This window comes from Mustelus asterias, chromosome 6, assembly GCF_964213995.1.
Source record: "Mustelus asterias chromosome 6, sMusAst1.hap1.1, whole genome shotgun sequence".
In the NCBI taxonomy this organism is placed as follows: domain Eukaryota; kingdom Metazoa; phylum Chordata; class Chondrichthyes; order Carcharhiniformes; family Triakidae; genus Mustelus; species Mustelus asterias.
Window position 1 is genome coordinate 17557776 of NC_135806.1, and position 58282 is coordinate 17616057.

Sequence of the window (58282 nt, forward strand, 5' to 3'; positions counted from 1 at the left end):
TTTGCAAACATCACCAGCTCCTTATGATGGAGGGAAGGTCATCACTGAAGCAGCTTCAGATGGCTAGGCCTGGGACACTGCCCTACGAAACTTCTGCAGTGACATTCTGGAGCTGAGATGATTGGCTTCCAATGAGCACAACCACCATCATTTGTGCCCAATGTGACTCAAACCAATAGAGAATTTTCCCCTCAATTCCCTTTGACTTCAGTTTTTTCTAGGGCTGCTTTATGCCACACTCGGTCAAATACTGCCTTGATGCCAAGAATAATTCAGTTGAGTTGGAAGTGATGTAATTTATTTTTAATGGGTTTAAATGACGCCACAAGTGTTCAAAAACGTCTTCACAAAAATGTTTTATTTTCCAATATATTCACATGACATATCCAAGTATTTTCTTGAACAATTTTCCCACCTATGCAATATTTTTAAAAATCCATTATATTGTTTCTATCCGTAAAAGATTACTGAACCAAATCAAGAACATAAACCTAGAACCCAGCCACTTTTTAAATCCTGAAGTTTAACAGTTGCTATGAATGTACATCATCTTAACGAAACAACCTAAAAATTGGAAGTCATTAATGCCAACTAAGACAGATGTTTACACCAATCTAACGCAAGTTGTTTTTGTTTAACTTGCAACTAAATTATCAATGCCATTTTCATTATTTAGGCTCCTGTAAATTATAAAGCACTTGATTCAAACCTGAAAGAAAAATTAGTGCAAAGGAAATTCCGTACTGAGATAACATTGAAAATCATTTCATTGACCCCGTGTAGACCTTAATGTAAACCAAATAGCGCTCAGTGTAAAATCAATATGGAAATGTGCAAAGGAGTCTCCAGCAACATCCAAACAAGTGAAACATCGGAACAAAGCAGTGCTACCGTACATCTGTATTTTGGTTTTACTATGATGCCTATTACACAATATTCAAGAACGTGGTTCCAGACCATACAGGAAATCAATTATGATAAGCTCTTAGGAATTTGTATTATGTACATTCTAAACATACTTCCGCGCGCCATGCTAAGTTCTACTCAAAGTTCCAAGCAGTCCAGCTGCTTGCTGTTGAGATGGTCTCTGTTCTGGGCTGCTTGATCGCAGCTATTGACCATCTACAGCACCAGTGGCTGAGAATAAGCTCAAGCCCACATCTATGGCCTTCTCACTCTCTCGCCCTGCTCAGGAAGGAGAGAGTGAGTGAATAAACTAGCCCTGCTGAACGATAACACCTAGACAGCCTCATGCTGGCACGGAGAGCAATTATCCAAGGTCTAGCTATGGAACATCTTTAGAATAGTCTCATGTTTAATATTATCACAAAAAGTATGACTGATTAGCACTAGTAAGATCACAAGTCACACGTTTAATACTGCCACAAGCAGCAACTCATTCCTGTGAACATCAACTTTGCAATTAGCCCACTGACATCACAGGGGCGCCGGGGGGGGAGGGCTTCTAATCATTTGGGTTTCCCCAGAATTTCCCTGAAAAAAATTAGCTGAAAATATTCAACTTCATCATTTGATGCATAGGCCCTTATATTCCAAATCATTTGCATGAAGAGAGGGAGACAAAACAGAGGTGAATAGTTGATTTGTTAAATTATTACTTCACCTCATTTGCTCATATTTGCTGCACCTGACAAGTTTTTAAACTGTGTTATTTCAAAAGTACTCAATCATAGAATCATTGAATCCACAGTGCAGAAGGAGGTCATTCTGCACCAACCACAATCCCACCCAGGCCCTATCCCCATAACCCCATGTATTTACCTCAGCTCGTTCCCCTGACACTAAGGGACAATTTAACAAGGCCAATCCACCTAACCCGCACATCTTTGGACTGTGGGAGGAAACCGGAGCACCCGGAGGAAACTCACGCAGACACGGGGAGAACTTGCAAATTCCACACAGACAGTGACCCAAGCCAGGAATCGAACCCGGGCCCTGGCACTGTGAGGCAGCAGTGCTAGCCACTGTGCCACCGTGCTGCCTATTATGGATTATGCATCATGAAAACCAAGGAATGTAGTTAACACAAAATAATCAAGTGCGTGCGCATGGCTACACAAAGACATTTTGAATCTTTTACCCATCCAAGTGATCTTCATTTTCCATCAAACAAGAATCCCCAAGGTCCCAGCAACTGCCAGGGAACCAAGAAGCTGATTGTGGGAAAATGCATTGGTCATCAGGGGGAGAAAAGCACAGTACACAACCATTTTAATGCCATCATCACACTAATCGAATCAATAAGCAGATGGTCTGCTGACCAGGAGATCCTAGCAGCAGCCGGACATTTCACACTTAACACAAACTTTTGTTCACCTGTGAAACACTAACTTCACTGAGAATTACACTGAGCAACCTTAATGCTTGGAATATTTGTCATCAAATTATTTACTGAAATCTCACAGTCCCTCATTCACGTGCACCACCGTTAAAGCATACTACGGGAATACATTCAACTTTGTCTCAAACCCAACCATGCTATACTTTATTCAGGTAGAATCCACCTGGCGTTAGCTAGTTGATCCCGAGTGTTAGAAGACAAACGAGTTGTAAGTGCTGGACCAGCTGGATACAACGCACCATTCTGGAAATCTCTTTTCCAGAGCAACCAGTTCTGTTGTTCTTTGATCTTCACCAAACAAATGATGGGAAGCTACAGCGATAACAATCATACTATCAGGCATCAGGTCAAGGATCTGAAATACACAACACGATAAAGGAATGTTCAGAGGAATATTGGTGGTTAAATATTAAAAAGGCTACTTGTTCATTAAGAAATTGTACACACTCATAAATAGAAAACTTTATACCAAATGTATCGAAAGGTTCAACAAGAAGTTTGATACTGCATAAACTATCCTCCATTTTGAACCACATCAAACTAAACATATTTCTAGTTCTGCTAAGCAAACCCATTTAGTGTTTTTCTCATCAGTTATCTGCTATGCACCAGTGTATTTTTCATTCACTTATACAGCTTTACGTTGAGTCCATTTTCACTAAGGAAGATACAGGAAATCTCTCAGATTTGGAGATCCAAGGGACTAGGGAGAATGCAAAGTTATAGGAAATTAGTATAAGAAAGAAGATAGTATTGGAGAAATTAATGGGATTGAAAGCCAATAAGTCCCCAGGACCTGATATTAGGCGTCCCAGAGAGTAAGAGGTTGGCATAGAGATACTGAATGCATTGGTGATCATCTTCCAACATTCTCGATTCTGGAATGGTTCCTGAAGGTTGGCATGTAGTAAATGTCATTATTTAAGAAGGGAGGGAGAGAGAAAACAGGGAAGTCAAGACCTGTTAGCCTTACATCAGTGATAGGGAAAAATGCAGGAATCTATCATAAAGGATGTGATAAATAGACAATTGGACAATGACAATCTGACTGGGCATAGTCACAATGGACTTATGAATGGGAAATCATGTTTGATGAACTTGGAGTTTTTTTGAAGAGGTTATTAACAAAATTGATGAAAGTAGAGTCGATGGATGTAATATATTTGGACTTTCAGAAGGTTTTTGATAAAATCCCCTATTGGAAACGTAGGACAGAATTTGGTTAAAAACAAATTAGCTTTATTAATGGTGTGTGATCTCTTCCATGGCCTTCTCTCTCCCTTTCCAACATTAGGTCTGTTACATGATTTTCGGTGCATGCATTCATACAACATAGCTCCAATGAGCCAACAGGAATGAATACAAATACATAACACCACACACAGGAGGCTAATTAGCAAGATAAAAGCACATGGGGTGGGATAGGAGGCAACATACTGTCATAGATCGAGGATTGGCTAACAGGCAGAAAACAAGAGAGTAAGAATAAAAAGGTCTCTCACACATTGGCAGGTTGTGGTTGGTGGGGTACCACAGGGATCAGTATATATCAGTTCACAATATATATCAATGATTTGGATGTGGGGACCAATTGTGGCATTTATACAATTACTGTTACTAAAGAGGTAGTGCTTGGTAAACTAATGGGACTGAAGGTAGACAAGTCCCCGGGCCCGGATGGAATGCATCCCAGGGTACTGAAAGAAATGGCTGAGGTAATAGCAGATGCGTTAGTAGTTATTTATCAAAATTCGCTGGACTCTGGGGTAGTGCCGGCTGATTGGAAAACAGCTACTGTTACGCTGCTGTTTAAAAAAGGAAGTAGACAAAAGGCGGGTAACTACAGGCCGGTTAGCTTAACATCCGTAGTTGGGAAGATGCTGGAGTCCATCATTAAAGAGGAAATAGCAGAGCACCTGGATAAGAATGGTTCAATCAAGCAGACACAGCATGGATTCATGAAGGGAAAGTCGTGTTTGACGAATTTACTGGATTTTTATGAAGATGTGACTAGTGCGGTTAGAAACATAGAGAAAACAACAGCACAAAACAGGCTCTTCGGCCCCACAAGTTGTGCCGAACATATCCCTACCTTTTAGGCCTTTCTATAACCCTCCATCCTATTAAGTCCCATATACTCATCCAGGAGTCTCTCAAAAGACCCTATTGAGTTTGCCTCCACCACCACTGACGGCAGCCGATTCCACTCGCCCACCACCCTCTGTGAAAAACTTCCCCCTAACAATTCCCCTGTACTTACCCCCCAGCACCTTAAACCTGTGTCCTCTCGTAGCAGCCATTTCCACCCTGGGAAAAAGCCTCTGAGAGTCCACCCAATCTATGCCTCTCAACATCTTATATACCTCTATTAGGTCTCCTCTCATCCTACGTCTCTCCAAGGAGAAAAGACCGAGCTCCCTCAGCCTATCCTCATAAGGCATGCCACTCAATCCAGGCAACATCCTTGTAAATCTCCTCTGCGCCCTTTCAATCTTTTCCACATCCTTCCTGTAATGAGGCGACCAGAACTGAGCACAGTACTCCAAATGGGGTCTGACGAGGATCTTATGTAGCTGCATCATTATCTCTGGACTCCTAAACTCAATCCCTCGATTGATAGAGGCCAGCGCACCATATGCCTTCTTAACCACCTCCTCCACCTGCGGGGCCGATTTTAGAGTCCTATGGACCCGGACCCCAAGATCCTTCTGATCCTCTACAGTACTAAGAGTCTTTCCCTTTATATTGTACTCCTTCATCCCATTTGACCTGCCAAAATGGACCACTACGCATTTATCTGGGTTGAAGTCCATCTGCCATTTCTCTGCCCAGCCTTGCATCCTATTTATGTCCCTCTGTAACTTCTGACATCCCTCCAGACTATCCACAACCCCACCAACCTTCGTGTCGTCGGCAAACTTACCAACCCATCCCTCCACTTCCTCATCCAGGTCATTTATGAAAATGACAAACAGCAAGGGTCCCAGGACAGATCCCTGGGGCACACCACTGGTGACCGATCTCCATTTAGAAAAAGACCCATCTATACACACTCTCTGCCTCCTTTGGGCAAGCCAGTTCTGGATCCACAGGGCAGAGAGAGGTTGACAGAGGGGAACCGGTGGATGTGGTGTTTTTAGATTTCCAGAAGGCATTCGATAAGGTGCCTCACAAAAGGCTGTGCAGAAGATTGGGGTACACGGAGTCGGGGGTAAGGTGTTGGCGTGCATTGGGGATTGGCTATCTAACAGGAAGCAGACAGTTGGAATAAATGGGTGCTTTTCTGGTTGGCAGTTGGTGACCAGTGGCGTGCCGCAGGGATCGGTGCTGGGGCCTCAACTGTTTACCATTTACATAGATGATCTGGAGGAGGGGACTGAGTGTAGGGTATCAAAGTTTGCTGATGACACGAAGATGAGTGGGAAAGCGAATTGCGTGGAGGATGCGGAAAGTCTGCAGAGAGATTTGGATAGGCTGAGCGAGTGGGTGAGGATCTGGCAGATGGAATATAACATTGGCAAATGTGAGGTTATCCACTTTGGAAGAAATAATAGTAAATTGGAATATTATTTAAATGGAGAAAAATTACATCATGCTACTGTGCAGAGGGACCTGGGGGTCCTTGTGCACGAATCGCAAAAACTCAGTCTGCAGGTGCAGCAGGTGATCAAGAAGGTGAATGGAATGTTGACCTTTATCACGAGGGGGATAGAATATAAAAGCAGGGAGGTCTTGCTGCAACTGTACAGGGCACTGGTGAGGCCGCAACTGGAGTAGTGTGTGCAGTTTTGGTCCCCTTATTTGCGAAAGGATATATTGGCCTTGGAGGGAGTGCAGAGAAGGTTCACCAGGTTGATACCGGAGATGAGGGGTGTAGCTTATGAGGAGAGATTGAACAGATTGGGTCTGTACTCGTTGGAGTTTAGAAGGCTGAGGGGTGATCTTATAGAGACATATAAGATAATGAAGGGGCTGGATAGGGTAGAGGTAGAGAGATTCTTTCCACTTAGAAGGGAAACCAGAACTAGAGGGCACAGCCTCAAAATAAGTGGGGGCCGGTTCAGAACAGAGTTGAGGGGGAACTTCTTCTCTCAGAGGGTAGTGAATGTCTGGAATTCTCTGCCCATTTTAGCAAATGATACAAAGCTAGCTGGGAATGTGTGTTGTGAGGAAAATGTAAAGCGGCCGCAGGAGGATTTGAACAGACTTAGTGAGTGGGCAAGAACATGGCAGATCAAAGAATCCCTTCAGTGCAGAAAGAGGCCAGTTAGCCCATCAAGCCGACACCAACAACAATCCCACCCAGATCCTATCCCCGTAACCACACACATTTACCCTGCTAACCACCCTGATACTAAGGGGCAAATGAGGATGGCCAATCCACCAAACCCACTCATCTTTGGAGTGTGGAAGGAAACCAGCGCACTCAGAGGAAACCTAGCAGACATGGGGAGGATATGCAAACTCCACACAGTCAGTTACCCGAAGCCAGAATTGAACCCGGGTCCCTGGCGCGTGAGGCAGTAGTGCTAACCACCCATATAATGTGGATAATGTGGATAAATGTGAGCTAATCATTTTGGTAAAGGAACAGATATACAAAGTGCTTCCTAAACGGTAAGAAATTAGTTTAGATGTACAAAGTAACCTGGGTGTCCTTGTCCATATGTCACTGAATGCTAGCATGCAGGTGCAGCAAGCTATTAGGAAGACAAATCCTCTTTATTGCAAGAGGATTTGAGTGCATAAGTAGTGAGGTCTTGCTTCAATTGTAGAGGAGCTTGGTTAGGCCACACCTGGAGTAATGTGTGCAATTTTGGTATCCCTTACCTCAGGAAGGTTCACCAGACATGTTATGGAGCTGGTGTGATTGTCTTATGAAGAGAGATTGGGCAAACTGGGCCTGTATTCTCTAGAGTTTTGAGGAATGAGAAGTGATCTACAAAATACTTAAAACAATGTACAGGGTAGATGCGGGTAAGATGGTAGGGAGTCTAGAGCTAGGGGGCATCATTTCAAAATATAGGGGATGCCACATTCGACCAAGATGAGGAAAAATTTCTTTACACAGAGGGTTGTGAATCTTTGGAATTTTTTCCCCCAGAGGGCAGTGGAAGCTCCGTCATTGTGTATGTTTAAAACCGAGACTGATAGATTTCTTATTAACAATAAGTAAAGGGTTAGGGGATGATGGCCGTAAGAGACATTGGAGAGTCCTATCAACCATGATTGTATTGAATGGCGGAGCAGGTTTGATGGGCTGAATGGCCTATTCCTGCACTTACGTTCATATTACCTGAAATAGGAACATCTGTTAACAACAGTAAATATATTTCCTGATCATTTTCTAACTCTTCATCAAAGAAGTTGACGATGTGTGCCATATACCTTGACGGACATCAATTTTAGTTCAGTTACTCCAAATCTAAACTGTAAAAGGGTAATTATACCTAACCCTGTGAGCAGGCAGCAGTTCCATTAGTTAACCAACCCGCCACCTCCCATTGCTATCTAGTGATTAGCTTGTGCTTGGCTCTTCAGTTGAACAGTGTTGCCAACACTCACCGACTAGGCTTGCAAAATTTAAAGACAGCCTTCTGAGAGAGATCTGCAGGGTTACTCACACAATAATGATCACAAAAAGAAAGACAAAGCACATAGGCTGTCGGGGATGAATTTGTTTACCTGGATCTCCAACCAAAATTGCCAAGCTGGAGCCTGTAGTCCATGGGAATAGAAAACAAAATAATCTCCATCATTATTGTACAATAATGACCCATTCCCAAAAGACGATGCGATGATGCTAGTTCCTTCAAGTGGGCGTATGTACAATGTCATGTGACTGGGACCTACACAAAGGAAAGGGTACACTCAGAAGAACAGAAATCAGTAATTGGTTAATACTCAGAACTACAAATGCACAATATTTCTAAACAAAATGACTGAACTCTTTATGCTCTCTTCAAATATTCTTCCCGCCCACTATGCTTCACCTTTTTATTTAAGTTTAAGTTTATTTATTTGTTACAAGTAGGCTTACATCAACACTGCAATGAAGTTACTGTGAAAATCCCTTAGTCGCCACATTCCAGCACCTGTTCGGGTACACTGAGGGAGAATTGAGCATGGGCAATCCACCTAACCAGCTCGTCTTGCAGACTGTGGGAGGAAATCGGAGCACTTGGAGGAAACCCATGCAGACACAGGGAGAACATACAAACGCTACTCAGACAGTGACCTGGTGCTGTGAGGCTGCAGTGCTAACCACTGTGCCACATTTATTTACACAAGACAGGTACAGTGTCTCAAAACTAGTACCTTTAAGACTTGATTAGCTGTAAAGACTCGCATTCCAATCATTATTCATTATTCTGTAAATTGAGTTTGTGTCTTTATATGCCCTGTTTGCTGTTTGTTAGCAGATCTCCCACTCACCTGACGAAGGAGCAGCGCTCCGAAAGCTAGTGGCATTTGCTACCAAATAAACCTGTTGGACTTTAACCTGGAGTTGTTAGACTTCTTACTGTCAAAACTAGTAACCAGACCAGGTCCATGCTGGATTTTGGATCTTGTTGGTTTTTGGGTCGGGCGGTTGGATTGGGTCCAGGGACACTCGGAACACACTGAGCACACAAAAAGACAGGTGCACAAACCAAAAACTAGTCGGCACGCCAACGCGGCTGAGAGCCCAACAAGCCGGTAAATTATTTCACTCATTTAATAATAAGAAAAAAAGTATGCATAGCAGCTTATAAAAAATGCCTGGTTTTTAGGCACCACTGCTTTTCAGATTGCTAGATCTTAGATGGTGTAGCACAGGTTTAACATCTTCATTGTCACCCGTAACTAAGATTAAAGTACCCTCAGGGCATTAAAATTTATATATCTAGGATACAACTTCACATTGTGCGTGCGTACATCAAGATATGAGGAGAAAAGAAACCATTTGCGACTCAGGGGTCCTATTCACACGAACAATGCAACCAAATCAGCAAAAGCTGACACCTGGAAAGTTTCACAATTTTTTCTAAAGTATTTTGATAATCATGGTCATGGGCAGCATGGTGACAGTGATCAGCACTGCTGCCTCATAGTGCCAGGAACCTGGGTTCAATTCCAGTCTTGGTCCACTATCTGTGTGGAGCTTACACATTCGCCCCGCGTCTGCACGGGTTTCCTCCGGGTGCTCCTGTTTCCTCCCACAGTCCAAAGATGTGCGGGTTAGGTCGATTAGCCATGCTAAATTAACCATAGTGCCAGGGGGATTAGCAGGGTAAATATGAGGGGTTACGGGAATAGGGCCTGGGTGGGATTGTGGTCAGTGCAGCCTCGATGGGCCGAATGGCCTCCTTCTGCACTGTAGGGATTCTATGAGTGTACAAAATTGCAGTATACAGTTCAGCCATGAGGTGGCCCTATCTGGCAAGCTGAAATCCATGATGGGGGTAGAGAAACATACCTTACGCATATCACATTACTGCCGCTACATTACCTTCCCTAGTTAAGTGGTAAATGATTATTACCCGTTCTAACAGTTTGCCTTAGTGAAATACTGAAGATGCAGAAGCTATTGTTAAATTAAATCTAAAATGACATGGACAATAACTGATTCATAGTGACACAAAGATGTACAAAATTAGTACAGCATCAAAGTAAACCCAGCAGCCCAGGGATCATTAATGTGGGACAAAGCTAAAAACTAACGAAAAATGCAATGACCAGGCCTGAATTTAAAAGACGCTGAAATTAAAAAACACAATTATGCAAATGCATTTTTGGAGTTCATCATAGAATCCCGACAGTGCAGAAGACGGACATTCAGCCCATCGAGTTGCACTGACCACAATCCCACCCAGGACCCATTCCCGTAACCCCTCATATTTACCGTTAATCTCCTGACACTGGGATCAATTTAGCTTGGCCAATCAACCTAACCTGCACATCTTTGGACTGTGGGAGGAAACCGGAGCACCCGGAAGAAACCCATGCAGACATGGGGAGAATGTGCAGACTCCGCACAGACAGTGATCCGAGGCTGGAATCGAACCTGGGGCCCTGGCGCGGTGGGGCAGCAGTGCTAACCACTGTGCCACCGGGATGCTCACAAACTCTCATATTTCAGCTCAATAATCTTGCATAATTCTTGGATTTTAAATTTGTATTCCTTTTTGTTGATGTTTGTGTTAAAAGCAGAACGTCTGAGAACACTTGGATCTCCCACAGTCAACACTTAATTGCACTTGATGCAGAAGCTAAAATTCAGTCATTCTCATACCTGTCACCTCAAAGGTCAACTTCTGAGACTCTGAAGGCATCTTATTATTGGAAATCAGTTTGAAAGCAACAGGCGCCTTGGGTGAAAATTCTGCAGCAGGCAGATACCAGTTTTTCCTAGGAAACAGTACAAAAAGCTGGTGAACAAACTCGAGAGAAAGTTTCTTCAAAGCTGAAGGCCAAGTGGCTTTATCAGGAATGACCGTTGTTGTTCATCAATGCTCATTCATTTACTGCAACAGCACTTTCGCCTGTTCCACGCAAATCTCTGAGATGGGTTCAATACATTTGGCCCCTGCCATAACTCAGGGTAAATATCAGCCACCAATGACCATGATGTCTCCCATTGTCAAACTGCTGACATTTAGTGTCTAACTTCACAAAGAGTGAACAACGCACAGCAGCCAATCCCAATGACCACCAACACCTCCGAGACAGAAATCCTCACCTGATAAGGCTGTGCACAGGTAAGAACCAAGGATATCCACAAAAAGGTGCATCCTCGCATGAACTTCTTATTGTATGGTTTATTTCAGGTATATGTGGAGTAACGTGGGACATAAGGGTGTAATCAAATCCATTAATCCATATCCCAGAATCTCTCTTGATTACTTCCCCGTCAAGATCATGGAATGTCCTTGTTGTATGCTGAAGTGGGGAGAGGAAAAGAAGTGAATACATTGCCAAAGATATGCCAAAATCCAGTTTCATATCAGATATCACATCACAAGTATTAACTCCTCATTGTCAAAACATTAAAAAGCTGAATCTTGTTGGCAAAATAAAGGCATGCCAGCCAGCAAGTGTACAGGACTAAGAGATATGACAGGAGTTGTGAATCTCCAGAACTTGTTGTTTTTGAAAAGCAAACTAGAGCAACACAAATCAAACAGCACCTTGCCCTTAAAAAAAATTTGCAGGAGTTTAAACTCTCCATAGAAAGTGGAAGGCTGGTTCTGTTAGTTAATGATGGTGTTAGCAAAATAGAGAGAAAGACTAAAGTTCAGGGACGAGGATGTGGAAACAGTTTGGGGAGAGATGAAAAATGGTAAAGGCAAGAAGTCACTTGTGGGAGTCGTGCACAGGCACCCTAACAGTATGGTAGGGGAGAGCATAAAGGGAGAAATGACAGGAGCTTGTCAGAAAGATACGATGACACAAAGATAGGCAAGTTGTGAAGACGACATAAGGAGGCTACAAAAATACAAGACAGGTTACGTGACTGGGAAAAGGTCTGGCAAATGGAGTATAAAATGGCTAAATGTGAAATTGTCCATTTTGGCAGGAAGATTAAAAGAGAAGCATATTATCTAAATGGTAAGAGATTGCAGAGCTCAGATGCAGAGGGATCTGGGTGTCTTTGTGCACGAATCACAAAAAATGCAGGTACAGCAAAAACTTGACTTGGAAATATATCACTGCTGCTTCACTGGCGCTGGGTCAAAACCTTAGAACTCACTCCCAAACAGCACTGCGGGTTCACCTACATCACATGGGTTGCATTAATCATCACCGTCTCAAGAGTAATTGGGGATGGGCCTATAAATGGTGGCTTAGCCAATGATGCCCAAGTCCCAAGAAAGAATTCAAAAAATCCTTAAGGGCATATCAAAGGGATAAACAAGAAAACAAATGTTTATTTGCAACCTGATTTCCCTTCCCTCTCCTCAGTGACCAACTTACCAAGTCTGCTTTACCTGCTGAACCGACTAATGCTTTTTTATTCCCAGTTACACCTCTGTCCATCATTTGTTTCTTTACTTGCCACATTACTATCTCCTTTTGCCTCACACCATGATCCCTCGGACATTAATCTTCTGCCTTCCGCATCACAGACTTCCCATGTTGTTCTTCCCTCATATGCTGCACCTTTTTTTGCCTCTGCACTTTCTTAAAACCTTTTACATCTCTTGCAAGTCTTGACCAAGGACATCAACCTAAAAACGTTAACTCTGTTTTTCTCTCTCTACCGAAGCTGCCAAACCTACCGGCATTTTTACAGCATTTTCTGTTTGTATTTTTTTTACTTCAATGATACTACTCTCACCTCAAGGGTCAGAAGATTGTGGCTTCAAGTCCCACTCCAGCTCATAATCTACACTGGCACTCCAGTGTGGCACCGAGGGAGTGCTGCAATGTCAGAGGTGCTGTGTGTCAGGTGACATTAAATCGAGACCCATTTGTTCTCTCGGGCGGATGTAAAAGATTGAGTCTGGGGCTGGGGGTTTTCCCCAAGTGTCCTGACCAATGTTATCCCTCAACCAATATTAACCCTTCCCTAATATTACACTGCTGTTTGTGGGACTTTGCTCCATGCAAATTAGCTACTGCTTTCCCTACAGAACAAATATATCTACATTTTTAAAATACCTGTTTTCTAGACCTAACAACTATACTGTTGTGATATAATCTATATTATATAGTATAATGAAGCATACTAAACAATATCTCTTACCTGAAGGTAGATTCTCTTGGGGTGTGGTCCAGCAGGGTCAGATGTATATGGAAAAAATGCTCCACTACAAACTAGAGTTGTCGAGACCAAAAACACAGTCACTAAACTCAACAGAGTCCATTTTGTACTTCTACACAGGTAAATCAGACTCACCTAGAAACAGAAAATAGTGAGTGAACAGACAAAAACTTACAACACACTCCAATTGAAAATTTAAACAGTCCAGGGTAGAGGAAGGGGTGCAGTGAGTGATAATTAGCCTGATTTTGCACTCCTGATAACTTGCCTGTGTACATGGTCATTAGGTAAGGAATGACAGAATTGGATTGGATGGTGATAGTTTTAATATGGTGAGTAATCTGTTCCCAGTGCCCCATTATAATGCACCCAAACAATAGTTTTAACATTTTTAACTATTTAATGCCTTCACGAAATATAAACTGTATGTTTTCACAATTTACAAGAATTGTTTTCATTTTAGAGACACAAGTAAGGGGCAGAGTGAAAACTAGAGGGGGCTGAATGGGGAATGAATGGTGCAGGGTAGAACCCTAACTCCCATCGACCAATGCTCCAACGGAGTAGCAAACAAGTTTATCCAGAAGGCATCACAAATAACTGTCCTAATGTATCTTAGGTGCTTTTAAAAGGAAGCTAGATAAATACACAAGGGACAAGAAAAATGAAAAATGTATTGGGAAAGGTGAGGTGAAAGAAAATGCGAGATGGTTATGCAAATCATAAGCAACGGCTAGACCTATTGGGCAGAATGGCCTGTTATTGTGCTGCAAGATCCATTTTACTTCTCCAATTACTAGTTTACATCCTGCAGCAGTGCAAGTGTAGGCACACATCTGCAAATGTACCACAGGGTCAAAGTAGAACTTGGCAGCAGCAAAAGGATATAGAAACATAGAAACTAGAAGCAGGAGTAGATAATTCAGCCCTTCGAGCCGGCTCCTCCATTCATTTTGATCATGGCTGATCATTGAATTCAATATCCTGATTCTCTCCCCCCACCTCAATATCCCTTAATCCCTAGAGCCCCAAGAGCCATATCTAATTTCTTCTTGATATGAAGAACTCAAAATCTTAAACAGGTAAATTAAAAAGTTGTTATTTATTCCTTTCATCCCAGTTTCTCAAAACACAACAATTTACCCCATTGCCTTGAATGTAATGTAACACAGCCACTTACAAAGTAAGTAGTGAGGATGATAGTGCATGCTGCAATAATAGAAGCCAGTGCAACGTCAGGAGGTATTTCAGTACCACTACGACCTAGGATGGGAGTGAACATCTCAAATGCACCCCAAAACAGGTACATGGTCAGTAAATGAGGAATAAATAGACCCAGAAAATAAACTGCCGTCAGCTTCACTGTAGCACCTGGGTAAAACAGAAAGAGACAGAAAACAATCAGAAAATACAGCATTTGCTGACTTGCAAAAACTTTATTTTCAAATATATAAATATTTCATTCCTTCACCTCCCCGTCCCCAATACAGATTTATCCAGTTATTGAATAACCGAACACTTTGACACCAGGTTACTTATATCAGCTTTCAGTATCTAGGGGAATTTCTTGCATCCAATAGGAAAACGTAGAAAAGAAAGAAAGCTCTTTTTTTTAAAGAAACCCTACAGTGCAGAAGGAGGCTATTCGGCCCATCGAGTCTGCACCGACCACAATCCCACCCAGGCCCTACCCCCACATATTTACCCGCTAATCCCTGTAACCTACGCATCAGGACTCTAAGGGGCAATTTTTTTTAACCTGGCCAATCAACCTAACCCGCACATCTTTGGACTGTGGGAGGAAACCGGAGCACCCGGAGGAAACCCACGCAGACACGAGGAGAATGTGCAAACTCCACACAGACAGTGACCCGAGCCGGGAATCGAACCCGGGACCTTGGAGCTGTGAAGCAGCAGTGCTAACCACTGTGCTACCGTGCCGCCCTAATAAAGATACATAAAAATATATCATCAAGGCAGGGATATAACCCACACCTGCAAGTACTTCAGCTAGAATTTTGGATTGATAAAAAAAAAATTCCCTGCTGCTCCCAATATAAAATCCCCAAATAATATTTCCATATATTTGCAAAAAAAACAAAATTACATGGAAAAACGATTGGCATGTAGAAAAAGTTGAATCGTTTTACAATCAATCATTATACATTGTTTGTCCATGTGTAAGCTATCAAAAAACTTACACATGCCAAGAAAACAACAATTGTCTTTGAGATATCCGCCTGTGCAATGACTCCCTCCAATGGTTAATTCCATCTTTTAGAAAAATTGTTATCTCTGCATTATCTCATTTATTCTCAGGTACTAAATGGTATACAGGTGAACACCCATTTATCAAATTAGGCAGAAATCATCTTGATGATTCACAACTTGTGTGTGATATTGTAGTTCAGTACTAACACTGGTTTCTACTCTACCCTTCCGCATCCTTTCCCTGTCCAGAAGCAGTTCCCTAATGGGGAAAACCCCAGTTGTTATGTACAGATTTTAATGTGCATCATCTGTTCTCAATTCACACTGAAGCAAGACCTGATATATTCTTACAAGGACCTTCTATGACCTATATTTCCCCACATTGTCACTAATGACAGTCGCAACAGATGTGCGATCAATCAAACCAACACGATAAAATTGCCCTGCTTTTTATGGTCATAGCATTGTGATGAAATACTGCCATTTTTCCCAGTGTCAACATCAAACATAACGTATGGCATGACTGGAGGAGTAAATATTGACAACCTTCTTCTAACAATGTGCGTGCACTTTAATCTCAGAAAATTATTCCTAATGCACCAGTTTAACATCCAACCATTCTGTGGCCACCCAGTGAGCTTGCCAATTATGATTTGCTGGTATCTTTGTGATGCAGACTGATTCCTCAATAAAACTCAAATCCAATAGTTCAAAAGAGCTTTAGAGGGGAAACACAAGGCCACTTCCCTCCAATCAATCAATCACTCCTGGATTTTATCTGAGGTCTCAAGAATTTTCAAAGTTTTCAAGTTCTCCAAGTTCCCTTGATCCAGACTATCTAGTTGGTCAGTGTCAGCGGATTCCATTGTCTAAGGAGGAGGCATTGAAATTCTGGGAAGATGTCACTTCATCAGCAAGCAAAGACCATTCGTAAAGTCCTGAAAGGATGAAATACAGCTTTCACGATCCTTTGTGAGCAATACTGACCAAACGGACATCCATAAAAGGGAAGCTCAACACTGATGTACTAAGTTGGTCCAGTTTAAATAAACTCCAATAGAGGTTTTTGAAGTTGGGATGTTGAAACAGTAGCGACAAGGAACAAGGCACCAGTGGGTATCAATCAGATTAATGGATATAGATCTGCAGGGCAGAGTGCGAGATTAAGATGGAAATTGCAAAGTTGTGAACGAGTTGCACTTCGAATAAGTTCAGGAGGCCAGCTATTCGGTCTTTGTAAAAGTTTGGGGATGAGGGCAGGATGCTTAAAGGCATAAAGGAGGGCAGGCCTGTAAAGATGAATTTGCTGACCTTTTACATCACATTTATTGGGAGCTAACCCCACATTTATTATTAATCAATCAAGACAAAATTCTGGAGTTTCACTCAAGTCAATGAAGCGTCAAGAATGAAAAAGAGGGGGCAAACAGAAAAACCGCAAAGCAAGAAGTGAAAAAAACATTCCCAATCTTTTGAGCGAAAACCAATTCAATGCAGCAGGAATAAAAACATTCTAATTACATAGCATATTTGAAAGGCGTTCTTTCATCCTTTCAGGACTTCACAAAGTTTACATCGCCTGATGAAAAGGCATCTCTGCAGAGTAGCTTTGCCTCCCACCACTCAGAAGATGGAGAGACCAACTTCTGATGAAGGGTCATCAAGACCTGAAAGATAAACTGTTTCTCGCCACAGATGCTGTCTGACCTGCTGAGTATTTCCTGTATTTTCTGTTTTCATTCAGATTTGCAGCGTTTTGCTTTTGTATCAATGCTGCAGAGAATCTTCATCTGCATTAGGAAAGGAGAGTGGCGAAATATCCAACTCCTCATTTTGGTGCCAATGACAAACAAAATGGGTCACGACCAGGTTCTGAATCCGAAGCTGAAGAAAGCAAAGTTGGTAATCCTCCTCCCACTGGCTTATGCAATGTGCAGGAGAAACAGCACAGGAAGGAGAACCATGTACACAGAATTTTGCTGTGTTTCTGTTCCATTGTTCAAGTGCACAATCCCTAAAACAGAATGACATAGGCACCCTTCCGTTGCATTACTGGAAGAGAGAAATCCATCCAAAAAGGGATAACGAAGGAAAACAGATTTGCAGTCCACTCCACTCCTGCTCTCTCCCTAACAGAGTGAAAATTGAACATGACTGGACAGCAGTAATGCGGTATGTTGTTTATGTTGAATTCTCCTGCAAATTGCAGAACTTTGTTTTTTCCCCAACCTTAACCATGCCAACTGCGTAGACTGCTGATCACAGTTGGCAATAGTTGGAGAAATGAATCTCTGACCACAGAAGTGATGCACACAAGACATACTGTGTGAAGGGAGAGTTGATAAAACCATCATCTCACTAACTGAGCAAAATTTTACAGACAAAAAGTGGAATAAAATTCTTAAAACATACTTAAAATTCAGCTTTGGACACATGTACAAGTTCCGAGTTGGATGAATGATTCAATGGCAGTTTTAAATTTTATTGAATTGTTCGTCAAGATGATCTGAGTTTGGGCAATAACGTTGATCTTGTGAAAAAGACACAAATGCAAAACACGTACATTCTCATCGCCCAAGAGCCAAAATTTACTGGAAAATGCACTGAGCACATTTTTAATCTCATCTCAGAGTGTTCTCACAGAGGCCGAGTATTTCCAGTATCTTTTGGTTTTCATTTCAGATTTCCAGCATCTGCAGTATTTTGTTTCTATATCAATACTGCAGAATATCTTCAAATGCATTGGGAAAGTAGAGTGGCGAAATATCCAACTCCTCATTTTGGTGCCAATTTTCTTCAATAAGGTGACGCAATGTTAGACAGCTCACACAAAGAACTTGTAATGAGATATATTCATAAGTGGGAAACTGTGATTCAACAATGCTTTTCGTGCTTTAGCAACTTTACCTTGAAGACTGGTGATAAAATAGGTGAGGTAGCTGACTGAACAGATTCAATGTCAAACCTAGTCCTGGACAAGTTTGTGGTATTGGAGTCAATATGACAGGATAGTACTCTCGAGCATCTTTCTGACAGTCTCCGCAGATATATTTTTCTCTTTGTGTCACGCATACACCAAACTTATTTGGTGTCGACTTAGCTGAGGAACCAACTGATTGCATCACATTCAATGGGATTACATCGGACATCAATCACAGAAACAGATCGTTTCCCCATTATAATGTACTGCTCAAATTTCATCTTTCCTTATCTAAATATACTATCATAATCTATTCTCCCTCACATGTTGTCTAACTTCCCCTTAAATGCATCCATTATTCACTTCAACCTCTCCCTATGATAGCAAGTTCCACATTCCCAGCACTGTGGGTGAAAGTTTTCTCTCAATGTCCTATTGGATTGCTTGGTAGTAATCACATTGATGGACTTCGTACCATGTACACAGCAAAGCTAATATTTATATTAACAAGAATTACAGAGAACAGAGGCAGGCCCTGATGATTAGCTACCTAATTAACTGTGCAGCTGCCTCTTGCGGGCAGCTTGTTTATCACAGACTAAGAAATAAATTACAAGTTAAGGTTAAAGTTAAGTTAGCTGCCAAATGCAAAATTTGACTAGACTTTAGAAAAACTCACTCACCAAATTCCCTAAGCAAAGTACTCTGTTCTACTTTCGTGTTTTCATTACAATATTTTCAGTGCCTGTCCGCAAAGATGGGAGGTTTTTAGGGGGAAAAAAAATCCCCATTTCATTCATTTAACGTCTCATATACGTGTTGACCAGTGTTAACTGCGTGAGAGTTTTTGCCAAGAGTGGAAAAGACTTTAAGGTAGTATTGAATAAGTTGCTTGAATGAACCAGACTGCCCCAATGAAAAGTCTCCTGAAAACGATCCCAATTTAAATAAGTTTCACTTATCAACTTGATGAAAAATTCTAATACTATTAATGAACAAAATCTAGCGCTTCAGGATCAAGATACTGCCCTTGATGTTGCAAATGCTAGCACTGTGTAACTGATTTTTCATGAGTGCGAGCTTGGTTTCTATTCCTCAGTTATTAATGATATTACTCAATTTACATATACCCACTAGATAGAGAAAAAATGATGCAGCTGTAGAAAACTAAACAAATCTGTACAGGACCAGCTTTGGGAAAATAGTTTTTCAAATATCGGTCTCAAAAAACAGTGATTGACTCACTTTACCTGCAAAAAAAACGGCTATGGGCTGTTACTGAAGGGCAAAAAGAAGTTGATCACGATAGTTGTTTTCAACTTTTATTCCACTGATATTTCTGGCAATTGTAAAATATGTTTTCTCCTTCACTTCCTGTTCTTCTGCCATTAAATTGCACAAGAACAGGAGGTCCAGCAACATATCAATTTTGTGCTGTGGTTCTTCCAACATCACATGGATGTTGGGAATAATATGAAAGCTGGGATATTGTGAAAGCCAAGAGTTGACAGATTTATAAAATAAGCCACCAAATATTCCTCGGCCAAAAATTTCTAAGTGTCAGATTGTATGAAAAGATAGCAAAAATTTGAGTGCCCCACCCCAACACCTGCCTTCTACCCGAGTAATCCCTCCTTTGCCAGGCAATCCCAAGTCTAGCTCTACATGGAAAGCAAGACAAATTTGACAGAAATCGGCAGAGAGTGAAAGACAGAGATGAATGCAGTAAGAATTGGAGAATGGGAGGCAAGCAGAATTAGTGACAGGAACAGAATTTCTGTGCAACACAACAGAAGATCAACCAAAGCTACAGAAAGCAAAGTGTGATCAAGCAATTTTTGAATTATTGTGTATTAATTGCATACTCATCTTTTTACACAATTATACAAAATATGAGGATTTACCTTTTCGTTTTAGCCCCTACCTTTTGTATTAAGCTCCTTCCCAATCAGTAATCTCACAAATAGAGGAAAAGCCACCCACAGTCCAGGCACATAGGCTGAGCACAGGTCTCGTTGGGTAAAGTAAACCAAAGTGCAGCACCAGATTGTTAAGGAAACATCAAAATACAGCTCTGCCAGGTAAAACTCATTCACGCCCTGTACAGAAACAAATGATAATTAAGGAGGTCAGATACATGCCAGCGATAAGTACGTTTGGTGTCTTCATGGCTTATTACTTGTGAAAGACAAGAGATTCAGGGGAGCATCATGCATAGCCCATACAAGCTGCTTTTGACAAAGAGACCTCAATTACCTACCAAAATGGAGTGGAGATCCAATGCCTGACACATCCATGCTTATCTAGAAAGCTAGAAAAACCTGACCAATTTCTTATTTAAAAAAGGCATGTGTGCTATTTTTAAACCAGTCGTGATTACATTTCAGAAGCCTCACAGACATCCCCATGCCTTGCTTAGTCAGGTGAGCAATAGGGAACCAGAAAAGACCATCTCATTATTCATCTGAGCCAGTCTAATCCGATTCAAAACAGAACGTACGGAAAATTTAGTTTTGTTTAGACATTGGCGAATTCAAACTATTGTTTACACAGGTCATGGTCCCTTGTTCCAACCATATCCTGGTATAACCAGTTGACATAACTGAAGAAGAAATAAATGTAATGTTGGAGTATTACATTACTGTATTGACTTACCACAGAGAGCAGTTACTGGAGTTGGAGTGATAAGGGTCAGTATTCACCACTGCCATGAAAAATATAGACGTCTATAAAGCTGAAAATTCATAACTCAAACCCCAAACACTAGTGATCTGTCTGTAGTTTTTTTTCCCACATTACCTGGCACGGTGGCACAGTGGTTAGCACTGCCAGGGATCAGAGTTCAATTCCGGCTTTGGTTGGCTGTCTGTGTGGAGTTTGCACATTCTCCCCTTAACTGCGTGGGTTTCCTCCGGGTGCTCCGGTTTCCTCCCACAGTCCAAAAACATGCAAATTAGGAAGATTGGCCATGCTAAATTTCCCCTTAGTGGCAGGGGGACTAGCAGGGTAAATACCTGAGGTTGCGGGAATAGGGCCTGGGTGGGATTGTTGTCAGTGCAGACTCGATGGGCCGAATGGCCTCCTTCAGCAGTGTAGGGATTCTATGATTCTACCTTCAGCACACAGATGGTTCCCTTGAATATTGGTGATCAAAACTGGACATAGCATGCAAGACATAGTCTGACTAGAGTTGAGTTTGGGGTAGTAGTGCTGGTTACGATGTCCTCATGTACATTAACACGAATGTTTAGTCTATTCCTTGGGAGCTCACTAGCACAGGTATTGAAACCTCTGGCTTGGTCACAAAAATGCTCACAAACTATGCCTTTCAAAAGGTGGCTGCAAATTGTACTCTATTTTTCCCCCCTACACTCATGCTTGACTTCTGCACAACCAAGAAGCCACGAGAGAATCAAACATCACTCCACAAACTGAATCTTCAAAGCCTCTAGTGCTAAAGCAACCACTTAGGCTTTTGGAGGATCTGAAAATGTGAGCAGGAAAAGGTGACAGAAGAGGAAAACATTAGGCATCAATTGAAAAGGCGTGCAGTACAAATAACAAACTGAAATGAGAACCAATATACTTACTCCATAGTAAAGATTTTTTGCAAGTGTGTGAATCAGTATGAGCTTCGCAAGGACTATTGACCCATACAATATGATGGAAACGTAGAAGTGGGAGTACCAAGACATCGCGTGCCCAGTTAGTGACACAAACACTGCTACGATGAGGATGGTTACAAAGATGATAAACCAGCAGATTATTGTGACACCGATTCCATAAAGGAGATCCCTCCTAAAGTGAGATCCTGTAAATAATCATACCAGTTCCACTGAACAGGATAAACAGAAACATGACTGATGACATCCAATAATTGGGTACTAAGAATAAAATATAAAACATTCATATAATGTCGCAAGATCGTCCAGAAGCATTTAATTCTTACATGGGAATCACTGGCTGGGCCAACATTTATTACCCATCCCTAATTGCCCTTGGACAGAGTGGCTTACTAGGTCATTTAAGAGTCAACAGTATTGCTGTGGATCTGGAGTCACACGTCGGCCAGGACAGCAGGTTTCCTTCTGTAAAGGACATTAGTGAACCAGATGGGCTTTTACAACAATCAACAATGGTTTCATGGTTATCAATGGACTTTTAGTTCCAAATTGTTATTAAATACAAATTTCACCATCTGCTATGGTGGGATTTGAACCCAGATCTCTACAGCATTATGCTGGGTCTCTAGATTACTAGCCCAGTGACAATACCACCGCCTCCTCATTGAGGGGCAAAAGTTGATACAGAGCCATATAAAGGGATATTAGGACAGGTTACCAAATGTTTGGCCAAAGAGTTAGATTTTAAGCAGCAATTAAAAGGGGAGGCACAGAAGCATTTTGGGAGTGAATTCTAGAGCTTGGGGTGTAGGCACCAGAAGGCATGGTGAAAATCAGATGCACAAGAGGCCAGAATTGGAGAAGCACAGGAATTTCAACGACAGGGGTTCTAAGGCTGGAAGAGGTTAGAGATAGGGGAGTGGTGAAGGCCATGAAGGGATTTAAAGATTTAAAGAAAAGGATGAGAGTTTCAAGTTTGCTATTCTATTATTTTCTCCTCTCTTTTTCACTCCATTGGAAACTCTTAAGTAGCAGAAATCAGCAATCTATTCATTTGCAACGCAGCCATTAATGACCTTACCTCAAATACCATTGTGTAGATGCTTTACTTCAGATAATGATCAGAAGTGGGAACACTGGCAAAATTTCAGCTTGCATATTAGATGGAATCAGAGCCAATGGTTATGCCTACACTGCTGCCCAAGTTGAGATCAGCTAATTTAGCACAGACCAAGGAACCATGTACTGATTGTGTCACTGCGCTCCTAAATTATCCATTTTACACTAGGAACATTAATGTTCCATTCTAATTCTCATAAAGATGTATTTAAATTTAGACATATTAGCCACCCTAAACATATTTGGCATTTTTAAAAACATGCGTCAAAATAAATTCAGCTCAAATTTATCTACAAAACACAAACCTATGAGACTGTAATCTCAACATATAAAAAAACAAAAAAACTACACATTTTCTACATACCTCCTCTGCATTACAGAATCTTACTCTGTTGAATGAAAACAATTCTGTCACATTCTATTATCGAGTGATAACAATGATTTTGAATTTGATGTTGATACATTGATACTACTGCTTTCATAATCCGCCACTCCCCTGCGATAACAGGTACTTTAAAAGGAAAGTAAAGACTCGTATTTAAAAGCATCTAGTCATTTGTCTCAAATGTGTCAAAGTCCTCACATACAATACGTTACTTTGAAGTGCTGTGGTTACCCAAAGCGGCCACTTTTTACACAACATGATCTATCAATATCAGTGAAGCTAATGATCAGTTAAGTTGCTATTGGTGATGTTGGTGAAGGTAGAAATGTTGTAGAGCGCACTAGAAGAAACTGCTGCTCTTAACAATAATGTAGGATCTTTAAAGTCCAAGTGAAACAGTTGCAGACCCTGTTGCTTAATATCTCAAATGAAGGACACCACCTCTTGCCTGTGCAGAACTTCCTTGGTTAAATCAGTCAAGATTCCATGTTCAAGCCCTGCGACCTTCTGACCTAGAGCCAGCACAATCAACACAGTTAAACTGTGATGGCAACCAAATGTTCTTTGCTAGATATTGCAACGTTATTTTCATTGAATCACTACAGTCACAGAAGCCATCCAGCCCATCGAGTCTGCATTGACAACAATCCCATCCAGGCCCTATCCCTGTAACCCCACATATTTACCCTGCTAATCCCCCTAAGGGGCAATTTACCATGGCCAATCAAGCTACCCCACACATTTTTGGAGTGTATGAGGAAACCAGAGTATCCGGAGGAAACCCACGCAGACATGGGGAGAATGAGCAAATTCCACATAGTCACCCAAGGCCAGAATTACCCAGATCCCTGGTGCTGTGAAGAAGCAGTGCTGACTACTGTGCCACTGTACTACCCAGTCAAGTCCAATGTTACTATACTTGGTTAAAAATTAAATATCATTAAGTTGATATTTCTCTACACCCTAGCAATGACTGTACCACTACATTCTGCACTCTCTCCTTTTCTTCTCTATGAACGGAATGCTTTGTCTATATAGCGCACAAGAAACAATGCTTTTTACTGTATACTAATATATGTGACAATAATAAATCAAATCAAAATCAAAGATTAATATATTTAGGATTAAAAAGCCATCACTGCAAAATTCAATTAGAAATTTAAGACTTACCTTGATTTATCGATATTGAGAATTTTTTTCCCAAGTAGACAACAGCTGCCACAGCCACCAAATAGTTCATTATAGCACCAATCCGTTGTGGGTACGCCACAACAAACAATCCAAGTACATCAAAAAATACCATGGTCCCATGGCGATACTGTGTTGAGTCAGCTAGTTCCTCAGATGTTGCCAAGTACTGCAGTACAGCCAGGATATTGTCACCTACAAATATCATTAAACAGGACAGAATAATAGCTTTAAAATTGTTTCAACTACCCATTTCCATATTCTAATGCTTTGTGAATTTAGTGAATAAACAAATATGGCAGACAGACCACTGAGAGATAAAGGACAAATTCTAACATAATTCAAAGCAGATTTCTCCAAATTGGCATGAACTCTCAATGTGCTTTTTTAAAAAGAAAAAAAATGTTATTCCAGTTCAACAGACTGGGGAGGGCCTGGGGCAAGCATTTTTACTCCTTTAATTCCTTGAGAATTGATAGCTTTTTCAATACATTGCCAGCTGGTGCGCTGAGTGCTGATCCTCTGCATGCCTTGAAGAGGGAGTTGGATAGTTCGCTGACTGGGGCAAAAATTCTGTCATATAACAAGGTAACTATTTGTTATATAATACAAATACACTGGAAATTCCAGTGTATTTGTATTCATTTATTGGTCCTGGGTTTCTTTGCCTCTACCCGGTGATTATGTGGTTGTGGAAAAGGAGGTGGAAAGGACTGCCAAGATGGAGCAGCCAATGGTGGGGCAGGCTTGATAAACCAGCAGATCCTTTCCTGCTGCCATTTTCATATGCTCACCCACCAGCAGACACCTTGCTTATAGCTGCATCAACTATCAGTGTCTTAAAAGCCACCCAAGAAAACAAACATATGCAACAAGATCTCCTGCAGATAACCCATTTTAGTGAGCAGTCTCTCTTGTCCACCCAGATGATCTGCATAAAACACATGGTCGATTGTGTAAAAACTGGTGAGTGCCACTCTCATGAAACTTGCTTTTTCCTAACTGGTAGTTATTCTGATCCCTTCGTAGCAAGTCGTTGTTTAAAAATAGACTAAGTTTACCATGTCACTAACAATATCCTAAACATGTACACCTGGCCAGACGTGTCTCAATTGCAGATATTTTGTCACAGATGAATGACTGGCTGACAGCCAGAAGGTGCAATAGGTTTTCTGGCTACCTTTCAACTTCTGAAATGAGGCACCTGGAACCAAACCCAACTCAAACTAACATGTTTGTGACTATAAAGTCCCAAAGAACTCGAAAGGGCACAGACAAACTGTTGAGGCAGAATAGAGCAACCAGCATAATCATACTCTCTTCCACCTTCTTCCGTCGGGAAAAAGATACAAAAGTCTGAGGACGCGTACTAACTGACTCAAGAACAGCTTCTTCCCTGCTGCCATCAGACTTCTGAATGGACCTACCTCTTATCAAGTTGATCTTTCTCTACACCCTAGCTATTACTGTAACACTATATCCTGCACACTCTCCTTTCCTTCTCTATGTACTGTATGTATAGCATGCAATACTTTTCACTAATACATACTATACTAATACATGTGACAATAATAAATCAAATTTAAAAAATCAAAAAGAAGCTTTATTATACATGTATTCTATGGCTTGGGGCAAAATAGGAATAAAATGTTTCATCGCCTAGCAAGGAACACTTCTAGAGCACAGAAGTCAATGCAATTTCAAATGCCTGGCGACAGGACAATACTTTGGAGTGAGGAGAGAATGTGAGTCTGCACAGTGAGAATGTGCAGACTCCACACAGTCACCCAAGGCTGCAATCGAACCCAGGTCCCTGGCGCTGTGAGGCAGCAGTGCCAACCACTGAGCCACCCCATTAGTGCCATTAAAAAGAATACTCAGTTATTGCGAAAATACTATCATTGACATTGATAATTCTAGGCCATTAAATTGCACAATGAACATATCACTGCTGAAAAGTTCTTTTTTGCACTATTTACCATTCACAGAAATGTTTTTAAACATACAGCCTCAGAAAGTAAATAGATGCTCCAGTTAGAAGGCAAACTATCGTTGGAGAAATTTCCCAGTAAAAAAGTTAGGATGGGAAGAAGGGTCATCGTTTCAACATTCGAAAGGAAACAAATTCTTCACTGGTAACTAGAAGCGTAAATTTACCACCGAAAGAGTAATGGAATATGCATTTTCTTTTAAATATACACAGAGCTTATTAAGGTGTGGAACCAGAAACTCTGGTAGAAGCACAATTCACAAATGCTTTTAAAAAGTAACAGGATAAATATTTGATTTTCAAAAGAAGAGAAGGGCAATGAATTGGAGCAAAGGTGATAAGATCATAGAAGATCATAGAAACCCTACAGTACAGAAAGAGGCCATTTGGCCCATCGAGTCTGCACCGACCACAATCCCACCCAGACCCTAATCCCATATCCCTACATACTTTACCCACTAATCCCTCTAACCTACGCATCTCAGGACACTAAGGGGCAATTTTAACATGGCCAATCAACCTAACCCGCACATCTTTGGATTGTGGGAGGAAATCGGAGCACCCGGAGGAAACCCACGCAGACACGAGGAGAATGTGCAAACTCCACACAGACAGTGACCCAAGCCGGGAATCGAACCCAGGTCCCTGGAGCTGTGAAGCAGCAGTGCTAACCACTGTGCTACCGTGCCACTTCTAGAGCTGATGTAGGCATGCCAAAAGCTCACTTCTGATCTGTAAAATCTTATGATTCTAAATTAAGCTTGTAAGGGGCTAATTAAATCCAACAATCCACAATAATAAAAAGGTGCCCCAAGGCATAAATACATGCAAAATTAACTTCTCAGATCAAAAATTAATTGTAACTGATGGCTCAATTAATGAGCATTGTTTTCATTGTCACAGAAGTTACATGTTTAAAAAATTTTTGTTTCCAAAACAAACATACATATTATTACCAGAACAAGATGCGCTTTGTGTACAGAGAAAAAAGGCTACTGACCAGCCCTCTTAATGGAACCCAGAGGAATTCGATCTGCTGTGTCATACTTTGTGTGATAAATATAACCATTTTCAATGAAAGCCAAGTCTATTCCTGAAAAAGAATACACATCATAAGACACTCCCAAGCAAATCTGGGACACAATAAACTGCTATATAATCTCAGAATACACAATGGATCTGTTGAAACAAAAATCAGAAAACACAGAACCCATTAAAAGTACAACATCAACTAACTGTATTGGCATTATCTGCAAAAACATTTCAATGGCATCCGGTTTGGGTTGACAGCACAGTGGGAGTAAGGGCCGACTTTTGCAGATTTACTTCTAATTATTCAAGTGGTTATATTCAAGTACAGCAGCTGGAGAACAGAACTCACTGCCACAGTACATCGTGGTGAATAGTGAAAACCCGAATGCTCATTTCAATGATGGAAGCTCTGAAACAATCCAGGAAGACAAGTGTAGGCAAAACTTATTGCAAACTGACTGAATGAAAGCAGCGGAAGAAACAAGGGGATTTTCACAGTTACTTCATTGCAGTGTTAATGTAAGCCTACCTGTGACTAATAAACTTTTAAAATGAACAGGAGAACCTAAATTATCAACAACTTGCAAAACCCATCAGTGGGGAGGAAGTGAATGGAAGTAACTCTCCTTAATAATATGCATTAAGTTCCAGCATATCCTTCTCTGACTGTAAAACTGATTTGCTGCTAAAACCACCTGTTTTGAAGAACTAATCAATAAAGAATAGCCATTTCCACCATTCTGGGTACTTTATTTGGCTGAAAGTAGCTAAAAATGGTGCACACCCAGACTATTCTTAATAATGCAAATCATGTATCTTCAGTGTTTAAAGGGTGGGTAACCAGGTTCCACTAGCAATGCCTTTTTTGGATAGCTAACAAAAGGTGTACAACAGCCTCCCCAGCAACAACAACAGCCATCTCCATTCACTTCTTCCCTTCAGGAGATGCTAAAGCTACCGTTTTGAATGGTTCAGATTGGGGATTGAAGACAGTGACCTTTCCAGCCCCTGACATCCTGTGTCAGTGTACTATCCTGAAGTGCCGCCCAACAAATCCCTTGATGCAACCTTAAGCACTCAAGTTAATTTTTTTTAAACTGAGAAATAAGGAAGGATGTCAAAAAATTGAATATTTAATGTGAAAAGGGAGGCAGTGGCGTAGTGCTACTGGCACTGGACCTAGAGATCCAGGGCAAGATCTGGGAACCTGGATTCAAATTCCACCATGGCAGATGGTGAAATTTGAATTCACTAATAAAAACCTGGAATTCAAAGTCTAATGATGGCCATGAAACCATAGCTGATTTTCGTAAATAGCCATCTGGTTCACCAATGTCCTTTAGGGAAGGAGATCTGCCGTCCTTGCCTGCTCTGGACTACATGTGACTCCAGTTCCACAGAAATGTAGTTGACTCTCAAATGCTTTCTGAAATGGAGGGCAGTTAGGGATGGGCAATAAATGCTGGCCCATCCAGCAGCGCTAATATCCCGTAAAAATGATTTCTTTCTTAAATTGCAGTTGATGTAACTTCAAAATATATCAATAAAGCCACTTGTACTGTACCTGGAATATTGCCATAGTCCCGATAGATTCGAAAATCTGTGTCAGACGGAATGATTCCACTCTGAAATACTTCCTGACCGACAACAGAAGCAAAAGGATGTTTAGCTGCACGAACATATGCCTGAACCAGCCAAGGATTTTCAGGACCTTGAGGAGGTAAAAAGCAGATTTTAAAGATCACAGGGCAAATGCAACGCTCATTCCAGCTTGCAAACTGGCAGTGAATTGCTCCAGAGTTTGTTTCAGGCTGGGCAGCTATTTCATGCTGCTAAGTCCAAAGCTCAGACCTGTTCAGTAGGCTTGGATAGCTGTAAATGTCATTGATAGTGTTACATCATGAAGTCAAAATGAAGGCCTCAAAACATAGCACTGGACAGGCAGTCAATTCAAGGGAAATTGGAAAAAGACTCTCTTTTTATTATTAAACCCAAACAGACAAGTAAGATGGCAAATGAATCCTCACTGACTTTCCATTGCTTCCCCTCTCTTGCTGCCTCAAAATGCTGCTTCCCCACTCTGCCCTTTGGAGTTCAGAAGAACGAGAGGTGAGCTTATTGAAACATGAGATACTGAGGCTTTGGCAGGGTAGATGCTTTTGCACATGGGGGGAGTCAATAACTAGAGGGCAGTTTCAAAACAAAGGGTCTCCCATTCAAGGCAGAGCCGAGGAGGAATTTCTTCTCTCAAAGGGTCATTAAATGTTTGGAATTCTCTTCCACAAAGTGCAGTGGAGGCTGGGTCATTAAACATATTTGAGGCTGAGTTAGACAGATTTTTTAATTAACAAGGGAATCAAGGGGTTATGGGGGGTATCAGACAAGTGAGAAAGGGGTGGTAAGGTCACAAAGGATGGCACAGTGGCATAATGGTTAGCATTGCTGTCTCAGCGCCAGGGACCCGGGTTCCCGGCTTGAGTCTCTGTCTGTGCTAAAGTCTGCACGTTCTCCTTGTATCCGCGTGGGTTTCTTCTGGGTGCTCCGGTTTCTTCCAGCAGTCCAAAAGACGTGCTGGGTTAGGTGCATTGGCCATGCTAAATTCTCCCTCAGTGTACCCGAATAGGCGCCAGAGTGTGGTGATGGGGGGATTTTCACAGTAATTTAATTGCAGTGTTAATGTAAGCCTATTTGTGACACTAATAAATAAGCTTTAAAACTTTTTTTAAACTTTAAAACTTTAAACAGGTCAGCCAAGATCTTATGTAGGCACAAGTTGTTGAATGGACTACTCCTGCTCCTATTTCTTACATTCTTATGTTCTCACATGTGAAAGTTACATTCAGTTATATGAATAATTGCTCTCCGTGCAGCAGAGAAGGTCAAGAGGAGATAAAAACAGAAAATTACCAGAACTCAAGCTGGGTATTCATCTGAAGAACACCATGCAATATTATAGTTGCCATTTGTGCCCTGTTGATTGGTAGATAATGTTTTAGGCTGTGATGTGAAATTTTGTTTGATGCGTTTACACTACAATACCGGAATTTTATCACCTGCCCGCCCAAGACTTGTAAGATCCCATCCGAGGCCAACGGAGATTGCGTCTGAACAAAGCAATCCCACTTCACGTCAACGCCAGAGTTTTGTGGAAATCGAGATTTAGGCCCTAATCTGACAGTCAACAAAAAGTTCCAGAGGCTTGCCAGTAACCAATGAGTTGAGTTTTGAGGAACTTTTATTTTCAGAATAGAACAAAACTGAAAGGTTCAGGAAGGAAATTCTAGAAAGTAGGACCCACACGGCTGTTACCAATTATGAGATGAAAATGAGAAAGTGATGCCAAAGAGGCCAGAGTTAGATGGTGAGCCAGAGCTGCAGGAGGTTGTGGAGCCAGAATGGGATGAAGTCACAAGGGGATTTATAAACAAATGCAAAAAAACCCCAGTAAATTTAAGATGACAAGGACAGGAAACCATAGGTTAGTGTGACTGGATGAGGGGCTACAATGACTTAATGAAGCCAAGTTTTGGATAAGTGGAAATTTTATGCAGGATAGAATATAGGAAGCCAATGCAAAGAGTGCTTGCGTCATCGAGATCAGAGGTGACCCACACATATACAAGGTCTCAGTGACAACACAAGATGTGGCTCATCAAAAACTGGAAAAGAAAAGCATTCTCACAATGTAGAATCAGTAAATGGATGCAACACAAAGCCAGTATTCTCAGTGAAGCTGACGAGACATTAGTTTTTCTACTACATTTCCACTAGGCTTGGTTGGGCAATAAAATTATTGCTCGGCATTAAAAATCTGTTGTTTTAAAGCACACTCCTAAAATCACAGTACTGGGAGGAACCGAGAGCCTGCCAAAAAAAACATACGGTGCATGAAAAAAATTCTTGCTCAGTTAGCTCAAGTTTTCGTATCTCCTGATGGCGCTTTCATACGATATGGATATCCGCATCAACACCATCAGGTCTCACAGATTGCTGAAAACCAAAGGTAAACCTGTCGAATGCAAATCACAAGGAAATACCAACATAAATATATTTTAAAATCTTCTCAGCCCCTGGGTACAGAGAATCCTGTTTTGCTTTCAAGGTTGCTGCCAACTTCTCAAGGTCCAAGCACTGGGAGCTGCCAACACTAGCATAGTTCTCCCACGATATAAAAACAGTTTAAAGCATGCTGGCAGTGTGAAGTTGGTACAGTACCTGCATGACCAGTTTTTCATTTGCAAATCCTGCGTCCCACCCCACTTCACTCTACATCTACCTCTGGGGCAAAAACAAATGAACCTGTATCAAGCACTGAACAGTCTTCTCGGATAAGACATGGAGCCCTAGAGCAAACATAATACAAACAAGGCAATCCATGTGTCATCAGGTGCTAACATCCTACAAACTCAGTTAGTGGCACAAAGATATCCAGCTGTGGCAGACTTAGAGGGACAACACACACCCCCCCATGTTATAAAAACATTCCTCATGGTTCATTGTGTTACGAGGCCAGCTGACATTATTACTGGACGATCAGATCCCAGAATGGCTCAGTAGACCATAAACTTATATATATTTTGTTTAGAGATGTGGGTGAACAGAGTCACAGGACTGCCAATTAACTTCTAACAAAAGAATAAAACACTCATTAAACATGAAAAGACTGACTATAATACAATATTCCTTCACCCCACTTATATCGTCACAGATGTACACAGATTTTTTAAGCATACTGCAAATTGAAGAATATATCTTGTACTAATCATTAAGTACACCGTCCATGTAAACCAGAAGCCAACTGTGGGCAGACACCCCACACTCTGAAACCAAGTGGCAGACGCCACCCAATACAATTTCTGTGCATTTCTCATTAAATACCCAGGTGCTTATCACACTGTGAGTCAACTAGTTTCACTGGAATCTGATTTCAACACAAGTGTTTCCAAACTCCACATTCAAAAAAAATATGCTCAAACAATGATTTCTCTCTGATGCCTTCACCAAGAATCCACTTCCAGGATTTCAACCTCTCCTTTCAGTATTCCTCTGCCTTGGATTGCCATGTGTGTTCAAGCTTCCACACTATCTCTCAAGTACCCAGCCATGCCAACAGAACACTACTGCTTCACAGGCTGTATTAACGTGTCACCAACCTTAGGATTACTTCAGAGGTCTGGCTTCTCGCTAGCCGACTTCACCAGGTCTATCTTAAACTGGGAGCCTCTCTCTGCCCCATTCTTTAACTCCAGTGAACAATACCTTCAGATTCCATTCTTCATTCCTTTGACTTCAGTCTTCCTAGGACTTCTCTTTTGATCCTACAGTTTCTAGAACTATAGGTTATTTAGCTTCTGGGACTTGCTTTCTGCCCCTCACTCCATTGTCCTGCCTCTCTGCTAACAGTTTCTGAGAGAGTTGCTTTCTTCTCAGGCACCTGGTTCCAACTGAACCACAAGTGCTTATGCTTTTCAGTGTGGGCCCCTGGTTGCTGAGCAACAGCCTAGTCTTTCATTAAACCCCGTTTGTTTTCACATCATAAACCCTTTAACTACAATGAAGGCACCTTTGTTGAACATTAATCTAACTAAGGTTTTAACTCTTTCTTACACAGAAATAACAAAATTAAACTTACTTAAAGCTATAACTTATTTCCATTACCCAGAAATACAAACATAGATTGCTTAAAATTACTTGTTTCCCGTCAATAGCAATATTTTGGAGGTACTTTTTAATTTTGGGAAGATTAAATTCAACTGTCGAAAATGGAATAAATGCAACTAAAGCAGCTTGAAGGCTTAAAAGGTTGGGGCCAAGTTACTAAGGCATTAACAACTTGAAAATGGGGATCATAAAACAGCAGGTTTACTTAGCAGGAGAATCAGAGACTAGCTGTATATACTTTTTGCAAAGAAATGCACCCGAGAGTCATTTTATTTTGAGAGTTAGAGCTTACAATTAATTTAAAAATATTCAGAGCATCCTAGCAGGCCACATCGTCATGGAAACAGAAGGAGCTCAATAAAGTTCCAGTGTTTCAACAAACTGTACATTTGCTGGAGAGTGAGTGTTCTGCTGGAGAGGAAAAGATCATATCGAAAAGATGCTGCTGTTCGCAAGCTCCAGGCGGCAGGAATGTTGCTTTTGTCTGGCTCTGTCAAGTTAGGGCTCAGGAGAAGCCCTGGAGAGCTGAGAAGGTGGCAGGTCACTGGCTCCATGCTGGAAAGGGTTAGGGCTCTGTAGAAGCCATGGGAGCTATTCATAGCATGGTGCAGCTGGGAAGATTAGAGCTTGGTAAAATCCAGGGGCAGTGCCATCAGCGAAGCTAGCTAGACATTAAAGAACTAAGAGGTAGATGCTGGAGTGTGAACTCAGAAATCCAGTGGGAATGGAGTCTTGGGGGATAATATTGAAACCCTCATAGGTATGCAGTTGTTGAGGCAGTCTTGAGTTGGAGCAGCTTTGTGGGAATTCAGAGGCTCAATCTTAGAAAAGTGAAAAGTTTTGAGTCCCTTGTGAGGGAGACCATTTCACCAATCAGTTGACTCAGTGTTTACTGACGCTTGGGTGGGGTTGCTGTGAAACCCATTGGATCTGTCTTGGTCGAATTTGCTTTTTATTGTACAGTAAGGTGTGTCCGATCACAGTTTGCCTATTATTTCATTTGTACTTCATATCTGTTAGAGTACAAGATAGATATTGTAAATTGTTTTGTTTTTCTGACCTTGTATAGTAAAGTTTATTTCTGTTTGTTCAACATTGTGGCTTTATTCTCTCAGCAAGTATCTTAAATCTCATTTTTTCAACTTGAGGCAAAACCTAATTGATCCCTAAAGGAATCTTACCAAAAACTTGGGGGACTGGAGTAGGGTCATAACTCCCATCCCAGCCCAAAAACATAAACTTATCTACCCTTTCCAAGGTCAAAATAATTGCAGTCAAGCTGTAAATTGGAATAAAGCCAATGTTAGATTTCTTATGAAACGGTGAATTTCATTTGTAGCAAATTATATTTGTAGCAACTCACTGATATGAGAGCATGTGGTCTGCTCATTATGTGTGTGTCATGAAATGTATATTCAAGGCCTCAAATTTTCTGACGTTAGCTAGCTGATCTGGTAGAGGTAAGAAAAAAAAATAATGAAAAGTTGAGGCAAAGCACTGTCCCAGCACAGGAGGGAGAAGCAAGGACAGACAGCAGTACAAATTAATGCAGCCCACTATCAGCCGTCTTCTGCTCATCAATTGCAGAATAGCAGACTGCTGGATGGGTGGTACAAGTAGGGAATAAAAAGGAATCCAAAACAGAGATAAAAATAGATTAGGTGAATGAGGATGTTAAAATAAAAGGTAGCAGCAGGTTTTGAGATGCCCCTCTTGTCCACAATTTCCTTCTTGATATATCTAATTAAACAGAGTACACGCAATAACTATTATAGAACAACAACAGTCTCTGCTTGAACAGAACAAGGCTTACCTGTCTGAAACACAAGCTCCTTCCCTCCTACACCAGCAGCTTCCAGGTTAATAAACGCCCTTATTAGTTTAACCCAAGGGTGCTGTGTAATAAATCCATGGCTCGCCTGCCAAAACATGAAACAAGCACAGGATGGTACAATGAAGGTCAGAAAGGATAATGCTGTCATTTTTGTGCCATGTACATTCAACATATTAACGTTTATAACTTACTTGCAAAACATTTTCTTCTGCTCCATTGAAAAGAAATATGACTGCATGTTGTAGGGGAGTAGATATATTTGACAGCGCATTCAGAACTTCTAACATAACTGCACAACTGACTGCGTCATCGCTGGCACCTGTCAAAAACAAGCAATTCTGCCAATATGAATGATCCAATACATGATAATTTGTATGAGAAGTATAAATGCCAGTGTAAAATAAGACTGTCTCTATATTGGCAGCTATTAAAATTTCCTCGAGTGCCAATACCCATGATTTTTTAAAGTCAAAAGCGAACTACACTTCTCACACAAAGAACTCTAAAAATAAACCTAGATCAATTGTTAAAGCCTTAAGTTTATTCTAATGCATGCAACAGGTACCTACAGTTACAAAAAGAAATCTAACGTGATTGGGTCTGAAATCAGTTGAAGAGATTCATTTCTAAAGAATGAAGCAAAGGACTCATCAAATATATTTTCTAATCTGCTGTTTGCACCCCATTTACACTCTTAAAAGTATCTATCTTATCTTTTAAGGGGGGGGGGGGAATGTGTTGCTTTCAGCTTCAAGTAGAAAAACATCCGAAGATCCTTCCAATGATTCGCCTCTCCCCACACCACCCAATTTCTTCACCTCTGGTTTCATATCTCCTGTAAGAGTTTGAACAACACCAGGTTAAAGTCCAACAGGTTTATTTGGTAGCAAATGCCATTAGCTTTCAGAGCGCTGCTCCTTCGTCAGATGGAGTGGAAGGAGCAGCGTTCCGAAAGCTAATGGTATTTGCTACCAAATAAACCTGTTGGGCTTTAACCTGGTGTTATTAAAACTCTTACTGTGTTTACCCCAGTCCAACGCCGGCATCTCCACTTCATATCTCCTGACATTGTGGCTCCATTCCTAATCCCACAGTTCCACTACTTCCTTCTCTTGCAATCTATCTGCAACTGGTATTACAGGAGCACAGGTCTCACTCGCCCTCTCTGTTGGCTACGCTCCAAATCTCTACAACTGTAATCTAATGCTGCTTTCAAGATAAGGAAGCTGGTTTTAGTCATGCCAGCATGGGGAGGCAGTCCCATGTGCTCTGTTTTAGAGCCAGTATGACTGCACATAATTTTACAGAGCTGGGAGGTGGGGGGGTAGGGGGGTGGATGGGATTGACCCGAAGTGTCAAAAGACACATGTTTTGTCCCTATATACCGCTAAAAGAACAAGATGAGGCTTTGCTCCTTTAATTCATACAAGGATTGCACTAAATGAAAGTTTTTTTTAGTATTGCAAAATCATTTGAGAAACTTTATTTGTTTAGTGATAGTCAGCCTATTCCTGACCTTCCACAGTAGTTGGCAGACACAAAAACTGAGTCCACCTCATCTGTCATTGACCTACATATTGTCTTGAGAAACTGTTAGGCCGTAGTGTCCACACCTGATATACTAGTTGCAACTAGATTGCAAAATATGGCAACACATTGGAAATTACTACATTCAAGGAGAAGGGCAAGGATAAAACAATAAATAAGTTTTACCTGGGCTGCTGGCCACCGAATCAAAATGGCAGTTTGCAAGCACTGCATGCTTTGCCCCATTCTTTGGTTCTAGTTTCACCACAACATTGGTAATATTATCATAGTAACTATTGAAACCTCCCAGAAAGTCAATGCTGAAGAAGCCAGTTGGTCTCTGGATATCCACTGCAATGCTATTTTCCACTGCATTTTCTTTGATTTTCTGGATCTGTTTTAGCAGGTAGTTCACAGTCAGGACTTCGTTAGCTGGGCTCCCGACAGGTCTGGGCCCAAAATCAGTGATGTGCTGGAGATGGTTCCTAGACAAGATAGACAAAGGCTTTGTCACTTCATTAAGGTTTTCAAACAAACATCAATCTTTAGCCTCTTGACTATACACCTTGGCACAGGGTGGCATGGTGTCACAGTGGTTACCACTGCTGCTTCACAACACCAGGGACCCGGGTTTGATTCATGGCTTTGGTCACTGTCTGTGCGGAATCTGCACGCTCTCCCAGTGTCTGCGTGGGTTTCCTCCGGGTGCTCCGGTTTCCTCCCACAGTCCGAAAGATGTGCTGGTTAGGTCATGCTAAATTCTCCCTCAGTGTACCCGAACAGGCACCGGAGCGTGGCGACTAGGGGATTTTCACAGTAACTTCATTGCAGTGTTAATGTAGGCCGACTTGTGGCACTCTTAAACTTTAAAGCTCCACAGCACATTAAAATTGAATTCTGCCAACCTAGATATTTCTGCTTTCAGTTATTCATGTATGTCCAGAATGGACACAGATTTTCATGGCCCCAATCGGAATTGAAATGGGGGCGGGCCAGTATAAAATGGCAGCCTGCCCCTGGATCCAGAAGTCCCTCCTCCATTCGCAGCACCCGCTATTTTCACCAACACTAGAAAGGAGGCAGGTTGTGAACCCCAGTTGCCTGTTGTTTAAAGTTGCTGTCACCATCTTAAAGATGGCTAGTTCAGGTTTCCCCTCATAATATTCACGGGGACAACCACTATCAGGAAGTGCTGCAATCTGAGATGCATCTGAGTCAACCATTGTCCTCTTTTTAGGTCAAACCAAGTAAACAAACTCAGATTAAATCAGGACAAAGTAAAAGGGGCAGCTCCCCAAAAAGGAGGGGGAACAGCCCGAACAGAAATCAAAGTACAAAGGAAACTTAAAAGCTGGCAGGGCTTTGGAGAGAGATGCTGTTTTTATTGCCCCAATGGATTATCTGGCTTTTTTAATTGTATTTTGACAGTTCTGAGTCTTTGAAGGGATTGCAGTTTGTTATTACAGAGCCAAAAGTGAGCAAGGGGGTGTGGCATAGAACTGATCTGCATTGCTTTATTTATTGTTTTGAGCAGCCGATATTCGCACCCATGAAATCAGGTCTCGAAACCCGTTGGTCGCTGAGCTCATTTTGGCCTCTGAGCTGCCTCCAGAAGCACAGGGCCCATCTCCAGCCCATGCCCATCTACCTGACACAAAAATTGGGCACACAGGCTCCTCCAGGGTGGAGGCAGGGATTGAGAAAATGCCCAACTCCTGATACTTGTCTCAACCACAAAAGTACTGGCCTTGGTAAGAGTTTTGTCGGTGGTTGAGCTTCAGGTAGGGACAGAAGGAGACATCGTGGTGCAGGGCTCAAAATGCAAAACATGATCCAAAGGCAATAAAAGTACTGGGTTGGGCTGGTAAATCTGACATAAACTGATTAGCTCACTGCCAGATTCAGAGCACCATTAATAAAGAACACAATGCAAGCCATATAGACTTAACTTGCTTGCTAGCAACTGCAAACTACCATTTAGTGATTGCCTCACAGTGCAATAAATCAAACTCATAATTTAAAAATATGTATTAGGCAGAAATAAAACTTCACATTCAAGCAGTCTACTGTGGTACATTCCTGATCTGTTGGTTCTGCTTAACTCAAACTGAATGTCAGGTATTAAAGTGATAGCTATAAATGTTTAGTGATAATATATACACACATACAGTCATATAGTCAAGAGTTTTACAGCACCAAAAGAAACTCTTCAGCCCATCATGTCTGCAACAGGTTGTCAAGCATCTATCTGGTCTAATCCTATTTTCCCACATTTGGTCCGTATCCTTGGTTATGGCGTTTCAAGTGCTCATCTAAATGCTTAAATGTTGTGAGATTCCTACCTCTACCACCCTTTCAGGAAGTGAGTTCCAGATTTACACCACCCTGTGGGTGAAATGTTTTTTTCCTCAAATCCCCTTGAAATCTCTTGCCACTTACCCCAAATTTGTGCCTCCTGGTTATTGACCCCTCTACCAAGGGGAAAAGTTCCTTTCTATCTATGTCCCTCATAATCTTAGACACCAACGGAGAGAGAATAGAGCCAACGTTAGTCGAAACTTTGGCTCTATTCTCTCACCACAGATGCTGTCAGACCTGCTGAGTTACTCAAGCATTTGCTGCTTTTGTTCGCTCCTCAACCCTCTCTGCTCCAAGGAGAACAACACAGCCTCTCTTCGTAGCTGTAATGTTCTAGCCCAGGCAGCATCCTGGTGAATCTCCTCTTCCCCCTTGCCAGCACAATAACATCCTTTCTGTAGCGTGAAGGAGCAGCACAGTGGTTAGTACTGCTGCCTCACAGTGCCAAGGACCTGGGTTCGATTCCCAGCTTGGGTCACCATCTGTACAGAAAACAGTCTTCAGATTTTCACAGTAACTTCATTGCGATGTTAATGTAGGCCTACTTGTGACAGTAATATATAAACTTAATGCAAGAACTGCACAGTACTCTAGCTGTGGCCTAAACAGTGTTTCACACAGCTCCAACATAACATCCCAACTCTGCAGTAATAAGTTTAAGTTTATTTAATAGTGTCACAAGTAGGCTCACATTAACACTGCAATGAAGTCACTGCGAAAACCCCAGCCGCCGCGCTCCGGCGCCTGCTCGGGCACACCGAGGGAGAACCCAGCATGGCCAATGGACCCAACCAGCAGGTCTTTCAGGCTGTGGGAGGAAGCCCGCGTCTACACATTCTCCCCATGTCTGTGTGGTGCTCCGGTTTCCTCCCATAGTCCAAAAGACATGCTGGTTAGGTGCGCCGGTCACGCCAAATTCTCCCTCAGTGCACCCGAACAGGCGCCGGAGCGCGGCCGCCAGGGGACCCCCACAGCAACCCCATTGCAGTGCCAATGCCAGCCCACTTATGACAAGATTAAATAAACTTAAGAACTGCACAGTACTCTAGCTTTGGCTTATTGAGTGTTTGTCACAGCTCCAACATTACGTCCCAACTCTGCAGTAACAATAGTCAGGCTAGTGGCAGTGCTTTAGTTATAATGCCAGGCACAGGGGAGGCTCAGTCAATGGGAGCTGGAATATTTAATTTGTTCTCGGGTAGAAACACGGATCAGCAGCCAGATCCCAGCCGGGATGTTACTGATTATTGATTACCTTGCTGTTTGTGCACTGAAACCGTCCCGGTTCTGCCTGCTTCCCACCGCCACCAGCTGCTGCAGCGAGAGCTGGACCACAGCCCACAGCAGCAGCAAGTAGGCGGCCACCAGCAGCAAGGCGGCCGCCTCTGGCACCGGCGCTCTGCCGCTCCGGCCTTTCCCTGGCTCCAGCCCCGACCCCGGGCCGCTGGGCCCCGCTCCAGGGCCGGGCCTGGCCTCGGCTGCCCGGGCCCCGCGACTCCGCAGCGCCCGGCTCTCCCTGGCGACCGCCGACATTGGAACGCCAGCCCTAGCGACAGCCCGCACGCGGCTGGCTCCCGGCTCGAGACGCGGCTCCGCCCTTCCCCCACCCAGTCTGGAGCATTGCTAGCTCAGGGAGAGGTGCAAGCAACTACCCAATGCACCCCCACTCAGATTGCAAACCACTGAGTTCACCTTTCTAAAAAATGCTGGGAATGCAAAAATATATCATATATAGTGGTGTGAAGCTAAATTTTGAGGTGCAGGAGCTCGAAGAGAATGTGTTGGCCTTGCCATTTTTAAAATTTTTTAGTGTCACAAGTAGGCTTACATTATCACCACAATTAAGTTACTGTGAAAATCCCCACACTGCGGCACCTGTAGTAACTTCATTGCAGTGTTATTGTAAGCCTACTTGTGACACTAATAAATAAACTTAAACACAAGAACTGCACACAGTACTCTAGCTTTGGCCTAACCCAGTGTTTAACGCAGCTCCAATATAACGTCCCAACTCTGCAGTAACAAGTTTAAGTTTATTTATTAGTAGGCTTACATTAACACTGCAATGAAGTTACTGTGAAAATCTCCTAGTCACCACACTCTGGGTACACTGAGGGAGCGTTTAGCATGGTGAAGAAGGCATATGGCATGCTTGCCTTTATAGGACGGGGCATAGAGTATAAAAGTTGGGGTCTGATGTTGCGGTTGTATAGAACGTTGGTTCAGCCGCATTTGGAATACTGCATCCAGTTCTGGTCGCCACACTACCAGAAGGACGTGGAGGCTTTGGAGAGAGTACAGAGGAGGTTTACCAGTGTGGTGAACCATCGTTGGTTCACCACTGGGGTTGTTATTGTGTTACTGTTGGGCTAGGGTGTTGTTGTTATGGGGGTTGTTCTATGTTGTTGGGATAGGGTGTTTACCTGTCCTAAGTGTTATCATGGCACACTCCAGTGGGGTCCCGCCTCCGGTGGCAGGGTATAAGACACCCTGCTCCGGCAGGACCCCTTCAGTCTGAACGGGTGAATTTGTGTTAGTAGTTTCATTGTTAATGTATTAAAGCCTTCAGTACTAAAGCCTTGTTTCCGGGTGCTCATTGAGGTGCATCAATTTAATACATTAACTGAGAATATGGAGCAGATCCTAAAACCGGATCGTCTGACACTGGACCCACGTGCGGTCGGTGCAGCTAACACGTTCGAACATTGGTGGAAGTGCTTCGAGGACTACCTGGCAGCCTCGGTAGCTATCACTACGGACAGTGATAGACTCCAGGTCCTCCACGCAAGGGTAAGCGACACGATTTACCTAGCCATTCGTGCAGCTTCCACTTACCAGGGTGCTGTCGAGCTCCTAAAGAATAGGTACATTACGCCACCCAACGAGATTCACGCTCGTTATCTCCTCGCTACACGACGTCGGCAGTCGGGCGAGACCATAGAAGACTACGCCAATGAACTCCTGCAGCTTGCCAGGGCTTGTGACTGTAAGGACGTCTCCGCCGAGCAGTACATGCATGACCTCGCCCGAGACGCGTTCGTAGCAGGGGTAGGGTCCTCGTATATCAGACTTAAATTACTAGAAAAGGGGAAACTCAACTTGACCCAGGCAATGGGGATGGCCGTGAGGTTGGAAGCGGCGTCGAAGAGCTTGGCGCTGTATCCCGAGGACCACGTGCAGTCAACGTGGTTGGAGCAAGCTCTGCTCCCTCCTCGCCCCGCGAACCCGCGCTCCCAGATCGATTCGACGATGGCGGCAGCTCCAGGGGGCCAGCGATGCTATTTTTGCGGTGGGGCTAAGCATCCACGGCAGCAGTGTCCGGCAAGAACGGCAATCTGCAGCCAGTGCGGTAAAAAAGGTCACTACAGCAAAGTCTGCAGGTCCAAACCTAAAAACGGCAGTGCAGCTTGTAACCCTCCAGAACGGAGACCATCTCCTTCGGCGCTGCAGTACCCACGAGGTCCGACCACGTGCGACCTCAGGACGGCGCCATCGTGGCAAACAGAGGAGGAGGAAGACCACCAGGAGTCGCTGCGCTTGGCGCCCTCGCCCATGTGCGATTCATGGGGGCGGCCATCATGGTCCACGACGACTAGGAGCGACCAGCAGGGGTCCTCAGCATCCACATCGGCAGCATGCAGTGACGCCCAGGGGCCAACGGTGGCGTCGATCTCTCTGGATCAGACCAGGCATTTTAGACTGGAACATTCTATGATGGAGGTAAAGGTTAGTGGCAGAACTGTAAATTGTCTGTTTGACAGTGGGAGCACCGAAAGTTTCATACACCCTGAAACTGCTAAAAGGTGTGGACTCCGGGTTCTCCCTGCCAAGCAGACCATTTCCATGGCATCACAGTCCCGGTCTGTACCGATCCAAGGACGATGTATGGTAACTCTTGAGGTACAGGGCACAGTCTACGAGCAATACAGGCTCCTTGTGTTACCTCACCTTTGCGCGCCAATTCTCCTCGGACTAAATTTTATGGTCCACATGAAGAGTGTGATCCTACAGTACGGTGGGCCACTCCCTTCACTGGCCGTAGGGAACCAGCCGCAGCCTCCAAATTGCCCAAAACGCCCCGCGTGCAATCTATCCACCCTGAAGATCACGACACCATCCCTTTTTAAAAATCTGGTACCTGGCTGCAAGCCCATCGCTACTAAAAGTAGGCGTTACAGCGCTGAGGACCGGATCTTTATTAGATCTGAGGTTCAGCGGCTCCTCAAGGAAGGGATCATACAGGCCAGTGCTAGTCCGTGGAGAGCGCAGGTCGTGGTAGTCAAAAGCGGGAACAAACCTCGGATGGTCATCGACTATAGTCAGACCATTAATAGATACACGCAGCTGGATGCGTATCCTCTCCCGCGCATTTCTGATATGGTCAATCAGATTGCGCAGTACCGAGTGTTTTCTACCATAGACCTTAAGTCCGCCTACCATCAACTCCCCATCCGCCCAGAGGACCGACAATATACGGCCTTTGAGGCGGATGGTCGTCTATACCAATTCCTCAGGGTTCCATTTGGTGTCACCAATGGGGTCTCGGTCTTCCAGCGTGCTATGGACCGAATGGTGGACCAGAACGGGTTGCGGGCTACCTTCCCGTACCTGGATAACGTCACCATCTGCGGCCATGACCAGCAGGACCATGACACGAATCTCCAACACTTTCTGCGCACTGCATCTCGCCTGAATCTGACCTATAACAGGGAGAAGTGCGTATTCCGTACGCGTAAGTTAGCCATCCTCGGATACGTGGTGGAAAACGGGGTCATTGGCCCTGATCCAGACCGTATGCGACCACTCACTGAACTTCCCTTGCCCGCTAGCACGAAAGCACTCAGGAGATGCCTCGGGTTCTTTTCGTACTATGCACAGTGGGTCCCCAACTATGCGGACAAAGCTCGTCCGCTCATTAAGTCCACGACCTTCCCACTTACGGCGGAGGCCCAATTGGCCTTCAAGGTTTTGAAAAGCGACATTTCGAAAGCCACGATGCACGCGGTGGATGAATCCATCCCCTTCCAGGTGGAGAGTGATGCATCTGATTTCGCCCTAGCCGCCACACTAAACCAGGCAGGCAGGCCCGTCGCGTTTTTTTCCCGCACCCTTCAAGGCCCCGAAATTCGGCACTCAGCGGTGGAGAAGGAGGCTCAGGCCATTGTGGAGGCAGTCAGACACTGGCGCCATTACCTGGCAGGTAAGCGGTTCACCCTGATCACGGATCAACGATCCGTGGCGTTTATGTTTAGTAACACGCAGAGGGGCAAGATCAAGGACGATAAGATCTTGCGGTGGAGAATTGAGCTCTCCACCTATAATTACGATATTATGTATCGTCCAGGGAAGCTCAATGAGCCCTCGGATGCCCTCTCGCGCGGTACATGCGCCATCATGCAGGAGGACCGCTTGAAGGCTCTCCACAATGATCTGTGTCATCCTGGAGTCACCAGACTCTACCACTTCATAAAAGCCCGCAACCTACCCTACTCGGTGGAGGAGGTCAGGTCAGTTACTAGAAGTTGTCGGATTTGCGCAGAATGCAAACCACACTTTTATCGACCAGACCGGGCACATTTGGTCAAGGCCACTCGCCCTTTTGAGAGGCTGAGTGTAGATTTTAAGGGCCCCCTTCCCTCAACGGATCGGAATGTCTATTTTCTTAACATAATAGACGAATTTTCCCGGTTTCCGTTTGTTTTCCCCTGTGCGGACACGTCGACTGCCACCGTCATCAAGGCATTCAGTGAGCTTTTTACCCTGTTCGGGTACCCCTGCTATATTCATAGCGACAGGGGCTCGTCGTTCATGAGCAACGACTTGAGGCAATTCCTGCTCTCATTCGGGATTGCCTCTAGTAGAACCACGAGCTACAACCCTAGGGGTAACGGACAGGTGGAAAGGGAGAATGCTACAGTCTGGAAGGCTGTCCTACTGGCACTGAAATCCAAGGGCCTTCCAGTCTCCCGGTGGCAGGAGGTCCTTCCAAATGCGCTCCATTCTATCCGCTCCCTCCTGTGTACGGCAACCAATGCTACTCCCCACGAGAGGATGTTCTCATTCCCTCGGAAGTCGTCCTCGGGGACCTCATTGCCAGCCTGGTTGACGTACCCAGGACCCGTCCTTCTGCGGCGCCATGTGAGGGCTCGCAAGTCCGACCCCTTGGTCGAACCGGTCCAACTCCTCCACGCCAACTCTCAGTATGCCTATGTGGCATATCCTGACGGGCGAGAGGACACTGTCTCCATTAGAGACCTGGCGCCCGCAGGGGACGTAGCAACTCCTGTCGCTCCTATTCCCCCAGTCACGAATCCACTACTCCTCATTACTTCCCCAGACGTGGCGCGGTCAGCACCGGGACCAGTGCATAACACTTTTACTCCCATGTACAGCTTGCCTGAGACTCGGAGATCGGCGCCACCATCACCACCACCACCACCAAAGGTTCCAGGATCCCCTGCACCATCGCCTCATCAGGGCCGGCCGGCCCGGGAGTCTTTGAGGGGACAGCCAGATGTTGCTTTGAGAGAGCCACCGCAAGCACCTGCTCCGGTTTCGCAACCGGTGTTGAGAAGATCGCAGCGTCGGTGTGGTCCTCCAGACCGTCTGGACTTGTGAATCCTGTTATTTTTTTTTTGTCATTGTCTGTTTTCATCCACCCCGCCACCTTTGGTTCCTAAAGGAGGGGTGAATGTGGTGAACCATCGTTGGTTCACCACTGGGGTTGTTATTGTGTTACTGTTGGGCTAGGGTGTTGTTGTTATGGGGGTTGTTCTATGTTGTTGGGATAGGGTGTTTACCTGTCCTAAGTGTTATCATGGCACACTCCAGTGGGGTCCCGCCTCCGGTGGCAGGGTATAAGACCCCCTGCTCCGGCAGGACCCCTTCAGTCTGAACGGGTGAATTTGTGTTAGTAGTTTCATTGTTAATGTATTAAAGCCTTCAGTACTAAAGCCTTGTTTCCGGGTGCTCATTGAGGTGCATCAACCAGGATGTTGCCTGGTATGGAGGGGCTTAGTTATGAGGAGAGATTGGGTAAACTGGGGTTGTTCTCCCTGGAGAGACGGAGGATGAGGGGAGACTTAATAAAGGTGTATAAAATTATGAAAGGCATAGATAGGGTGAACGGTGGGAAGCTTTTCCCCAGGTCGGTGGTGACGTTCACGAGGGGTCATAGGTTCAAGGTGAAGGGGGGGAGTTTTAACACAGATATCAGAAGGACATATTTTACACAGAGGGTGGTGGGGGCCTGGAATGCGCTGCCAGGCAAGGTGGTGGACGGACACACTGGGAACGTTTAAGACTTATCTAGATAGCCACATGAACGGAGTGGGAATGGAGGGATACAAAAGAATGGTCTAGTTTGGACCAGGGAACGGCACGGGCTTGGAGGGCCGAAGGGCCTGTTCCTGTGCTGTATTGTTCTTTGTTCTTTGTTCAATGCACCTAACCAGCGCATCTTTTGGACTGTGCGAGGTAACCGGAGCATCCGAGGAAACCCGCGCAGACACGGGGAGAACGTGAAGACTCCAGGAAGACAGTGACCCAAGCCGGGAATCGAACCTGGGTCCCTGGCGCTGTGTGGCAGCAGTGCTAACCACTCTACCACCGTGCCGCCCCACATTTAAGGTGCAAGAGCTCTCAGAGAATGTGTTGACAATATCATTTCTAAATCTACTATTACTTAGTTTATCTATGTATTAATCACTTGAGTCCCAAAAGTCAGAAAAACTATGCTTCTTAAGTGAGAAATATAAATGCCAGTAGGCATTTTATTTCGAAGTTTTTTTATTCATTCGTGGGATATGGGCGTCACTGGCTGGCCATAATTTATTGATGTGGAGATGCCGGCGTTGGACTGGGGTAAGCACAGTAAGAAGTCTCACAACACCAGGTTAAAGTCCAACAGGTTTATTTGGTAGCAAATACCATAAGCTTTCGGAGCACAGCTCCTTCGTCAGATGGAGTGGATATCTGTTCTCCAACAGTGCACAGACACAGAAATCAAGTTACAGAATACTAATTAGAATGCAAATCTCTACAGCCAGCCAGGTCTTAAAGGTACAGATAATGTGGGTGGAGGGAGCATTCAACACAGGTTAAAGAGATGTGTATTGTCTCCAGACAGAACAGCTAGTGAGATTCTACAAGCCCAGGAGGCAAGCTGTGGGGGTTACTGATAATGTGACATAAATCCAACATCCCGGTTTAGGCTGTCCTCATGTGTGCGGAACTTGGCTATCAGTTTCTGCTCAGCGACTCTGCGCTGTCGTGTGTCGTGAAGGCCGCCTTGGAGAACGCTTACCTGAAGATCCAAGGCTGAATGCCCGTGACTGCTGAAGTGCTCCCCCACAGGAAGAGAACAGTTTTGCCTGGTGATTGTCGAGCGGTGTTCATTCATCCGTTGTCGTAGCGTCTGCATGGTTTCCCCAATGTACCATGCCTCGGATCATCCTTTCCTGCAGCGTATCAGGTAGACAATGTTGGCCGAGTTGCAAGAGTAGGTACCGTGTACCTGGTAGATGGTGTTCTCACGTGAGATGATGGCATCCGTGTCGATGATCCGGCACGTCTTGCAGAGGTTGCTGTGGCAGGGTTGTGTGGTGTCGTGGTCACTGTTCTCCTGAAGGCTGGGTAGTTTGCTGCGGACAATGGTCTGTTTGAGGTTGCGTGGTTGTTTGAAGGCAAGAAGTGGGAGTGTGGGGATGGCCTTGGCGAGATGTTCGTCTTCATCAATGACATGTTGAAGGCTCCGGAGGAGATGCCGTAGCTTCTCCGCTCCGGGGAAGTACTGGACGATGAAGGGTACTCTGTCCACCGTCCCGTGTTTGTCTTCTGAGGAGGTCGGTGCGGTTTTTCGCTGTGGCGTGTCGGAACTGTTGATCGATGAGTCGAGCGCCATATCCTGTTCTTATGAGTGGTAATACACATGTAAAGACAGCAGATTCCTTTCCCTAAAGGACATTAATGAACCAAATGGGTTTTTCCAACAATCAACAATGGTCATGGGTAGATTCTTAATTCCAGATATTTTGTATTGAATTCGATTTCCACCATCTGCCATGGTGGGATTCAAACTCAGGTCCCCAGAACATTAGCTGAGTTTCTGGATTAATAGTCTAGCAATAATACCACTCGGCCATTGCCTCCCATTGGTCTTTAGAATGGGTAGAATTTCGTTATGCAACAGTTTGTGATTACTCAAGCCAATTAAAAACGAATTACAGAAAACTTTATTTTCTTCTGACTGGGGGATGGTATATAAGAGGCTGCTTTTCTTGACTTCTATTTATAACCTAGACTTAGGTGTACAGGGCACAGTTTCAAAATTTGAAGATGATGCAAAACCTGGAAGTATTGTGAACTGTGACGAGGATTCTAATAGACTTCAGGAGGATATAGACAGACTGGTGGAATGGGCAGACACATGGCAGATCAAATTGTATGTAGGGGGAGGATGAGGGTGAATTGGAGAGGTGGGAGAGAACAGGGCATGGAAGGGGGAAGGGAAAGAATGTGGGGTGGGAGAGGAATGACATGAGGAGGAATGGGGTTGGGGAAGGATTTGGAGGGAAGTGAAGAATGGAGGAATTGGGGGAAGAGGAGAGGAACAGTGAGAACTGGGGGAAGAAATGGCCAGGGATGAGCGAAGAGAATGTTGGGTCACTTCCCAGGTGACTGGATTGGGCTTTGGAGCAGCCTCTGGAAGGGTGCATTTAAATACAGGCTGTGAACTCTGGGAGGGCGCATTTAAATACAGGGCAACTAGGGATTGGCAATAAATGCTGGCCAGCCAGCCACACCCATGTCCCACGAATGAATAAAAAATAAACCCTGCAGTCAGGAGCTAGGGCTGAGGAACTGTCACCTAAAGTAAAGTTAATTTATTAGTCACAATTAAGGCTTTCATTAACATTGCAATGAAGTTACTGTGAAATTCCCCTAGTCGCCACACTCCAGCACCTGTTCGGGTCAATGCACCTAACCAGCATATCTTTCAGACTGTGTGAGGAAACCCACGCAGACACGGGGAAAACAAGCAAACTCCACACAGACAGTGACCCAAGCTAGGAATCGAACCCAGGTCCCTAGCGCTGTGAGGCAGCAGTGCTAATCACTGTGCCACCGTGCCACCCATCCTAGCAAGAGCCCCTGGTGAATCCTCAGATAATAGGCTTCCATCTTTTACTAAATGAACAAGGTACAAGCAGATCTGTGTATTGTTCCCCTTCGAGCTAACTTTCCCTCCTTAGTAAACGCAGAGCCAACACCAGAAGTAGACCCGAGATTCTGCAATTCTGAGTATTTTTAGAAAACAGGAAGTGTTGCAAATACTCAGCAGGTTTGGGAGAGATGCAACAGTTAACAGCACACCAGTGCTGGGCTAAGTTAAGATTTTACAAATATTCTTAATGGGAACAACGCAGTATTAAACTGACCAAAAAAGTTCCAGCTCTGGACTTCGGTGCCTGAACTAATCTCCAGAAAGGCCTGATCTTAGCCATGTAGTCAATCAGTTAGATGACACTGAGTGATCAGACAAATGCAATATATGGAACTCAAAGATTACTTTACATTCAAAAAGAGCTACAGTGTTGAAAGATGATCCCCGCTCCCCCATACGCAGTGAGTGATGTTTTCCTGCCTTAACACAGGACTCAGAACCCATGAAACAAAGTGCTTGTTCATGGGCTTCTCCAAACAAGCTTTTCCTGTTAATCACTCATTACTTTGATGGGGGTGTTAGGTGAGGAAGTGAAATAGTTCCATTGAACTGTTAGTTTTCTTTCTATAATTATACAGTCTTTTTTTCAAACAAAATGTTTCCAATTAAAGTTGCCTGAGAACTTTCCCAATTTGAAACACTGAAAAGAGGGGAGCGAGATTCATTTCCTTTGCCTTGCGATCCCACCCCTGTGAAACCTCTGCCAAGCTTTGTACCTGGCAACGTAGTCTTTATGTATTTGTTGGTATTTAATGTTTCCTCAATTATTTAAAGATTGTACATTGCACCCAGGTCCTTGATCGCTGACATTTGTATCCTTGGTACTCAGTTAGGATGATTATACATTCTAATTGTAGCTTTTCTCACATTTGGATATTGCTCAATGTATTAACGTGACTGTTGCACAAAAATGTGCTGTGACAGCAGAATAAGTGCAAAGGGATTTCTCAAAGCATGACACGCCATGGGAGAATCATAGAATAGATCCCCTACAGTGCAGAAGGAGGTCATTCGGCCCATCGAGCCTGCACCGACAACAATCCCACCCAGGCCCTATTCCCATAACCCTACGTATTTACCCTGCTAATCCCCCTAATCTACACATCTTGGGACACTAACGGGCAATTTAGCATGGCCAATCAACCTAACCCGCACATCTTTGGACTGTGGGAGGAAACCGGAGCACCCGGAGGAAACCCACACATTCACGGGGAGAATGTGCAGACTCCACACAGATAGTCACCCGAGGCTGGAATTAAACCCAGGTCCCTGGCACTGTGAGGCAGTGTGGTGAACCATCGTTGGTTCACCACTGGGGGTTGTTATTATGTCACTGTTGGGCTAGGGTGTTGTTACTGTGGGGGTTGTACAATGTTGTTGGGTTAGGGTGTTTACCTGTTATAAGTGTTATCATGGCACATTCCAGTGGGGTCCCGCCTCCGGTGGCGAGGTATAAGACCCTCTGCTCCGGCAGGACCCCTTCAGTCTGAACTGGTATATTCGTGTTAGTAGTTCCATTGTTACACAATAAAAGCCTTCAATATCGAAGCCTTGGTTCCACGTGCTTAATTGTCGCGCATCAATTTTATTGTGTAACAGAAAACTCACAACTGTACAAAAAAACAAGAGTATGGAACAGATCTTAAAACCGGATCGTCTGACACTGGACCCACGTGCGGTCGGTGCCGCTAACACATTCGACCACTGGTGGAAGTGTTTCGAGGACTACCTGGCAGCCTCTGTAGCTATCACTACAGACAGTGATAAACTCCAGGTCCTCCACGCAAGGGTAAGCGACACGATTTATCTCGCCATTCGTGCAGCTCCCACTTACCAGGGTGCCGTCGAGCTCCTAAAAAAACGATACACGAAGCCACCCAACGAGATACACGCTCGTTACCTCCTCGCTACACGACGTCGGCAGTCGGGCGAAACCATGGAGGACTACGCCAATGAGCTCCTGCAGCTTGCCAGGGGTTGCGATTGTAAAGACGTATCAGCCGAACAATATATGTACGACCTCGCCCGAGACGCGTTCGTAGCAGGGGTAGGATCCTCATACATCAGGCTTAAATTGCTGGAAAAGGGGAAACTCGACTTGACCCAAGCAATGGAGATGGCTGGGATGCTGGAAACGGCGTCGAAGAGCTTGGCGCTGTACCCCGAGGACCACGTGCAGTCAACGTGGCTGGAGCAAGCTCAGCTCCCTCCTCGCCCCGCTAACCCGTGCTCCCAGATCGATCCGACGACGGCGGCAGCTCCAGGTGGCCAGCGATGCTATTTTTGTGGTGGGGCCAAGCATCCACGGCAACAGTGTCCGGCAAGAACGGCAATCTGCAGCCAGTGCGGTAAAAAAGGCCACTACGGCAAAGTCTGCAGGTCCAAATCTAAAAACGGCAGTGCAGCTTGTAACCCTCCAGAACGGAGACAATCTCCTTCGGCGTTGCAGTACCCACGAGGTCCGACCACGTGCGAACCCGGGACGGCGCCATCGTGGCTGACGGAGGAGGAGGAAGACCACCAGGAGTCGCTGCGTTTGGCGCCCTCGCCCACGTGCGATTCATGGGGGCGGCCATCATGGTCCACGACGACTAGGAGCGACCAGCAGGGGTCCTCAGCATCCACATCGGCAGCATGCAGTGACGCCCAGGGGCCAACGGTGGCGTCGATCTCCCTGGATCAGACCAGGCACTACAGGCTTGAGAATTCCATGATGGATATAAAGGTTAGTGGTCGAACTGTGAATTGTCTGTTTGACAGTGGGAGCACTGAAAGTTTCATACACCCTGAAACTGCTAAAAGGTGTGGACTCCGGGTTCTCCCTGCCAAGCAGACAATTTCCATGGCATCACGGTCCCGGTCTGTACCGATCCAAGGACGATGTATGGTAACTCTTGAGGTACAGGGCACAATTTACGAGCAATACAGGCTCCTTGTGTTACCTCACCTTTGTGCGCCAATTCTCCTCGGACTAAATTTTATGGTCCACATGAAGAGTGTGATCCTACAGTACGGTGGGCCACTCCCTTCACTGGCAGTAGGGAATCAGCCGCAGCCTCCAAATTGCCCAAAGCGCCCCGCATGCAATCTATCCACCCTGAAAATCACTACACCATCCCTTTTTAAAAATCTGGTACCTGGCTGCAAGCCCATCGCTACTAAAAGTAGGCGTTACAGCGCTGAGGACCGGATCTTTATTAGATCTGAGGTTCAGCGGCTCCTCAAGGAAGGGATCATACAGGCCAGTGCTAGTCCGTGGAGAGCGCAGGTCGTGGTAGTCAAAAGCGGGAACAAACCTCGGATGGTCATCGACTACAGTCAGACCATTAACCGTTATACGCAGCTGGATGCGTATCCTCTCCCGCGCATTTCTGATATGGTCAATCAGATTGCGCAGTACCGAGTGTTCTCTACCATAGACCTTAAGTCCGCCTACCATCAACTCCCCATCCGCCCAGAGGACCGACAATATACGGCTTTTGAGGCGGATGGTCGTCTATACCAATTCCTCAGGGTTCCATTTGGTGTCACCAATGGGGTCTCGGTCTTCCAGCGTGCTATGGACCGAATGGTGGACCAGAACGGGTTGCGGGCTACCTTCCCGTACCTGGATAACGTCACCATCTGCGGCCATGACCAGCAGGACCACGACACGAATCTCCAACACTTTCTGCGCACTGCATCTCGCCTGAATCTGACCTATAACAGGGAGAAGTGCGTATTCCGTACGCGCAGGTTAGCCATCCTCGGATACGTGGTGGAAAACGGGGTCATTGGCCCTGATCCAGACCGTATGCGCCCACTTACTGAACTTCCCTTGCCCGCTAGCACGAAAGCACTGAGGAGATGCCTCGGGTTCTTTTCGTACTATGCGCAGTGGGTCCCCAACTACGCGGACAAAGCTCGTCCGCTCATTAAGTCCACGACCTTCCCACTTACGCCGGAGGCCCAATTGGCCTTCAAGGCTTTGAAAAGCGACATCTCGAAAGCCACGATGCACGCGGTGGATGAATCCATCCCTTTCCAGGTGGAGAGTGATGCATCTGATTTCGCCCTAGCCGCCACACTAAACCAGGCAGGCAGGCCCGTCGCGTTCTTTTCCCGCACCCTTCAAGGCCCCGAAATTCGGCACTCAGCGGTGGAGAAGGAGGCTCAGGCCATTGTGGAGGCAGTCAGACACTGGCGCCATTACCTGGCAGGGAAGCGGTTCACCCTGATCACGGATCAACGATCCGTGGCGTTTATGTTCAGCAACACGCAGAGGGGCAAGATCAAGAACGATAAGATCTTGCAGTGGAGAATTGAGCTCTCCACCTATAATTACGATATTATGTATCGTCCAGGGAAGCTCAATGAGCCCTCGGATGCCCTCTCGCGCGGAACATGCGCCATCATGCAGGAGGACCGCTTGAAGGCTCTCCACAATGATCTGTGTCATCCTGGAGTCACCAGACTCTACCACTTCGTCAAAGCCCGCAACCTGCCCTACTCGGTGGAGGATGTCAGGTCAGTGACGAGAAGCTGTCGGATTTGCGCAGAATGCAAACCACACTTTTATCGACCAGACCGGGCACAATTGGTCAAGGCCACTCGCCCTTTTGAGAGGCCGAGTGTGGATTTTAAGGGCCCCCTTCCCTCAACGGACCGGAATGTCTATTTCCTCAACATAATAGACGAGTATTCCCGGTTTCCGTTTGTTGTCCCCTGTGCGGACACGTCGACTGCCACCGTCATCAAGGCATTCAGTGAGCTTTTTACCCTGTTCGGGTACCCCTGCTACATTCATAGCGACAGGGGCTCGTCGTTCATGAGCAACGACTTGAGGCAATTCCTGCTCTCATTCGGGATTGCCTCTAGTAGAACCACGAGCTACAACCCTAGGGGTAACGGACAGGTGGAAAGGGAGAATGCTACAGTCTGGAAGGCTGTCCTACTGGCACTGAAATCCAGGGGCCTTCCAGTCTCCCGTTGGCAGGAGGTCCTTCCAAATGCGCTCCATTCTATCCGCTCCCTCCTGTGTACGGCAACCAATGCTACTCCCCACGAGAGGATGTTCTCATTCCCTCGGAAGTCGTCCTCGGGAACCTCATTGCCAGCCTGGTTGACGTACCCAGGACCCGTCCTTCTGCGGCGACATGTGAGGGCTCGCAGGTCCGACCCCTTGGTCGAACCGGTCCAACTCCTCCACGCCAACCCTCAGTATGCCTATGTGGCATATCCTGACGGGCGAGAGGACACTGTCTCCATTAGAGACCTGGCGCCCGCAGGGGACGTAGCAACTCCTGTCGCTCCTATTCCCCCAGTCACGAATCCACTACTCCTCATTGCTTCCCCAGACGTGGCGCGGTCAGCACCGGGACCAGTGCATAACACTTTTACTCCCATGTACAGCTTGCCTGAGACTCGGAGATCGGCGCCACCATCATCACCACCACCACCACCAAAGGTTCCAGGATCCCCTGCACCATCGCCTCACCAGGGCCAGCCGGCCCGGGAGTCCTTGAGGGGGCAGCCAGACGTTGTTTTGGAAAGAACGCCACCGCAAGCACCTGCTCCGGTTTCGCAACCGGTGTTGAGGAGATCACAGCGTCGGTGCGGTCCTCCAGACCGTCTGGACTTGTGAATTCTGTTTATATGACCTGTTTTTTTCTTGCACCCCGCCACCTTTTGTTCTTAAAGGAGGGGTGAATGTGGTGAACCATCGTTGGTTCACCACTGGGGGTTGTTATTATGTCACTGTTGGGCTAGGGTGTTGTTACTGTGGGGGTTGTACAATGTTGTTGGGTTAGGGTGTTTACCTGTTATAAGTGTTATCATGGCACATTCCAGTGGGGTCCCGCCTCCGGTGGCGAGGTATAAGACCCTCTGCTCCGGCAGGACCCCTTCAGTCTGAACTGGTATATTCGTGTTAGTAGTTCCATTGTTACACAATAAAAGCCTTCAATATCGAAGCCTTGGTTCCACGTGCTTAATTGTCGCGCATCAGGCAGCAGTGCTAATCACTGTGCCACCGTGCTGCCTATGGCAGTCGGTGCAGGAATTATTTCCAAAACTGACACTCGCTTGATTTGATTTATTATTGTAAAATGTTATTGGGATACAGTGAAAAGTATTGTTTCTTGTGCACTATACAGACAAAACATACCGTTCATAGAGTACATAGGGCAGAGGAAAGGAGAGGGTGCAGAATATAGTATTGCAGTCACAGATGGGTGTAGAGAAAGTTAACATTATTAGCAAGAGGTCAAAGGCAAAATACTGCAGATGCTGGAATCTGAAACAAAAACAGAAAATGCTGGAAAGTCTCAGCAGATCTGACAGCATCTGTGGAGAGAGAATAGAGTCAATGCTTCGAGTCAGGATGACCCTTCGCCAGAGAATGAGCTTATGCTGGGGACATCTTGCAAGAAGTCTCCCTCGCTCCGGCGCCATCTTGAATTTGTTCATATTTGATCTACATTAATTAACTTTAGGTTAATCATGACAATGACTTCAGAACTATATTTATTTTTGTGTCCTTCATTGCGATGTTTATTAACATTGTTTATCTGGTTTGGGACGCTTTATAACTTTTCTAGTGTCGCCCGATTGTAAATTGACATTGAATGGTTTCTGCAATTTTTGCAAATTCCAATTTCTTGGTTTAAGAGTCTGAGCAAATTCAGAAGAATGACTCAGTGAACCATTAGTAAATAAACAGCCCAGTAGACTGAAAAATAATTAACTACTGGGGATTTCTTATCTGTAGTTTAATCATATTTAAAAGGACAAGCTGATTTTAAAAGTCTTCAAGTCTTTACAGTGCACTCTTACAGAACAAAATAAGCAATTCCATCTTTAAAAAATGTTGACAATACTTTTAATCACAGAAAACATTTAGTTCATCTGTGATTTGTTCATTGTAAAGTTGGCATTTATGGAACCAAATAATGGTTGCCACAGCCCCTTCACCCCAACCCCCCTAACTTCTTTCTCACTCCACTGCCCCCACCAAACACCCCAGCAGCAGCTCAGCAACGAGTGAAATTGACCTGACAGACCAGCTTCAAACAATCAGAATTTCTGATTTTTTTTAAGCCTGTCTGTCAGGTTCTAAACTTTGGCTGCTCAGTGTGGATGATGAGAACCCTGGTTAAAAATTCAAGCCCAGTCCCCAGTGTTTGGAATGTTCTACACATCCCCTCCCCACTACCCTTCCTGAGCTCTGGTTGGAGATGCCGGAGTGGCGCGCTAATGCACCCTGTGTGTGTCTACGTAATATATAGAAATATACTATATATTGTATATACATTATTATATATTTATATATTTTTGTTTATATATATATTTATAAATGCACTGCCTAATATGTATAAAATAGTTACATATGCACAGCCTGATACATACACAATATTCATATGCTCTGTCTGATATATAAAATATCAGAGGCTGCGGCTACAGTCATAGAGGAGCAGGTATTTCTAAAGGTCTCCGACCATTGAAATTGAATGAGTCAGGAGTGACTTTATCTACCTACACTAGAGGAACATTGCAGACTTTAAGGACAGCAACAGTCACAGTGTCCTACAAGAATCAAATGGCACAGTTACCTATCTTGGTAATTAAGGGACATGGACCTTGTCTATTTGATGTGATTGGCTTAAACAGATGAATTGGTTAGAGACATTGGGCCCGGTTTTACCTATCAGGTTGCGCCCATTTTCGGGCACAAAAACTTGGTAAAGTTGGGCGTGAGGCGAGTAGCAATCCACGCCCACCAACGCATGCATTTAAATGGACTTAATGGGCAGCACGCCCAAACTTACCAGCACTTTCCCCTTTACCACTGCATTAGCCCATCCAGATTTGGCGCGAAACATGCTCCACAAAAGTCCGATTCAGGCGCTCCAGCTTCTGAGGAGGTAAGTTCCAAGCTTCCAGCAGCTCTCTGACTCAGATCGGTAGGGGGGGGGGGGGGTGGTGGTGGTGATTGGGGGGGGGGAGGTGGCTCAGATGGCACTCTGGTGAGGGGGGAGGAGGTGGGTCAGATGGCTCTCTGAGTCAGATCGGTGGTGGGGGGGAGGTAGGTGGGTCAGATGGCTCTCTGACTCAGATCGGGGGGGTGGGGGGTGCAGGGGGATCCGCTGCCACTCTGCGTGTGATCGGTGGGGACAAAGGGGGTAGTCCGCTGCCACTTTGTGTATGATTGGTGGGGGGGGCGGCAGGGGCGGAGGGGCCCGCAATCGGTCTGGGTGGCGGGGGAGGGGGGGGGATAAGGGGGTCAGTTATGTTGTGGGGGTGGGGCAATGTCTGTGGGGGCCAGGGGGAAGCATTATCCGGCCCAGGAGCGATGTGGCAGGGGAGCGTTTCTCTATCTTTTTTTCTGCGCATGCGCAGTTGGAGGCATCGATCGGAGCTGCAGGGTTTCGGGCACGATAAGCTCCACCCACAGGCTTATGCAGCGCAATTCGGACTTGTTAAATTTGTGTTAAAAATCTGAGGGTTTTTTTTCCAAAACCGGAAGTAGGCCCAGGAGACGCCTGGGAAGGTTTTTGGAGGGTTTAAAAAGGGCTTACCTTGGAGGTTTCAGCCTCATTGTTCCACAGGAGCAGGCTGAGGGTAAGGGAGTGTGTTTCTGCATTTGATTGATTTATTTATTTTTCAGTTAAATTTATGTAAAAAATCGGAGGTTTTTTTTTCCAAAACAGGAAGTAGGCCCAGGAGATGCCTGGGAAGGTTTTTGGAGGGTTTAAAAAGGGCTTACCTTGGAGGTTTCAGCCTCATTGTTCCACAGGAGCAGGCTGAGGGTAAGGGAGTGTGTTTCGGCATTTGATTTATTTATTTATGTTTCAGTTAAATTTGTGTTAAAAATTGGAGGGTTTTTTTTCCAAAACCGCAAGTAGGCCCAGGAGACGCCTGGGAAGGTTTTTGGAGGGTTTAAAAGCAGGCCGCACTTTTGAGCGGGCAGCGTCGGGAGCGGGCAGTGGAGTCAGCAGGGAGCAGAGTGTGAGCTGTAAGGGATTTGGCTCACAGGGCTTCGGGGGAAAGGGCAAAGCGGGGTAGTTTTTTTTTTCCATTCCTATAAAGGAAAATGGTAGCTATGAGTGATAGGCCAGTTTGT

General features: G+C 44.5%; 1 protein-coding gene across 1 annotated transcript; it reads right to left on the reverse strand.

Annotated features, from left to right (window-relative positions):
* Positions 1 to 289: 289 nt before the first annotated feature.
* Positions 290 to 40565, reverse strand: ermp1 (endoplasmic reticulum metallopeptidase 1). The gene is made up of 15 exons (XM_078214094.1): positions 40213 to 40565; positions 36786 to 37084; positions 35264 to 35391; positions 35052 to 35157; positions 29142 to 29288; positions 27546 to 27638; positions 24538 to 24750; positions 21831 to 22051; positions 20165 to 20339; positions 14290 to 14480; positions 13092 to 13244; positions 11085 to 11284; positions 10638 to 10753; positions 8048 to 8211; positions 290 to 2717 (listed from the first exon to the last, which is right to left on the reverse strand). Exons 1-15 carry the CDS (start codon positions 40488 to 40490, stop codon positions 2553 to 2555), a joined length of 2649 nt encoding a protein of 882 aa, XP_078070220.1. The 5' UTR covers positions 40491 to 40565; the 3' UTR covers positions 290 to 2552.
* Between the last annotated feature and the right edge of the window lie 17717 nt (positions 40566 to 58282).

Coding starts and splice junctions, on each gene's coding strand:
- ermp1 (XM_078214094.1), bottom strand. CDS start 40,490: ATGTCGGCGGTCGCCAGGGAGAGCCGGGCGCTGCGGAGTCGCGGGGCC. Junction 37,085..40,212: donor TTCAGTGCACAAACAGCAAG/GTAATCAATAAT, acceptor TATCTTGTCTAG/GAACCATCTCCAGCACATCA. Junction 2,718..8,047: donor AATTTTGGTTGGAGATCCAG/GTAAACAAATTC, acceptor TGTGTATTTCAG/ATCCTTGACCTGATGCCTGA.